Genomic DNA, 72,089 nt, shown 5'->3' on the forward strand with positions numbered 1-72,089 from the left:
GCTGACTTAAAAATCGAAGAAACGCGATCACAGATTCTGATCTTAATTGAGAGATGCATGCAATGTTCATGAGCTTCTGATGTTTTCTGATCTTGATTTTAAAGGAGACTTAGTATTTGGGTTTAACTCTTGCATGTATTGGCTTTGGATTCTATGCAGCGTGCCTTTATTTCTCATTGGGACTTCATAGAATCACAGAATCCTTAGAGTTGGAAGAGACCTCTGAAGGCTTAGTCCAACTCTCCTGCAGTGAACAGGGACATCACAGCTACATCAGGTTGCCCAGTGCCTTATCCAGCTTCACCTGGAAAGTCTTCAGGGATGGGGCATCAACCATATCTCTGGGCAACCTGTTCCAGTGCCTCACCACGTGCACTGTAAAACATTTTTTCCTTACATTTAAACTAAATCTGCCCTCTTTGAGCTTGAAACTGTTTCCTCTTGTTCTGTCACCACAGTCTCTGCTAAAGAGTCTGTCTCCTTCTTTTCTGTAGCTTTCCTTTGGATACTTGACTGATGTTTGGAGTTGAAGTACTTTATTTTTGAATTGTAGCGTGGCAAAATGGATTTGATGGTCATATGCAAGGTGAAGGAATTTGATAAAAGTGGCATCTGGGCAGTGAGAGACCTAAATATGCCCATCCTGTTCAGAGCAATGGTTTGAACAGATTCTTCATAATGACGGTCTATATGAGCAGTTCAATACCATGTCTATACTACAAATGATTGCAGTTTCTGGATTCTTCTTTGAACTCTTTTTGTGACAGGCATTACAGTAACTCCCCTTCAGAATTATACAGCTAATATGTGGGAATCTGCTTGAAGATGAGGTTTAAATCTCAGTTATCTGTGCACAGATTTAACTGAATCAGTTTCTAAATTTAAACTGATGTGGTTAAATTGCTTCTTGAACTGTGTGTCGATTAGTCTCTGATGGCTTGATTTTTCCATATATGCAGCTTGTCTCTGTGGATTACATTGACTATTTAAAGCTTAGTTGAAAGCAATGTTAAGAATTGATTAGTTATGTAATTTGGTGTGTGAAAGGACAATGTAATCTTCAGGAGACAGTATTGCTCTCTGCAGCCGGAAAGGAGGTTGTGATGAGATGGGCTTTGGCTTCTTCTCTCAGGTAACTGTGATAGGACACGCGGGAACAATCTCAAGTCATGCCAGGGGAGATTCAGGTTGGGTATTAGGAAGAATTTCTTCTCAGGAAGAGCGGTGAGGCATTGCAATGGGCTGCCCAGGGAAGCGGCAGACTCATCATCCCTGGTGGTGTTTAAGGGTAGATGTAGTACCTGAGGACATGGTTTAGGTGAGGAATATTGGCGATTGGTGAACGGTTGGACTAGGTGATCTTAGGTCTTTTTCAACCTTTATGATTCTTAGATGACTCGAATGATGCTTCTTGAGAATTGGCATCAGTGCCTTTGTGCCTAATGTTAATTTGTTAATCTACAGAACCTCTGGTCTCTAATGCAGTTGTGCAAATTTTGCTTAGTTTGTTGTGATTCTCAAACAGCCTTAGGCCTTAGGCTGACAACCGTGATACTGCCTGCCTTCTGGAGCCTCAAAACAGAGGTGGTGAGAGCAGTTCTCATGCACAGTGGCCAGCTGCTTGCAGCCATGGTCAAAAAGCCCTGTCCTTTTGGATTGTGAGGTCTCACCAGCTCAGTGGGATTTAAACTAATAATCGTGTTTCCCAAGATAGTATTTCACTCACAAGGATAACAGCAACACCAGTTGGTGGGATGGATGCTTCTTAGCTTGTTGAGGCTGTGAAGCTGAGAATGTGGTGTTTGAAGGGAAGGAGGAGGACCTGACTCTACTGTCTGATGGAGGGAGAGGGGGCCCTGGCTTCTGACTTTCCTCGTAGAACTGTTCACATTTCCTTTATAAAACAGTGATACGTTCAGATGGAAGTGCAGAAATAGCCCTGAAAAATGGAAATTTTGTTTAGAGGTTTGCAACACAGACTTGATGGTTTTAGATGAGAGAACACTTTGGGGGAAGTGAGCACTGATGCATGATGCAGTTGGGAACTGATGATGATTGTCTCTGACTCGGTGTGCAAAACAAAAGATGATGATTATTGTGTTACGTCATCTTTGCAAAACTTTTTGTTTTTGAAAGGCATGCATTTCACTTAAGGGAAAGCACTCAGCACCTTCATTACAAATCTTCTGTGACAGGCTATACATAGAGACTAAGGGCATAAGGAGGGCCTTTGAGTATTCTTTGCATCCCCCGGATCTTTCTGTCTAGGTCAGCTGAGAAAAGGAGGGGATGAGAGGCAGCAGGCACAGACCAGAACACAGGAAGTTCCCACTGAACGCAATGAAAAGCTTCTTTACTTTGAGGGCAACAAAGCACTGGAACAAACTACCCTGAGAGGTTGTGGAGTCTCCTTTCACCTTTCAGAGTACATTTATTGAAACAAGCATAAAAATCTTTTAATACTTCATGCCTTTTAAATTAATTTGGTCTTAAGCATTTATAGGTATATGCTGTTTTGTTGTTTTTTTTTTTCTTGCAGATAAACAATTTGAACGAACATATACCACACTAACATTCAACAAAAGCATCTTTTTATGAAAATGATGCATATGTGAGTTAGTTAACAAGGGAAATAGCATTCGTAGTGTATGCAAGAGAAATGTCACGTAACACAGACCTTACAACGCATCAGATGCTTCTGCGAGTCTTGGGAGTAAATACATGAGAAATACCTATTTTCTTCTGTTCAGTAAGATTTTGTTGGTCTGGAAACAGAATCTCTTACTGGGCCTCCAAAGTGATTTTGGGAGATGGGACAACAGAGGATGACAGAAAATTGCAACAACTCTGAGCCGTTTACTGTAATTTTATATTCCTAGCAACAAGAATGACAAGATTTGAATCTTCCTCTAATGACAGTATTGATGCTGGTTCTTGCAAAAGCTGTTATTAATCACCCAGGCCAATGTATCTTTCTGGTCTAGTTTTGACAGTAAGTAATCACTTCTGTTTAGCTTGCTATTCACCTGTACAACTAGATGTAGCTGGTCTTTTCAATGTCTCTGTTCTGTTTCTGTATGAGAGGTTAACTTGAATCACTAGCTGTCTTTCTCTCTGTCTTTCTGTCTTTCTGTCTTTCTTAGTACCGAAGCAGATTGAGTGCTCTCACTATCACTTACGTAGTCTTGGCTATAAGGGCAGTAATTCCATAAACTGCTTTGGCTTCTTTCCTTTGGATTATGTTTCTATTTGCTTACGTCTGATTCCAGCCTGCAAGTAGCTCAGCCAGGAGCAGCAGTTACGATAGCAGAGGGGTTGAAAGAGGGAATGGGGAAAAAAATCCGTTTAATTAAATCAAGAAGTAGTTGGTTTGCAGCTGCCATAAAAAGCACAACTTTAAGTGGAGTGGGTCCTAAGGCAATAGCTGGGTTTTGCTTCCGAGGAAACATAACTCACCTTGTGGTTGAAGCATTTATTGCTCAGTATTGGTCTGATCTACGTCCAATTTCCAGTCCTTCTACAGTCCCTGAGAGCCCGTAAACATAATCAAATAGCTTTGTCTTCCTCAACTATATAGCTGAGATGATGCTTGCTTTTCTCAACTTTGGAGAGTAAAAGCAATGTCTAAGTGTACAGATACTGTAGTAACACAGGTACTGTGCAACCTTGCTGTAACAGACTTTCTGGTGCTCTTTTGGGGTGGTAACCTTGCCAAACTTAGGCAGTCCTTTTCTTCAGTGTTTTTTTTCATTGGCCTTTCTGCCAAGACTTTGGTTTGCTGCCAGCAGGATGGCTGCCAGCTAGTGGGAAGATGAGGTCCTTCCTCAGGCATTTGGTGGTTGAGTGTGTTGGAGGGAAAGAGGTAGATAAAGCCATGAATTCTGTGCATAAAGTATCTTTATTCCCTTCTTTCCTGTGAAACCTTCATTCACTAAAACTGGGGTGAGACATAATTCAAAGCTACTATGCAGACAGGTTTTCAGCCTTGGGATGGCAGTTTTTTTTTCCCAAGTGTTTTCCCTTCCCTATTCACCTTGTCCCCAAAAAAGCAAAATAAATTTAGTTCTTTTTTGACCTTTACATAGTGAATAGGCTTCTTAGCCTGTAGCAACATGCTGTCATTTTGGTTTGGATCCTCTTGAAGATCTGAGGACTCGCTGTGTACAGTAACACAAGTAGAATTCAGTTCAGGTCTTTGATCATAGTGAGATAGCATTGGGACAGCATCTCCTTCTGTACTCTCCTGCTGTCTCCTAAGTGATTGTAGAGTCCTGGGGGGGATAAAAGCCTGACCTCTAAAATGTTAAGTATTAGAAATTCTAGCACCGCAATCAGGCATGTTTTGATGATGCACATCCCCCCAGCTGTGGGCTGCATGAATGATTTTCTTTTTTGAGTAATATAAAACTGTAAGGTGCTCTCTAGGAGTGATCAGAATCTAATGGGTCTTGATAGTTGGAGAGCTTGTTTGGAACAAATATCCCACTTCTTTTCCCCGAAAATGGGTATAATGCAGACACAGGATCATCAGCACCCCCTAGGCAGCTCCTGTTGTACCACACAACTTGCTAATGTCATCTCTAGCCATAGTTTCCTATGGCATATTTCCTAATTCCTTTTGAAGTCTTTGAACATCTCTGGAGGTCTACAAGCAGAAAACCACTAGTGGGTGGTGCCGTTCTTCCTTGCAAACTGCATTTATTTAGTTCAGGTCTGCTTTTACTCTGCTACTGTGCTATTCTATAATATTATTACCCAGTATAATAGTGCAATATTATACTACTCTGTTTTCCTTCTAACTCTTCACTTGATATTGACTAAATATTGACTAATTGATATTGACTAAAAGCAGAACTGGAGATAGATGGAGTCAGCACGATACTCCCAAATGCTCAATATTAGGTTCTGAAATTTAGTACTCTTAAAAAACAGTACTAACATTTTCAAAACTGATGCATACATAAATTTATATATCCATATAATGTAATAAATACATACAGCATATCTATATAAAAAGGAAAGAAAGTAGATTCTACCTATGTAGTTAAAATAGGTTCTACGAAACATGTTTACGTGCACTAATTTGAAATACTGGAAGAAAGCAGACCTGAAAAACAATTTAGCATTATCACTGGAAGAATCTGTATCCCCAGTAATCTTAGCTAAGATTTGATTACTGTAACTGGAAAAAGTTGCTGAAGCCTCTTCTAAGTGATTGATTATATATAGTGAGAATATTCTTTTTCCTTGAAGCTGGTTTCTGGAGCAGTCCTGCCCTGCCAGCTCCATGGAGATCTGTTGATGCAATGCCAGATTTCATGGAACACAGCTTTTCAACCTTCCAGAAAGAGGATTTTTAGAGAAGGCTAACTGCTGTATTTGGTCTGAGACTCATGATGGTTTAATAGTAGCTTATTTAGCTCACAATGGGAGTTACTGTAAGCGTAGTGAGGAAATCTCTTAAGTGCTGGAAATAAGGCTTTGTATTATTGCATGTTACATTTAGTAATGCTTGATGTTCATTTTAGGCTTCATTTAAAAAGAAAACAAAACAAAACCAAACAAGGCTTATAGATTGAATTATTAGGAAGCTAATACAGGGCAGAACTTTGACATGTAAATTTGGGATGCTGGTAAAAAGGAGAATATGTTACAAAAGAGCCAACGTGGGAAAATGTTTTGTGTTTGGGGTGATCTTTGTATATTATGTGCTTCATGCATTAATAAGATAATTATCACATGTATTCATTTGTTTGTTTGTTTGTTTTTATACTATACTGCAGTTTTGTTGTTTTTTGTTTTTATTTTTTGTATTATTCTGTTCTTGGTGAAAGATATTAGTTGGTATCTGTCCAGGTAACTTAAGTTTTTGAAAAACGTCTTCAGCAATGATGAGGTAGGAAAGGGATATGGTCCTTTTTTTTTCTCTCGACCCTGTTATTTGATTATAATTCAACTGTAGGTGTATATGGAGCTTCTGTGCCTTTAATAGCTGAATGTTCTGCTGTGCTATCTATAACTATTACTATTTTATGTTAAGATCTGGAAAATTATGAATTACTAACTTCTTGTTTCAAAGATGACTGATTTTTGTGGTAATTTGAAGGTAACAATGTGGAAGGCAGAGAGGAGGAAGGTTACTTGATAGGGAGGAATTGCATAATTAGTGCTCAAGTTTATGAACACTGGCAGATAACTTGTAGGAAAGCTATGAAAAGTATTCCTGCTCTGGGAAACCTCTAATCAGAGCTCAGCCCTCTTTAGGCAAAACAGCCACGTAGAGCTGCAGAATCATAGTATGGTTGGGTTGGAAGGGACCTTTAAGGTAATCTAATTCTGACCCCTCTGCTATAGGCAGGGACACGTCCCTCTAGACCAGGTTGCTCAAAGCCCCATTCATCCTGGCCTTGAATGCTTCCAGGGAGGGGACATCCACAGCCTCACTGGGCTGCCTGTTCCAGTTCCACCTTCAGTAAAGAATTTCTTCATGATATCTAATCTAAATCTACCCCCTTCCAGTTTATACCTGGCTGCATTAGTTCTGGCACTTAGTATGACTGTGTGTAGGTTGTGCTGAGTGTGGTTGTTTTTGTGTGGTTGTTTTTTGCCACTAATGTGATGCCCTTCTATCACTTGCATCTTGGTAAATGAACCAATCATCGGTTGCACTACACTCTGTGGTATGCTCTGGTCCATCTTGTGGTGATTGGCATGCTTTGTGAGAACAGATGGCACACTTGGCTCAGGATTAAAATATTTGGGAATTCTTATGTTGCTTTCCTTAGACTCAGCTGTTAATAATAGAATCTAAATACAATATTTTGTTAAATTTTTCCATAGAATGAGCCCAAAGAAACGTGTTTTCCACACATAGCCTTAGCTGTTCTTTCTTTATTTCTGATACATAGGGAAAGTAAAATACTGATTGCTTCCCAATCAGAAGGATTGGGAAAATCTGGAGTTTAGAGCTGAAATCATACAACCGTGGGATGACTTGGGTTGGAAAGGACCTTAAAGATCATTGAGCTTCAACCCCCTGCCATGAGCAGAGTAGCCAAGCACTAGACCTGTCTGCCCAGCGCCCCATCCAGCCTGACCTTGAGTACCTGCAGGGATGGGGCATCCACAGCTTCTCTGGGCAAGTGGTGCCTGTGCCTCACTGCCATCTGAGTAAAGAGTGTTTTCCTTGGGAGGAGTGGATGGGAAGCTCTGCCTTGGGGAATTGTAGCTTAAATTTTCATGGTCTGTTTGTGTACTGGAGACGTGTGCTGGGAAACTTTTATGCTAAAAGACATTGGTTGTTCAGGTGGATATTGAAGTTACGTGCAAGACATTTCAGGCATTGTGAGATATACTATGGTGGACTGGTCAAACATTGCTACAGCTGCTTTCCAGTGGAAAAGTCTGTCCTGCCTGGTGAGAACTGGGGTTCCAGGAGGCACATCAGGAGCTGAGGCACATAAAGACTGATGCTGAACTGTCAGGATACAGAGTGTTTTTTCTCTTGCAGTTTGACCTGTGTAATTGCTCTCATCTATCATCCTAGAGTTCCATATGCATAACAGCTGTGTGTATGTGGGTATATATATCAAATATATGTACGTGCACTGTATATGTGTATGCGTGCACGATTTTTTAAATGAAAAACAACTATGAGAACTTAACACGTCCCCCTGACCTTTTAGATTAACTGCTGAGGGGAAAAAGTTGAAGAACAGCATATTTCTTCTGAAAAATGCTGTTCTGAAAGTATTCTCTTGGTAACAATTATTAGACCTGTAAGGGAGGTAAGGAACACAATGTATTGCAATATGAATGGGTAGTATTGGGCTTGAAGTGGATCCTTCATCCATTTCTGTACTTTCCCCTGCAATTTAAGGTTAATTGGAATCCTGAGAAGCAAATTACTGAATTTGCTTCTGGTTTAGCTTAAGGTGATTTGAGGATTTGAACTGAGTGTTCTTCACCACATGCTGGATCCTGGAGGTCTTAACATTCAGCCTTCATCACGTGGGCTGTGACCCAGACAGGTATTTCGAGCACTTTAAATCCAGCAAGGCTCTGTTAAATGGCATCAGGCTAATCCAGCAAGGCCTAGCTGCCTTCTACATTTTCTTCAGATAATCAAGGAATTAGCTTCTGATAACACTTGCTGTTTGTGAAGGAGGAAGGCTGGTACAAGTGTGTTCTAAATGGACTCCAAGAACTGTTTATGCATTTTTGTAGTTTAAATGTGTGGGGAAAAACACATTTTTAGTGCAAATTTTTAACATTTTTTTACAGAATTTGTTCCAGTGTCGAATTGTCTGAAGTAGCATAACATACCATACAATCATAACGCTGCTGGTGTTCATATATGATCAAATTATTGCATTTCTGTAATCTAGATCATACAACCATAGAATGGTCTGGGTTGAAAAGGGACAACAGTGATCATCTAGTTTCAACCCTCCTGCTATGTGCAGGTTTGTCAACCACTAGATGAAAGGAAACTTTCCATAATTCAAACTGCTGTGAGAATATGTATTAGGGTGCTTGCTTTGACTGGTTTGGATGCCTAATACTCATTCATCCAGGAGGCCTTACTGAAAGAATCCCAGTTACTGTTCTCTTTTGATAGTTGAAAATAACAGCTGCTCTGCACCTGCAGTTTCACAAGAGGGAAATGGTGTTTATAATGCTTTTTGAACTGCAGTCCTATCAGATCCTGCAATGGGCAGATGCTGAACAAGGCAAACTTCCTCCAGATGAGTAGGAAACATCTTAGTATGCTTGACTTAGCATTTTTCTTGTCAGTTTTTGATTTTATTACCCCATTGTCCTAAGAGAAACAGAATGTGCTACAAAAATGTAGTGGTACTGGATAGGTGGGTATCATTAGTATTTTAAGTGTACTGTGAAGTATTTGAACCGTGATTTGCTTCAAGGCTAGGAATGCTTCTGCTGAGTGGTGTAAGAATGACCTGAGAATGACACATAGGCACTTTTCTAGCTAGCTGGGCTATTGACTTTGTTTAAAGAGAGTGTGAACTGTGTGGCTCTCTCTGTAATTAACTCCGTAGTCAAACTTGATGAGATCCATGGAGATGACATCTGGAAAGAATTTTGACCTGGTATTGGAGGATTGTGCCATACTGAATTAGCTTGATGTTATAACTAGCTCTCTGCTGCTCTGTGATTTTACTCCTTTTGACCTCATACAGCTTATACTCCTCATTAAATGTTATCATTTAGGTCACAAAGGTGAAAACAAAATGAGACTTGACAAGATGCTGCTTTTCTGATCAGCGTTGTCAGTTCTTGCACGTTTTCATTTGTGTAACCATTGGTTATTCAAAGTAGAAAGGGCTGAATTAATTTAGCAGCCCTATGGTTTGCACGTGCAGAGATGGTGCAGAAGCAGGACAGGGGATTATCAATCTTAAGTCGTCTTCCTCTGCTGTAGGACAAAGCGCTGCTTCTGCTTTCTTAACACAGTGCTGAGTTCCTCCTTCTGGCTGAGTGCTTCTTTTCAAGCAGTGGTATTTTTAAAGCATAAATGTTACTTGAGAGGTAGACTGCGGTACAATAAAGTAGCTTTGTATTTATTTCTTTCACCTCTGCTTGAAAAAAAAGAGCTGCCACGTTTTTTGTATATGCCCAAGGAAAATATTTTCGAGTTGCTGTGCAGAACTATTGAGATAGAACTTAAACTCCAACAAATGCATACTGTGTATCGTTTCAGTGAAGTCAAACAGAAATAAAACTAGAAATAAAGGAAAACAAATGGTGACTCAATTCAGTTCTGTTTGTTTGAATAGGAAAAGAGACGATAATAAATTCTTGGAGCATGATACAGGGAAAGGTCATATGAAAGGAAAATGTTTTCAGTGCAGCATAAGTACTTATTGGAACAAGTCTATTCTTAAGATAGCAAAAAACAATCAAATGCTCTCGCGTGACTTGAAAAGCCATTTTTTCTCCTGTGTACACTTGTAACATTTAGAATGCATTTGGTGCTAACGTAGTATTAGTTTGGGATAGGAAAATCAGTGGTGGCAGTAAGTTTTTCTGTTGTTTTTAACATATGAAGGCAGCTGAACAGATGTTCAGAATGGTATGGAATATTCCTTCTTCCCCATCCCACCATTCCTCTCAAATAGAGCCATCTGGAGGGGGTTTGTGCAGAACGAGCAGCCATCGTGCTAATAGCAAGATTAATGTCTCAGCATCTTTTGTTGATACTTTAAACTGGGCACTGTTTGTTCAAGGGGAAAGCAAGAATGTGAGTTGTCATCATTGTGTGTGTTGTTAGTTATCCACGTGCATATGGAGAGAAGATGAGTAATTGTGCTCTTACTGAACAATAAAATAAATTTATGGTGGCCATTCCAGATTTGGACCCATACAGGCTGAGTTCAACCTTTTTTCCATGACAGTGATGCGACTGACCACTTTTTGCCCTTAAGCAGAGCGTGAGGTAACGCCATCCTCTTACATCAGATTCAAATGTACCTGTTTGGATTCAGCAAAAGCTTCTGTGTTTTCTTAGAGTGTTTTTTTTAGCCCGATGTTGTTGGTGGTGTGTTTTTTTGTTTTGTTTTGTTTTGTTTTTTTTCCCCAGCAACAAGTATAGCTGGAAGATGCCTCCCAGTTTAATTAACTTAATTTCTTGAGTACCATTACTTCATCTGGGAGAGAAAGATCAGTGTTTTGATGTAACAAGCAAGGTTTTGGTTAGGAAAAGAACAGCTGATGAGAGGCTCTAGTCAAGTGTGAAGGTGTCCTGGTTCATCTGTTTTCCAATACAGGATGAGTACAAAGGAGTGGATGGAACTGATGCTGGCAGGGTGAGTGAATTCATGACAGCAAGCTATTGTATTGTGCAATCTGTGAGCATCTACTGAATTTCAAATATGCAGGTTTTTTTCCTACATAGTTATCCTACAAGCATTGATGCATTTTCTCTTCCTGTGTTAAGTCTAAGTGTTAAGCTTAATGAATGAGAATCATATTTCAAATCTTAGAAGTAGTTGCAGTGGACTGCCTTGTTTTTCTTTCATCGCTTTGTGTTTTGTGAAAAGAATTTCAAAGAATGGGAACTCAATATTATATTCAAGAAAGCAACTTGTCTTGAGGTGTTTAAAGCCTGAAACTCCTCCTGCCCTAGTGTAGTAAGCTGCTATAAGTGAGAACATGAATCGAAAGAAGGAGACAGCCAAAAATTATTTCAGGTGGCTTTTGGGGAAATATGAGCATAGAGAAAGGAGGAAAGATTAAAACTAGCTGAGAAATGTTTTATAATCAATTAATTTGGCTGATAAGAACTTAGTACAGGAAAAAAAAAAAAAGATACTCCAATGTCCTAATCGAATCAGAAAAGAGCTGTAGTGGAATTCTACAGAAATGAAGATAAAAATGCAGTAACCTCAGTTATGCTGATGATTGTCTGTATGCTTGTTTAACTTATAGAAAGCATGAAATATCTTTCTTTAACGATTGTTAGGCTGCTCAAAGGATCATACACATCTTGTACTTACTTTGGAGTAGAAGATGAAACTTTATCACAATCTCTGTCAAAATGACACAATTTTTATCTCCTTGGAAACTGCTGGGGATGAGCACTGTGATGGAGAGGAGTTAGTGTTGGGATTGTAGTTTTGGAATGTTTTCTTTCCATTCAGAAGGAAGAATTTAAAGTAGTAACATCTCTCAGTCTTGTTCATTGTGCCACGCTTCCTAGATAGTGGAAGTGTAGAGCTGTGTTAAAGAAACAAAATCGTTTGGGTGCTAATTTCACCAACACTACTAGGTTGGTGTGACTAGATCAGAAGCGGAGGTCTGATGCTGTGAAGACAAGAAATTCTTGTTTCAGCCTTGGATGTCAATGCCTTTTTCAGGTATATTTGGTAGTCAGAAGAAAGATTTCTGGAAATGATGATGGTAGACAGTTGCTTGTAAAATAAATTTCACCTATTCCTTTTGAGGTGGGTATTTTCTAGGCATTTTGCTTTATGTGTAATGTCTTGCCAAAAGATCTGGTTTACTAAGGATAAGAACATTTTTTCTTGCTCTTTAGTTACTTTGAGGAGGAAAATGCTATTAGACATTCTGTGTACTTGTGGCAAATGCTTGCCCTTGTCGGAACAAACAGTATCAAAACCAAGAATTGCATTAAGAAAAAAATAAAGAAAACACAAAAAAACCATACATTTACTAATAAGAAAATAATATACTTGGTCTCTTAAATGAAAGTATAGAAGTAAAGCACTTAAAGCACTTATGACTTACAATCATGGTGTTTAGTCAAAATACTTCATTTTGATACTTTGAGACAGTAATTGCATGCTTGATGATTCTTCTAGTTTTTCACAGTTCTTTTAAAACTTGGCAATTGCAGGTAATCTTATTCTGTGCCATTTAAACAATAGTATACAGTAATGGATGCCATGTATTTTACAAACTTTTGCAGCATACAAAATGCTGATTAGAAGCTTGGTTGGAATTAACTTAGTTTAAAAAAAAAAAAAAAAACACATTGTTTTGTTTTTTATTAGAAAGGATAGATTAATGACACCCAGATTGTGAACTTAAAATAATGATTTTCACATTATCTGCTAGTTTTCATTTTCTTGTCATTACAGACAGAGAAGTAAATGAAATTCACAAGTGAGTAGGAAGAATTCCCAAAGCTTGGGTTCCTAGTTATTGTTGTCTTTTTTTTTTGAATGAGGGAAAACACAATGGAATGTGTGTAAAGGAATGTGTATTCCTTTCCTTCCCTTGAGATAAGAGAACTGGAGTATGTTATCCATGTAGCCCCTTCTTTTCATCTTCAGTGAAGGATGAAGGCCTTTGGAGTACAAGGAAATCTGTGCTGGTAGTGGCTGGGGGAAATCCGGAGAAGGGATAGCATCTGCAGATCTGGAGCTTTGGGTCTGTTCATCTTCCTGCTTTTTCCCTTCTCTTCCTGTTTAGCATGCCCCAGGTAGCTTGAATTACAAACTTGAATAGGAAAATGGTCAATGTTGCTCCAACTGAGTGCAACTCAGATGGAAATTTAGGGTGTTGAGTTGAGGGGTAGGACAGTAGGTGTGGCAAAATGTAACTGTTTGCAGGCATTTGAAAAGCTGAAGTACCCTGGGCACAGAGGCAGTGTAGTTTGTATGAGGCGTGTAATCAGAGTGTGAAGCTAGAAGCACAGAAGTGTACAGCTCTTCTGTGTGTTTGCTGAGGTGGTATTCAGTTCTAGGTTGAAGCGCTTATGTTTAGGTAGCTGCATAGCAGAGCTTATGCATGAGGTATTTCATCTCACCTTATTGTACTTGTATCCTTCTATTGATGCAACAAAGAAGTTGTTCTCTTAGCTTCTGTGGACCTCTTGTGAGGAGTGTAGTTGCTGAATACATTTATGTAATATCAAGCTCCATTGCTTTCAACAGGCCACTTATTCAATCCATCTCTTTCTTCTCTACAGAAAGAGAATTATGGTGGTTCCTCTTTTTTTTTCAGGGGGCTGTGAGAGTCGTCAGTGAAAGTACTAAAACCTCCTAAAAGTTATGTATTCAGAGAGAATTGGGATGAATGTATGGAAAGCTCTTTTTTGGGGCAGATATGTTCAGCTTTTTATATTCTACTAGAGGGCATAAGAAAAAAGCCTCCTTTTAAGAATAATAATAAAAAAAATTGAACAGTGTCTTTGAGAAAATAAAATAAGGAGACGTTCACAAGTAAAGGGATTATATAATGAACTGGCATTCACTTTGTATTATTAGTGAACATATAAAGAACTTGAAAATCATAAGAATCACAAAATCTAGCTCCTTTTTTAGATTATTCTGTTGGTATGTTTTTAGTGCAAATGACAGTGCCTTTTGGGGGATGTGGAAAGGCAAAGGCAGATTCTAGGAGCAGCTGTTGGTTTGAGTTTTTGCCAGTTGGTCAAACACTTGAAAACTCAGCTTGCCTTTTATAATAGGCATGCTCTGCTGTTGTTTAGAAAGATTGTACATTTTGTTTGTCTTCTTTCATCTTTGTTACTGTACATCTGCTTTCTACTTGATTTTTAAATCTGACTTGCCAAGGCAATGTCAAGCTCCCTGCATGCAGTTCAACAGCTGCTGGCTGCAGGACGGTGGTCAGAAGTGACCTGGGGGGAGGGGATGCTTTGCAGGAGCAGGAAAAGCCTAGGAAGAGAAGCACCAATTCCTTAGTTATCTCTGTCTGTAGATAGATCTTTACCTGCTTACCTCTAAGGCAGTAACTGTTGCTAAGCGCCTTCTAATTTTAAAACGTAAGGCAGTTAAGCCTAAGTTGTTATGAGCAAGGAAAAAAAAAAAGAAAAAGGAAATGAGAAAATGGAGGGAATGTATCTAATGCAAATTTTTAATGGCCTGATCTAAGCTAATTCAAGTTTCTGATGTGCTGTTCTTTTCAAATGTGCATGGAAATTAAGTTAACTGTGCTTGCTGTTGTCTGTAGGGTTTGAGCGGTATCTGAGCTCAGGTCAGTTTGGCCCTGTGAGGTGTTGTTTGTGATCAACATCAAACAGATGGATTTCAGGAGATGCTGAGTGACATCCAACCTTGTGTTTCCTTTCTCACCTGTTGACTTTTGTTCTTGTTCTTAGGTCTGGTGCTCGTGTCTCATATACTTCTGGTGCAGCCTCAGAACTGCTTTCTGGGCCCTTCATCTCTGGTGCCAGATGCAGAGGGTGGGCTGATGCTGTGGCACCATGTGGAAGCTGATCCCTGGCTTGCTTGAAGCAGAAGTGTGAATTTGCTTTCAGGGTGACTAATGGTGTACGCACTGTGCAGACAGGCTTCTGGATCAGGAGTTGTGTGATGCCCAGCTGAGGCTTGGTCCTATTCATCTTAGGTGCAAGTCTCTGATTGTAGTATCTGCTTAGCTAAAGTAAAACAGTTTTTTGTGATTGGTCCCAACCTTCTGAACTGATGCAAGTCTTAAAATTAATAACAAGTCTTTGTTTTGTCTTCTGTTTATCTGGGGGTGGATGGGAAGAGAAGCTGTATTAAAATTGTTATAAAATCCAAATGTGGTTGATCACATACCTGATTCAACATGTTTAATGTAGTGGCAGATAATCAGAATGAGTTTCTCTGCTACTAATAAGCTGGGGCTCAAGAATAATCTGAGATGGCAGAGGAGCATGGAACTAGAGACATAAGGAAGAACTTTTTCTCTCAGAGTGATCAGGCCACTGGAATGGCCTGCCCAAAGAGGTGGTGGAGTCGCTGTCCCTGGCAGTGTTCAAGAGTCGTCTGGATGACGTGCTGCGTGATATGGTTTAGTGCTTGTGGTGGCAATGGTGATGAGGAGACGGTTGGACTAAATGATCTTGTAAGTCGTTTCCAACCTTGTGATTCTATGAACTCAGTGGAACACAATTGCAGTAACTGTATTCACTGCAGAACACGAATCTGGGAATCATAGACTGATACCACAGAATCATAAAATGGCTTAGGCTGGAAGGGACCTTAAAGCCCATGTAGTTCCAACCATTCTCCCATGGACCAAGTTGTCAGCCACTAGATCAGGCTGTCCAAGGTCCCATCCACCCTTCGAACACCTCCAAGGATGGGGCATCCACAGCTTCTCTGGGCAGCCTCACCACTCAGAGTTTGGAATTTTTTCCTAACATCTAACCTAAATCTCCCTTTTCCCCGTCCTATTGCTATCAGACTGTGTAAGAAGTCACTCTCCCTTCTGTTTATGACCTCCCCTCCAGTACTGAGCGGTCAGAGTGTGGCCTCCTCAGAGCCTTCTCTTCTCCAAGCTAAACAAGCCCAGCTCACTCAACCTTTCTCTATAAGAGAGGTATTCCCAGCCCTCTGATCATCTTTGTGGCCCTCTTCTGGACCATCTCCTCCAGTTAGGCATCTTTCTTGTGCTGAGAGCTCCAGGCCTGGACGCAGAACTCCAGATAACTTCTGCCTCAGCATGGCAGGGCTGTGTGGGATAATCCCCTCCCTTACCCTGCTGGCCACTCCTCTTTTGATGTAGTCCAGGACACTGTTGACTTTCCTGGGTTGTAAGAGCACGCTGCTGGCTCATGTCTAGCTTTCATCCATGAGGAGCCCCAGGTCCTTTTTTGTAGGGCTGCTCTCAGTAAGTTCTCTCTTTTCTTTACAGGGTTGCCCTGAGCCAAATGCATGATCTTGCCCCTGGCCTTGTGAGACCTCTTTAGATTCATGTGGGCACACTTTTCAAGCCTGTTCAGATTCCTTTGGATGGCGTCACTTCCTTTTATTGTGCCAACGGCACCGGTCGGCTCAGTGTCATCAGCAAATTTGCTGAGGGTGCACTCAATCCCACTGTTCAGGTCATTAATAAAGATGTTGAAGAGCACCAATCCTGAGATGGATCCTTGGTGATACTACTCTTGTATCCCTGGTGATACTACTCTTGACTGGTCTTTACTTGAAGATAGAGCTGTCGACTACAACCTCCTGACTGTGACCATCCTACCAATTATTTGTCTGTAGGATAGTCATGCCTTCAAATCTGTATTTCTCCAATTCTGAGATAAGGGTCTGGTGCAGGACCATGTGAAAGGTCCTTCGCACAAATCCAAGTAGATGGCTTCAGTTGTCCTTCCTTTGTTCATCATCCATGCTATGATGGATGCCATCATCCATCATAGCATACCACCAGACTTGTCAGGCACAGTCTGCCCTTGGTGAAGCCATGCTGGTTGTCCTGGTTTATTGGCATGTGTCTGAACATATCTTCTGAGAGGATCCTCATTATGATCTTACTATGAGGCTTACCAACCTGTAGTTTCCCTGGTCTTCCTTTCTTTCTTGTAAATGGGAGTTTCCCTTTTTCCAATTGCCAGGAATTTCACTTGACATTCATAACTTCTCGAGTATATTGGAGAATGATTTGGCAACCATACCAGCCTGTTCCTTCAGGACCTTGGGATGCATGTTGTCTACCTCCAAACTTAATCTCTTTCATGATCTTCTCCTCATTGGTGAGCACCAGGTCCAATAATGCTTCACCTCTGGTTGGTCTGTCAAATAATTAGATCTGGAAGTTATCCTTAATGGACTCCAGGAATCTTCTGGGTTGCTTTAGCCTGCCATGTTGCTTTCCTGGCAGAAATCCAGGTGTTCATAAACCCCCAGCAGGATGAGAGCCTGCAAGCATGGTGCTCCTATTAGCTGAAGTAGGAAGACCTTGTCAACAGTCTGTCATTGATCAGGAAACCTGTAGTAAACCACAACCATTAGATGTCCTGTATTGACCTGATCCCTAATTTTAACCTGCAAGCTCTCAACTTGTTGCTGTTTCTGTTGTTGCTGTTTCTCAGAGGCAACTCTTAAGGAACGTTTATTTAATTCCTTGAGGTTTTCTTATAATGAGTGGTTTCCATTTCTTTGGAAAATACAACATCTTAGCCTACATAATTACACTTAATGCGTAAATTAATCAGAATGGAGTAAACTTGCTGCTGTTTCTTTTGGATACAGAGACTAGCTCAATTTCTTGTAACAGGAGTTACAAGCAGGCCTTGTTCTGGAAGGCTGGAAACAGCAATAGAAAATACAACTAAAGAAAATGCCCTGTCTCTGGAAGTCCATCTCTGCACGTTTTTCATCTAGGAATGGTTCTGTAGAACTTAGGCTAAAAAAGTGTTCTTTATAGAGAATTTAGCATTCTGCATTCACTAATTGGCCACCTGATTTCTGAAATGCTTGATATCTGTTTTTCTGTTTCCAGCATCATACTTCCCTCCACGCTGGTTAAGCCTAATGAAGTATTCAGTTCCCTAGTTTTCCCTAATTTATTCTGTGTATATGTTTGTTGTTTTTTTTTTATCCCTAGATGACCAGTTCTAATAGCCTTTGTTCCCTCAGAAAAATGTCTTCTCTTATCTGGCACATGTCTAGACTGTGGTAAACACATTTTATTGCCTCATTCAGATTGTCATCCAACAATACTAATGAAAAACAGTCTTTCTCATCACATAGAACGTCTCTCTCATTCTCACCCAGCCTGTTTCTGTTCAGGTGTCGTGCCCTTATCTGTCAGATAAGTGCATCATTTTGATAGAGAACCTGTTGGGATGAGGGTTGGTCAGCTTCTGTCACAGTTATGGGGCTGTTGTGAATGGACGAGCAGTCTGTGGCCCTCTGGGCAAATGCTCTGTGCCAAGGCAGTGACCTGCTCTCTGCAGACAGCATTCATTCCTGTGAGTCCAGGGGGAACTGCCAGTTTTTAAAATGCAAATGTGTGCTGAAGTCCAATGATTCTGCGAAGCACTGGCACGCTGTAGCACTGGTCTGCGTAGCAGTAAATAGCATACTTCTTGCCTTGGAACTGGTGTATGTTGTGTCTGTTGAGTGCATGCTTTGTGCTCTTGTCACATTCTGACTTGAGCCCGTGACTCCTTTGCCTTTGTAGAAGTGCAGCATCTTACAAGGGGAAGACTGAAGCAAGTGCTTTGAAAGAAGAAAGGTGAAGTATGTTTTGCATTAAAAGCTGAATGTGTGCTGAACAAATTCATGGCTCTTATTTCCACTGTTGTAAAAAAAGTCTCTCTTTTTCTGTAAATTCCAGGTTGTAAGCCATGCCTTTGGTAAAAAGAAACATTGAACCAAGGCATCTCTGCCGAGGAGCTCTACCAGAGGGAATTACTAGTGAGCTGGAATGTGTAACGAATAGTACCCTTGCTGCCATCATACGCCAGCTAAGCAGCTTGAGTAAGTATCTGCAACTTCTTTTAAGTTCCAGCTTCCTGTTGAAAACCTGAGCAAATGGAAGGCTCTAAAATAGCTCGTTGTAATAGCAAAACTGATTCAGGACATTGCCACCTATGTAATACAATAGTATTGTGCTACTTCAATGCTTTTATTCTCTTCCATATTTTAAATTTTTATGCAGGCAGAGCCTCTCTGAGGTTTTTAAGTGTAAGGAAGAAACAACTATGACATAGTCAATTAGGAGGCTTTTCTGAGATGTGAGAAATTGGTGCTAGGTATGGAACTAGCATTTCAGTTGTTCTTGGCTTGCAGTTGTCCAAGATGAAGACAGCAAACTTCCACCTCCTGTCATTAAATAACAGATTTGAAAATTTCAGTTTTTTTAAGGTATCATTATTTCTCAGGATGAACAAAATTAAACATTCTGAAAGAATGGAATTTGCCAAAAACAAATCTGCAGGCTGCTGCTAGCATTATCTCCACACAGAACAGCCTGCATAATACACCTCTCAGCTGATGCTGCAGCTAGTAATTCTAGCAGCATGTGTGGAGCGCTTGCAAGGAGAATAATGCTTCTTAATAATGAGAAATCTGACTTCTTCAGAAAGCATCTAACAGCCAGCAGCTGTTGTTTGTGCTGATAATTCTGGTCCTAGAAAAGAAACAATCAATTCATCATTTTTTTCACTTTGCAAATGTAAATGGTTTGTTAAAGTCTGCGTGGCTTGACTTTGCATCCTACTAGATTGATGTTCAGTTTGTGGTGATACTAAATAGCCTGTGCTTAGGGAGAGAGTACCAGATACACATCGTGTTCTGCTTTCCAGTGGTCAACAGTTTAGGGATTTTCTGAGCTGGAGGTTTATCTGAGTCATCCTGTGTAGCAAGCTTTAGTAAACCTATCATCTCTGGAATTGTTTAGAAGTGCTCAAATAGAATTCTGAATTTTTCATGCACAATGACCTGTGGCAAAATGTCCCACAATAAAAATTGTTCCCTATCTTTCTTTTGATACCTTGGAAACATAATGGAAAGTGGTTACCTTCCATCTTTTCTGTTATCAGCTGTTATTTTTAAATCATTATCATCCTCCTGGTGATGTGTTGTAAGCTAAAGTGTCCTGTACTGTTAACATTTTTGTTAGGAGTGAAATCATTTTGTAATTCTGTAGATGTTTATTTCTGTCTGGAAGATTGAAGTTAGAGGTTTTTTTTAAAATGTGGAGTAGCATTGTAGTCCAAACAGTGTCACAGTGACTTTTTGTCATTAATTCCCTGAAAGTTCAAGGAATGTTGTTTTTGGACTGCTAAACTTTTGAGTTGACGTTTTCAGGGGAGTACCTAAGTGGTTGTCAAATGTTTGGTTGTTTCTGAGCAGTAGCAGCTAATTTAGAGCTGAAAGTTATTTATAGTTAATGTATATTTGCATTTACTATCATTACCTTCAGTTGCTATTTCATTTGGCAGTTGTTCTGTGTCGAGTTTCAGCAAGTGGATAAAAACAGTTGATATTTCCTGATGGCATTCAAGGGTATCTGACCTCATTTTGGTGGTGTACAATGATTGCCAGAATGTGGGTAATAGTTCCTTTACATCTCTGGCTTTTTAAATCTTGCTAGGAATGTCTAGCTTTCTCTTCTCCAGATACAGCATTGGAGCTAGTTCATCTGTTGCCTTGTGTATTCACATCCTCTTATGTCTGCTGGTGAGGCACTAGCTGAGAAACAATTCATGCCTGCTGCTTAGCAGGTTTCTCAGGTAGTCAGAAGTCCCTTCAGACAGCCCTGATGTACTTTATTAGGATGCAGTTAAAGATCTATGTGGATAAATAATGGGTCATTTGTTTTAACAGATGAATGTGATTTTTAATGAGTGAGGTCTTACAACAGTCTTATCTACAGTCTAACAGGAAAATTTGTCGTTTGCAGAGCATTTTTGTCAGGCCGCACTTCTTGTTTTTTTTTTTTGCCTGTTTCAAGCCAACTGGGAGGAAATGATCGTAGAAAAATATTGTGCTGGAGCTGATGTAGTATGTCTTGCTGACAGTATCAGAGCTTATGGGTGTTCCCACAGCATGAAGCAGGGAGAGAGCAAGTGCAAGTCCTTCTTGCAGTTGTGCTTTGTTGTAGTGTTTCACTGGAGGCCCACTGTAGACTCTAAAAACTGGCAGATCTGTGCTGTTGCTTACAAATTTGGCTTTCTCCTGCTCTTTTCAGGAGACATGAACAAGCACTTATCCAAAGGGAATGTGATCTCAATGGAGCTTTTTTTCTAGTATGACTCCAGATTTGGGTTTGTTTGCAGCCAGCTGGCTTGGAGCACAGGCAGAGTAAGCAGAGTTCTATGTGAAACTGTGCTCCTTACATAAGGCAAAAGCTTGACTAGGGGGATTCACCTCCACTTGGAGGAAGAGAATCTACTATGTTGGAGGACTTGCAGCCTGTATTTGTGAGTATGATGCTTGCTTCGTAGGGTAAAACACAGAGGGAAGACCTTGAAGAAACACCATCCACAAATACTCTGTAACTTTTGGCACTGGAGTTTGGACTGATGGCAGCAGGGCTCTTGCCAATTAAAAAAACTGGTCTCTGCAACAGGATCTGTTGCACTGTGGTTTTGTTACTGACTTAAGGTTATGTCTAAGAAATAATTACATCTGATTACTTTTGAAGGCTAAGTATTAAAGCCGTAAATATACTTCTGTATTGAATGCTTCCTAATTAGATTTTATTTGGATCTGATCCTGTACATTAACAGTTGTTATTTCAAGTTGGCATTATGACTAATTGACTTTCCTTTCTTTGAGTCTTTAAATATTTCATGTTTATTTATCTTTGACTTCTCCATTGATTCATATATGCCTGTGAGGCTGAAATTTTATTTCTAGATGAATATAAGTTGTGGCCAGTACAGAGCTCCTTTCGTTGACCCATATGCAAGCTTTACTGTACAACACATCTGGGGATGTTGTGAGCTGATGCGTCATGATGGCATCCCATGTAATCGCTGCAGAACTTGATTGGAGGTGTTATGATTTCAATTATTTGGGAAATCCCGACCTCCAGAAATGTTTAATGGTGCTTGGAAATTTATTTTGTGGTTTATTCTCTCCGGTGACCGTGACAGGACCTGAGGGAACAGTATCAAGCTGTCTCAGGGGAGAGTCAGGTGGGTGTTAGGATGGTGGGCATGCAGCAGGCTGCCCAGGGCACCAACCTGCCAGAGTTCAAGAAGCATTTGTGCTGTGCTCTCACACACAAGGTTCGAGTTTAGGGTAGTCCTGTGTGGGAGTGGGGAGTTGGACATAATTATCCTTGTGGGCCTCTTCCAACTTGGGATATTCTATGAACCTATGATCAAAAATGTAGCTGTGTGAAGACTACCCGTGCAAGTGCTAGAAAGGGCCACTCCTTCAGTTGACATTAAAGGAGTTTGAGAAGAGGGATTTGGTGAGGCAGCATCATGATTACATTTCCCTCAACTGTTTCTGTGGGAAGGGGAAGCTTTAGAAGGCAAAGTGCATAATTATTATTTTTCAATAATAATTTAGATTGTCTGAATGTTGGGATGTACTTGATGGCTCTTAAATGAAAGCTCACAGTGCCAAAATCAACTCTTAAGTTGAAAGATTTACGCTTGGAACTTAAATAGCTTGTCTGCAGTTTGGTTACTGATCAAATTTTCACTTGCTTTAGAGTGGCAAGTTCTTTGTTGTTGTTGTTTGTTTGTTTTTTAAATTAATCACTATTAAAAATATATTCACAATCGAATTTTGACTTACTTTGTCTACTGACAGATAGCAGACAAGCACGCATCTGTGTGGCCTTTCTAGTGGTGATGTCTTTGATCTCAACATATTAACGTAAACTAGCATACATTGGAATGTATTGATGTCTTGAGCTCAGAATGCTGGTGGATGAAGAATGTAAGACCTGCTTTGTGTAGTTGAAGAGTTGAAAAAAGCCCAAATGAAACTGAATATGGCCAGGATACAAAGGGTAAAAACAACTAGGGAAAATGTGGGCCCTCTCCTGAATGAAATGAGAGACCGGGTTACGTAGGGCAGTGGAGAGGCTGAGGTACTGAATTCCTTATTTGCTTCTGTCTTTAGTTGCAAATCTGGCCTTCAGGAATCCTGGGTCTCAGAGACCAGGAGGAAAGGCTGGAGCAAGCAGGGTGTAACTTTTGGTGAAGGAGGATGGGGCCACAGAATTCTTGAGCAAACTGGACATTCAACAGTCCATGGGTTCTGATGCAGTGCCCCCATGGGTTCTGAGGAAGCTGGCTGACGTGACTACAAGGCCATTCTCTGTAATGTTTGGAGGTGTGTGCAGACTGGAGGAGAGCAAGTGTCTGGCCTGTTTTCAGCTAGGCAAGAAGGAGAAGCCATGAACTTACAAACTGCTAAGAGGGTCGATGGCATTCTTAGCTGCATTAGGCAAAGCGTGGCCAGCAGCTCAAGGGAGGTGATCCTCCTCCTCTTCTCAGCCCTGGTGAGGCTGCACCTGGTGTGCTGGGTCCAGTTCTGAATACCCCCAGTACAAGAGAGGCACGGACATATGGGAGAGAGCCCAGCATAAGGTCGTGAAGACACAGAAGTGACTGGAGCACCTCTGCTATGTGAGGGATTGACAGAGCATGGAAGTCTCGAGATACTGGATACAGAAATAGTAGGTGGAATTATAACTTAATGGCAACAACGTGTTTGTAGAGTAGAAGGGGGAATGAGATGTAAGCGGGTGCAGTACTGTCAGTTTAGTGGTCAGGTGGAACCTGAAATTTGTAGGGGAGTGTCTGGTGCAGGGGGAATGTTAAAAATGGAGCTGAGAGAATGGCTGGGATAGGAGGTGAATGAAATGGATGACGGCATCTGGTACTTTAGGAGAAGAAAGGTCTAGGGAGGGGATGGGAAAACATAAGGTCCTATGTACCAAGAAGGGGTTGGTTTTGCCTTGTGGCACTCTTATCCACTTAGCACATTTAATTAAGATAGCATTTATGGCTACAGATCTAGACTGTTATATGATCTGTGCTGTTATAGTGATTAAGAAAACATGACAGCTGAAAGGGAGGCTGAAAAGACTGTAGATTCCTCTTTTGTACTCTGTCAAGTTCAAACAGACCATGGTCAAGTGGGCACTGTCATCTCAGTCTCACAGAAGGCTTCAGTGACAGAGCAACATGTAGGGTAAGCATAAAGCTGAGCAAGCTTTGAGGTTTGAGGAACCTCCTTCAGTTTGCTTCACCTTGCCTTCGTTTTGACACTGGCTTATGCTTGTGTCTGTAATTAAATAAATGTTAATGACTGTAGGTTACTAGATCTTAGTTTTCTGAATTCACTTCAGCAGTAATAGCAATAATTTTAAGTCTTCTTTTTCATTGTGGAGGCAGGTTTTAATGAGCAGCCTTATGACTTGGCAGTCTGTGTGCATATTTTTGTGTGAGTATGTGGGATTTGTTAGTTTTCTTTTTTCTGTTATTTTAAGCAGATGGCCAACCTGGATGTCCAGAATAGACTTCAGGCAGCATTTAGAGTATGTTTTGAGACCATGTTCAAATATTTTGCCCAAAACTTTGCTAAACGAAGAACTATGCTGTTACAGTCCTGCAGACAGTGTTTATTATAGCTGCATCATATTGAAGCCATTTGTCTTGTATTTTGTACCTCTCTAGCAAAGAGATTTCCTTGCTTCTTTTCTTATACAGGTAAACATGCTGAAGACATATTTGGTGAATTGTTTAATGAGGCTAACAGCTTCTACATCAGAGCAAATTCCCTTCAAGACAGAATCGATCGCCTTGCTGTCAAAGTTACACAGCTGGATTCAACAGTAGAAGAAGGTAGGTAATTGCATGAAGGCGTTGAGCCAGGAATGATGTTGACAAGGCCACTGTATTTAATTACACAACAGTCTCTCTCTTTTCAAAGTAATCTTGAACCAGTATTTCATCTTGATTTTTCCCAGCTTGCGTTGCTAAGAAAACTTGTTAGAAGAGCGAGGGGAAAAAAAAAATCTCAAGTCATATAACTGTCTTCATATTTGAGTTAGTATTACTTGATGAAACCCCTAAAGTAATGGAACTATTAAGCTGCATTTGTCATGGGGAGAATTTTGGTCTGTGAATAAAATAAATCGTAAGTGAATAAGTCTGAACATTACTGGAAGCAAACGAGTGCGTTTGAAAAAGTGTGAGGCAGTAGATCTATTCATTTCAGGATAGGGTGGTAACAAACTGTTTTACTGCAGGCTGTTCTGGCTACAGTTACCAAAGATCTTAAAGCACTTCTTAAGGAATCGCTGCATGCCTACTTTGAATAGCTGAAATTCTCTAGGAGGTCCTAGTCACTAAGAACAGACGTTTCTGCTGCTGTGTCCTCACTTGCTGAAACAGTTGGTTATTAACGTCATAAATCATAGAATCATGGAATCTTTAGAGTTGGAAGGGACCTTTAAAGGTCATCTAGTCCAGCTCCCTGCCAGGGAACAGGGACATCACAGCTTGATCAGATTGTTCAGAGCCTGGTTCAACCTTGTATAAATGTCTGCAAAAATCAGGGCATCTGCCACCTCTCTGGGCAGCGTGTTCCAAGAAATATAAAATATTAAAATACATATACATATATATACAGTAACATCATAAATAAACAGTAAAGATGAAGACTTTGAGTAATGGCATTACATTGTTTGAAAGCACTTCCTTCAGTGAAGTGGGCAGAACATGCTTCTATCTAGGCCTGAAAGCTCTAATATGTGTGTTTGCTTTCATGTTCAGTTACCTGTCTGAGCCAGCCACTGCATGTATGTCTTGGTGAAATCATTTCTTCTGTTTTCCAGAAAATTAAAATTTCTGACATATAGTTAAATGTGAAATCTTTTTAAATCAGGACAACAGTGTAAGTAGTATCCGCTTATTAATGGATACTACTTGAAATAAATTTAATAGTATTAATTATAAAGCTGATATGTTATATTTAATATTGCTATTCATGCCAATATTAAATGGTGCCACTGATATTTAATAGTATAATATTTAGCTTTCCATTTCTAGCTAGCTGGTAATTGGAAAGTATTGCATGATGCATATTTTTCCTGTTTTGAAAAATGTTAACTGGATTAGATGTGAGCTTACGAGCTACATGGGAACATAAGCTAAGCTCTTATTGAGCCACTAGTCAGCTTAGATTTTGAGGCATGTTGTGGTGGTAATATGAGCAAACTAGATGATATCTGTAGAGTGAACTCCTTCCACGTTGAGATGGGTGGTGTCAGAGTTCATGACTTTCAAGTACATTATTTTTGGAATTGCTGTCCTCATTAGAGGTGTTTTTTTGTGTTTGTATATGCTTTTGTTTCCTTTTTCTAAGGTCTCATTTGTATTGCAGGATACCTTCTTGTTAGTTTCCAGAGTTGTGAGAGTTATTAAAAAGAGCGTACTATAAATCGTCTTCAATTTATACTACTGCTATCACCTTCAAGATAATAAGCTGTATGCATATGAATATGCATTTTGTTATATACAATAAATTCCAGAAATAATATCAGTATAAATAAGCCAGTGAAGACTTCAGTTCTCTGTTTGACAGTCAAACACAACACTCTCCCCTCCCCACCAAACATCAGGTTGCCAAAGAATAGAAGATAACATAGTCACGTTAAATTGTGATTGCCATTATCTGCAGCTTTTTTGTAAAGGACACTCCATCTCAGGGAAATATATTTTAAGCACAAAAGAAAGCCTAGATAGGCTGACAAGACTGTGTACCAGCAAAGATGCAATAAAAGTATGTTATTGGAATGTACAAACCTATTTCCCGCTGTAGATAGATGAGAAAGGCTTAAGATTGAAAGACATTGTCAGTTGTATGGGAGCACAGGGAATTGAAAGATAGTAAAAGTCGTGGAATGATCTCATAGGAATTCCAGAGGCTGTAATTTAATCATTAGAGTGGGATTGAATGCTGATGGATACCAGATGTAATTATAAACCATGCTGTGACAGAGGAATATCAAACTTTGTGTTCCGTGGCTGAAGCCAGGCTTTCTGCTATTAGAAATCCAGGCTGAGCCTTGTAAAAAAAAAAAAAAAAAAAAAAAAAAAAAAAAAAAGGGGAGGGAATCATTGCACATCTGCATATGACAGGATTACTTCATCTTCCAAGACATACAGTTTGTGTTCCTGTTATTTCAAGTGAACTTCTGGATCAAGTGGGATGTAAATTTGATTTATTACATCAGTTCTTACATGCTTGAATATCTATATATCACAATTGCTCCTGAAAAGTACAAACAGATCTTTCAGTTTCCCTTCCATGTTTTTTCTACAGATATTTTTAAAGAGTTCACATAAAATGAATTTTCACTTAAGTTGATTTCAAATATATGTTAAATACATTTTTGTTTTTAACAGTATCACTACAGGATATCAATATGAAAAAAGCATTCAAGAGTTCAACAATTCAAGATCAGCAGGTAGTTTCAAAGAACAGCATTCCTAACCCAGTGGCTGATATTTATAATCAAAGTGACAAACCACCTCCTCTGAATATTCTTTCACCTTACAGGTATGGAAGCATCGAGTGCTCGCATTCTTCTGTTTGTATGTAAAGAGTGACTGCAGGGGATGGGAAAACCTTTGTTGGTTATTGAGATTTGTTTTTGTTGAAGACTTCTCTGTTTACGAAGACAAAAATTGCTGTTATCACACTGAAAATCATAGTTTGTACCTGACAAAAAAATTGTTGTATTTCAGCATTACATGACAGCATGGCATCAGAGGGCAAGTGCCATTCATCATGTAAAAAGTGAAAAGAAAATTAATAATACAGTGAACAATGCTTTCTTTGGTTTATTTATCTAGAAATTTGGTTTTGTTGCTTTTGTCTTCCCTGCCCTCTCCCAATGTGTGTGTATGTGCACACTCACACACTTTTTTGCTCCTGATTTCAGATGTTAATGAAATCAGCTTCACCTGAAGGGTTGTGGACAAACATATTTTTACTGCATCCTTTAACTTTTGATAGGTACTGGATTACAAGATCTGTGAGATCTATATAAAGCAGGAACTCAAGCTCTATGGTAGCTTATTTGAATTTTTTTTAATTTAGCAATGACACAGAACATTTACAGTGTTGTTTTTTTTCTTTTTTGTAGCTTTTACTTGGAAGATAAAATTATTCAATTTATAGCTGAAGTGCACTGTTTTACTCTCTGCTACAGACAATTGTGTTCTATATTTATGGGCATCCAGTGAGTGTTTTATCAACCAAGTGTACTGTAAAGCTGTGGTCCAGTTTGTATCAGGAAAGTACTGCCAGTGAGCTTTATTGCGTTCTTCCTTTTGTATTAAGAATGCATTAGTGAAATTTACTTAAACTTTAAAGTCCTTTACAGCCACCGGTTTTGAATTATTTTTATTTGCTTTTACTAATTGCACTCCAATTTTTGGTCTGATCAAAGCTGAAGGGATGAAAGAATAGCCCCACAACTCCCTTTAATAAGTTAGATCTTAGTAATGAGAAGCTCTAGCACACAGGAAATAAGGATTTAGCCACTGTAGCACCAGTGTGCATAAGATCTGTCCTCTGTACCCTGACCCAGCAGTCTCTGTGATCCTGAGAGCTGATGCCAATTCAAACTACCAGGCTCTGTCTCAAATCATCCTATAAGAGTTTGGCAGAACTCAACCTTCAGTTCCTACCACCTTCCTAACTCTTCTGCCATTCAGTGTAGTGATCATCTTGTGCTTCCTTGTCTGGATTGAACCAAATACTCCTTTTGCAGTTCTTTTGAGTCAGCTGTGTTCCATGCGTAACTTAGGCTCCTCTGTCCCTACACATCCCATTTTGGCACTGATCTTCTTGTAGAGCCAAGGAATTTCACGCCAGCAGTCAGCTGGGAGGACGCCTCCTGCAGGGCTGTGGGTTTCACCCCATTTCTCTGAAATTCCTGTCGTGAGTCAAACCAACTGCAAGATGTAATTGCCAAGAGTGGCACTTCAGGAACTTGACATCCTGTCATTTCACGATGCAGAGAAAACAAATTTGGATGGCCTTTGAAGGTAAGGTTTGTTAGTTCAAAAATGCTGCTTCATATTTTCTTAGCTTCTCTTCTACTGTGTTTACAGGGATGATAAGAAAGATGGATTGAAGTTCTATACTGATCCTTCCTATTTTTTTGATCTTTGGAAAGAAAAAATGTTACAAGATACTGAAGATAAGCGAAAAGAAAAGAGGAGACAAAAGGTAAAAGCAGAAACATAAGAAATGAAAATATTAAAATTTTGCTTACACTCATGCGGACATAAGAATTGTTAGGCCATACTTGGTTTGTGTGCATGGAAGGATTTTTCCACTTCACGAGTGGTTACAGACTCTGAGTCATTTCAGTTTTTCTAGTTCACAATGTCTGTTGTAAGTTGGCAAATGGAATGTTAGGAGAACTATAGTTGTCTTCCAACATACTTTCTTTAATCGTTTGCCGGTAACTGCATGTTAATACTCAGTGAAATAGCCCTGTTGTGCTTTAGGGAAAAAAAAAAAAAAGGACCCTGTAATTTAGGGGGGAAAAATAAATTAGAAATTGCAGTTTTCTTAGTTCTTTATCCAGCTGCATCATCTCCCGTAGCAAAACATGGGCTTACTCAGAAGTATGTACTCTGTTTTTTAGTTCCTTGGTAGTAACTCTTCACTTTTCTGTGCATAGCAAGGTAGTAAAATGACAATACATGGCCTAAATGTGTGCATTAGCACCAAGAGTAGGCTTGTTTTAGGCATGATATTCCTTCCTTCCTCAAAGTTCAAAAACAGCAACAAAATGGCTTTTTCTTTTTTCTTCAGTCCTGGATTGGTTTCAGCAGTTTGATTGAGGTGTGTATTTGAAGCAATCAAAATTTCTTCTTTTAAAGGTTTTTAGCTTTGAATGAAGAATTACAGTGCTACATTTGGAGCTTCTTTCCTGTGAATTTTTGGTCAGATGTGAGGGCCATAACATTACTGTAGTGTTACTGAGGGCAATTTCTTTTTCTTTCTTTCTTTCTTTTTTTTAAGTGTTAAGCATGGACTGCTATCTTATCTGACAGCAGGTGCTCTTCTAGATATGTTTAATGGGAGATAAAGGATTTGAATTAAGATGTGACAGGTACACAGACTTCAGAGGAAATAGAAGGAAATGACTTATTTTTCAGTACACAGATATATACAAACATCATAGATATGGCATCTGTATAGGAATGTAAGTATAAGTAGGTATTGTATATCATAGCACATATGTATACCTGGATGTGTACTAGTGTGCATGGTAGCTGCTTAGAAATCTGTGTGTAGGACACAGCTATAGGGGAGTTTTACTGCTGTAATCTTATAAAATTACATTTTATAAAATTTATGACATTGTTCCTGTGGCTAGACAAAGCTTTCTGACTACAACATTTTTTAACAAAACAAGAAGACTTAGTTAATAACTTGAATTCAGCAGCTGTTTTAATTAATGATTCTAATTTTGGAAACAAATAATCAGATCTTCCTGTTAGGAGTACCAGTCAGAAGTGTTTTCTGTTTTGAAAGGTATCTCAGTATGAAATAGCAGTGAAAAAAAGCTAAGTAAATGTTTTCAGTACAAGATGTTGTCCAATGCACCGTACTTGAAAATATTCAATTGGTTATGTGTCTAATTGCATAAAAATTTATATGCAGGCTTATAATCCTACTGTGTCCTCAGTATGATAAACCATAGAGTTGACTGAGAGATGGGAAACAATTATAGCAGCTTTTGTTCTCCAGTACTTTTTATGGAAAAAAAAACGTATAGGGTTAATTAGAACCTTTGAGGTTTTTTCCTTCCAGCCCTTTGTTCCCTCTTCAGATTTAGGGCTTTTCATTAGAGAAAGGGATAAAAAGAAGCCATCAACTGTTAAATTTTTCATTCTGATTTGATACTAAAAAGGGAAAATACAGAGGCCTTTTTAACGTTTATAACATAATATCACTTGAAAATGTTTTGATACCTTTAGAGATTTTTACAGAACCTTTTGTATCAAGATTTGCTGTCAGACTGTTTTAGGCAACGTGTCTCACTTATTTCCACCCATGGTGTATTTTTTGTGGATGTTAATTGCTGTATTACAGTCTACAAACAAGATGCAAAATACACTCTGTTCCAATCATGTGGAATTACAGCCATGCCTCTCAGAAACATAAATTCTACCTGGAGTGCTATTTGATTTGATTGCACGTACAGCAAGATCAGCTACGAAGAAAGCAACACAGATGGAAATTTGCATAGAAAGATGTGACTTTGACAAGTAGAAGTCAGGGTTTTCTGGCATTCCAGAAGTTGATGTGCAAATCAGGATAGTATTTTCTGGAATCTCTGGAGAGCTGCATGGTTGGGTTGAGATGTTCCTTCCTTCCACAGGTTGCTTGAGACTGCCAATTTATTTTGTTCTTTTGTCCCTAAAGTAGCAATGACTGAGGATGAATCCAGAGCATCTTCTAACGATGTTATGGTTGAAGTTATACTTTGGATCAACTAACTGAGAATTTTGCCAACAATTTATACTTTACAGAAGCATAAAGTGTAAAACCTGTTGAGAGGCAGTGAGGGAAGAAATAGATACGTATTGTTTAGCATATTATTAACTATGCAGTCCTACTAAAGTGACCAATGTAGCTGGTTTTTAGCCTCAACATTTCTGGTGGTCAGTGAAGATTAAGAACACTCTCAGCACCAAAGGGTGTGTTTTCCAATACTGTGTTGGTAATTTGCCTTAAATGTGTGAGTAAATCACAGCAGAAAATTGGTGAGGTGTTTCATTTTCCACCTTCAAATATCACAGTTCTTCTTTCAGCTTGACTGTGGAGAATTTTAACACAGAATTCCTCTGATTTGGCTCTTCCAGCTCCAAATGAAGTTGTAATCTCCCTTACAAGTTTGAAATCTGCAGTATATTCTCGGGGTTTTTTGTTTGCTTGTGTTCTCGATGTTTTTTTTTATTACTTCAGAGCTTTCAGTAGATTGGTGCATAAGAGTGCAATGAGTTTGGCTTCCATATGGCAGTAATCTGAGTGGTGTGATCGTAGACCAGTTGTTAGTCATTCGGTTCACCAAAGGAAGATTTTTCTACTTTGCTTTTTATTGTTTCCATTAGGAATAATTAGTTATCCAGATAACTAGAAAACTAGAAAGTTGGGGGGTTTGTATGCTTGCATTTCAGAAATCATCGATGACTTGTGATGGATGTGACCCTGTAAATTTTATGAACTCAGGAAAATATGCTAGGCTCATTGATCTTTGTTTTTTTTTTTTCTTTGAAAGTCCTGAAAATACTTGCTGACGCTACTTTCAGTTGCAGGCTGTTATTCCTTATAAAGATGCTTGAAATATCATTTGCTAACTCTTGGTGCAAATATCAAACTTGAATTTAACTTAACTCTGAAGGCTGCAATACGCTTTGCTGTATGACTGAGATCATTCCTGCCAACAGATGATTGATGTACCTGCTTTTGCTGGCTTAACCTACGGCATTTCTTTGTCTACCACAGCTTCTGTCACACTTAACTAAGAGGAAGTAACTCTTCTTAATAATGCTTAATTTTCATTAAAAAAATGTTTCTAACTAGTTATTTTTGAAGTCCTCAGGTCCCCTAAAACTGTTTCATGCATTATACTGTCAATGGTTTACAAAACCATGACATATACCTAGAACTATCGCTCATTTTTCAGGATGTGAAAGTGTTTCCATGGTGTGTAGGAGCTAATAAGATCGTCCTCTGTTCCTGGAACAGCATAAAGCTGCTCTACCAGAGTTATATATGGTTTTGTCTGCTGCTGCCATTTGTCTGCCTTGCTGTTATTGAAAAAAATTAAATGTTTTAGAGATGCCTTGAGATGATAAAAAATCAGTACAAGTAGTGCTTAGTACAGCTTGAGTAAAAGGGGTTCCAGCATATTTATTGCTTTAGCATACTTACAGATGGTGGTCTGGAACAACCTGTCCAAGTCTGATCCAATGAAATCAAATGAAGACTTGGTTGTGTGTTGTTGTTTATTAACACACACACCTGGTTACTTTTTTTTTTTCATAAAAACATGGTGGTCTCTTAAAATTAAAAAAAAAAAAAGCTATTAAATGGGTGATGATGTGTAAGCAGTCACATAAGCACTCCTGGTTGTGCAGGAACTGCTGTGCGTGGTTCGAAAGGCTGACATTTACTTTAGAAACTTAGAAGAAATGGATAGAAGTGACCCTCAGAGGATGGAATTACTTTTCTGTGACGAGAAAACGCAGAAGCAGCCTCTTGTGCTTCTTGAATACATTATGAGTTGGTAACAAAAGTTAAGGAAATGAATCAGGATAAAAGATCAGAATTAAAACAAATTAGATTTTGCAGTGATCAAGTGAGAAAGGCAGATGTAAAGCATTTAGAAACGTGGGGAATAGGAGAACTTTGTATGTTTAAAATAAAGCACGAATGAACCTGTCTCCTTCTGCTCCAATTCCCATATTAGAAAATGTTGATATAAAGAAGTGGCATTAAAGGAGAAGGTAAAGTGTTGCATAACCTGGATAAATAAGAGAGTGATGCTAAAAAGTTTGGGGAGGAAAAAATTAAAAAAATTAATAGGCAGGAGAAAAAAAAAAAAAAAGGAACCAAAGTGTTAATCTTTACTTAACATTAATCAAAGTAAAAAGAAATTCTCACTACAGGGGCAGGAATGAGCAAGTGTTGTCAAGCACATTTGGTAAAGATTTTTCTGTTGTTGTTAATGCTAGCAAATGTAGCTCACAGGTCTGTGATACAGACGTGCATGAACAAGCCAAAGATCCAAAACAAAGGCAATATTTGTTAATTTTTCAGCTGTATAATGCCAAATAAATTGTTTCAGAATTATTTAATTGGTGCTATTTGACAGTTTTGGGAATTTCTGTTCATCTTTTCATTTTCCTTTTTGGTGGGACTTTCCAGCTGTCGCCTGCGCTCTGGAGGTAGAGATTCAAGAATAAAATGCTTGCCTATCAGCTCCTATCTAAATACTGTTGATTATGCTTGCATTAGTGAGAATTTTTCTAACAGCCAAAAGATTAATACCAAATTATAAATAAATAGGTTAAAGAGGTTCCTTCTATGAGTAAAATGTGGATTCTTGAGATGATTAAAAAAAATAATTATAATAATCAAATGTCCTTGTAAATATTGAGGAAAAGAGTAGCACACATGTACCTCTTTCAGTTTGGATTGTTCAGTCTTCCTTGTTTTCATACCAAAGCACCAATATGATATTGTATTCATGCTGAGAAGTCAAAAGTGGCAGATGGAGAAGTTCCAGATTTGGGAAAGCATGGAGTCTCACTGCTGGGAGATCTGATAGATAACTGTCACTGATGTTGACTGGGCCTGAAATAATACTGAAAGATTTCAAGAGCTAAACCAACTGAAGTAATCAAGCTGTAACACATTGCTGGCCTGAGTATTACTGACACACTGCAGAGAGAATTAGTGTCATTTAATCATTCTTATATTGAGTAATCAGAAGCGAGGATGAAGCACAACTAGGAGGAATGTGGTAACTTACCAGATGTGTGAAGGGAGGGCATGATAAATAATAAAAACAATAGGTCTGTATCACACTGGGGTGTGCATCCTACAGAAGAAGGGCAAAGTGGCATTTTCTTGCTTATGGGGTTCATAGCTTAAGGAGTTCTTGGCATTTTCAGTGCAGAGAAATTTTATGAAGACTTGGCTTCATCTGTAAATCTGGTCTTAATTTCATGCACTCTAACTGCATTTTAACCTGCTTTTTTCCTTTCCCTTTTTTTCTCTCTCTGCGTGCTTTATTTCTTTTGTTTGAACATCAGGAGCAAAAGCGTATAGATGGCACCACCCGTGAGGTGAAAAAGGTTAGAAAAGCCAGGAACAGACGCCAGGAGTGGAATATGATGGCGTATGACAAAGAGCTTAGACCTGACAACAGGTTGTCTCAGAGTGTGTACCATGGAGCATCTTCCGAGGGATCACTGTCCCCAGATACTAGGTCTGTTTACAACCAAGCTGTTTCTTATGCCATAGTTGTATGTTCCCAAACACTGAGTAGAATTAGATGTTTGTACAGGCTGGGGGTAGTGAGAATAGACAAGACATACTGTGTGTTTTAAAGCTCTTCTTATAGATAACGACATTCATTCTGTAATTAATGATATTTTTCCTCCTTAGCATCAGATGATCGTTTTGTCATCATGATTTATTGTGCACTGGAATGAAATAAGTGTTTGCTTTATGCTTTGTATTTGATCTTAAGTAGCTGTAGTTCAGAAATAGTTCAGTTGCATTCTGCCAGTTAATGGCAGAACTTCTTTCTTCATGTCTAGTTTGTCTACAAAACAAACTGCAATGCCAAATGTAACATTATTGCTTGAAATAGATCTCTGAAGAAAAATCTCTGCTTTAGGATACACAGCAGAGCTCATTTTTGTTGTGTGAGATTCCCTTTGAGCTCAGTGGGAGTTACCTTCTCCTGTTGTGCACAGAAGGCTGAGTTTGTTCACTAAGCTGGTTTCACAAAAAAGATTTTCTCCCATTTTGTTTCTGTCACAGTTAATTGGGAGCAGTAGTGCTAGGAATGAATGGAACTAATTTGTTCCATTGTGGCCGGGATGGGGAAACCACCATCACTGCAGAAGTGTGCACTGATACCTTCAGTTGGTGTACAGCTGAGATAAAGTTACACATCCAAGCTGCTCAGAACTTTGTATACCTCATGTTTCAACCTTAGTGAGGATCAAGAATAACAACATAATAACAAAAGTAATAAAATTAAATAACAAGACATAAAGAAAATTGCTACTTGCTTCTTCAGTAGCGTGCTCAGAAACTCTCTAGAATCTTTTTGTCACAGCTGTTTTTTTTTTGTGGTTCCTGCTGCAAAATGTTATCTCCTTGTTGCCAGTCTGCTATGTGTCACAATGACCATCCTTTGATAAGATGACATTGATTTTTATCTGCCAAGTGCAAGATGTGGATTTTTTTATTGCCTTTGAACTCTGCCTTTCACGCATTTCAAGTCCTTTTTCTGGCCTTAAAACCTTGCTTCCAGGTTTCTCAAATTTAATTACTGGCATAGACATCGTCTGTAATCTCCCAGCAGTGTTGAAATGTTTTCAGCTATTTGCAGATATCAATAATGGTCGCAATCTGCAAGACACTGTAAGCAGAAATTGTAAAGATGCATCGTTATGTTGGGTATAGATTTTTTGGGACAACTTATCTTGTGCTTATTACAAAACTTCAAGGACTTATGAAGTGAAGAACTTGCAATTTCAGTGAAGCAAATATTAGCGATTAAATCCTGAAATCTGCTTTACAAGTGTGAAAAATAAATTTTGTGACCAGAAGTGAAGGTGGAGGGAAGATTGCCTTCTCTCCTGGGGTTTGTCTCACTTGTGGGAATTGAATCATAAAGGCACGATGCATTCAGAAATAGGTGCTGGCTTCAGAGAGGTTCTTATGCTGACAGCTACTGCATGAGTGGTGTGTTTCACTTCTTTAGGACTTTTTTTGTATTCGTCTCTGTCATTTTTTTAAATTCTGAGATTAAAAAAAAAAAAGTTCATTTTTGATTTAGCGTGCTAATTGTAAAACTTGCACATTAAAGGTTAACATCCAAGCGTCCAAACTGTGGCAATTTGCAATTAATTTGTTATACTTGTTATACTTCAGAGAGAGAAACACAAGCTGAATCCAAACAGAAACCAGCAAGTTAATGTGAGAAAAGTAAGAACAAGAAAAGAAGAGTGGGAGAGAAGGAAAATGGGCATTGAGTTCATGAGTGACGCAAAGAAAATGGAGCAGGCAGGAAGCATGAAAGAGGACAAAATGCCCAAAGGGTTTGTCATTTTGCTTTACTCAAAGCCCTGGCTTTTTGTTGCTTACCTTGCTTCCAGTCTTACGGACAAGTGCATCAGTTTACTGCATTTACTAAAAGCCAGGCTGCACCATTGTTCATTACTAATACGATACAGCTCTGTGCAACAATGGGATGAAGGGATTCTTTGCTCCCTCTCTTGGGCTTGTTTGAGAGAGCACCCTGGGCTTTGTATCTTTATGAACTCTCTGCTCAACTAATATTTATATTTCCCAGCTTCTCTAAGCCTTTGCAACAAAAGTATTTGTGCAAACAAAAAGCATTTCCTAACTTCTGGAATTTGTTTTCTCTGCTTTGGTAAAGCATCATCTTCTGCATATTTGAGTGCTTGCAATATTGCTTTCATTTTTCTGCTGCTGTTGTCAACGTAAGGCCAAATTGGTAAATAATATTACTTCAAACAGGGGACTGTCAAAATCATTGACATAAACAGCGTGCTTCCTTGCTGTTACTAAAGAATAGTAAAACCTGGGGGAAATTCCTTTCTTTTTTGAAGTCTCTGTTACTTAATGATCTTAGCTGAGAGTGGTGCTTGATAGTCAGGGAGTCCCACTGCAGAAAAAATAATCCTAATTGCATTCTTTTCTTGTGAACCGTTTAGATAATACTGTTGAACGTGCTTCATCTGTTCTTCTGCATCCATTTACTTTAATTTTAGGTCCCATGCATCTGACGTTACAGATTATTCTTATCCTGCCACTCCGAATCATTCCCTCCATCAGCAGATAGCAATGCCTTCCTATGGAACAGGAGATGGCTCACAGTCCTTTGGCGTATCCCAAAGCCATGAACACGAATACAGACCACCTTCTACTACAGCACGACACGCTACTTTAAACAGACCTCAGCAGCCACCTCCACCTCCTCCCCAGCCTGCAGATGGCCAGCATAGCTCAGTACCTGTGGTACCAGCAGAATATGGGTAAAACTCCTGACTTACTCCAGTGAATTGTTGACAAAGCTGGAGGGCCACGTGTTTGTCATAACCATCAACATAACGTGGGTACAAAGAGTCCCGAGTACCTTAGTTATCTCACTGCAGAGAGGGAACAAGTTTGATGGTATTCTTACATGCAGGCTGAATTTGAGTGAGGAAATAATGAAAGCAGAAATAATGAATTCTGTATAGAATAGGATGAAATCAATATGTTTGTAATCCTAAAGGTCCCTAATATAATATTAAGAAGGGGGCAGTTTCCTTTATAGCAGATGGCACTTAGGGCAGGTAGAACATAATTTGTATGATGTTTTAAATTCCAGGAAAGGTGCAGAGAAGGTATTCCTGAATGTAATATACATGAGTCTTCGTATTGCATCACTGAAATGATTTATAAAGGAACTGGTGACTGAACTAGAAGGGATGTCATCAGACTCAGAATTGAGTTCCCTGCAGACATCTCCATTATTCAGTTTGTCCTGTGTAAATATTTTATCTGAACACACTGTGAAGAAAGGTTTGTTCTCATGTATTGCCTCTCTGATAGAAAGACATCACCTACTTTCTAATGAGTCCTTACCTATTTTTTTCTTTTGCCAATGCCTTTTTGCTTTAGTAGCCCAAAACTTCCAATTACAACCTCAGCTAATTTGTATTTTCTCTTCTCTGGGTCATTTTAAACTGAGTCAGCCAAGCTTTTTCAGTTTCGGTGGTGCATCCTGGGGTAGCATTTGTCCAATTAATGGTGTTGTCATGCTGTAGATTATTCATTTTTGCTCTGATTGATTGCTCCAACCTTCTTTTTCTGTTGTTTCCAGTTCCTGGCAGAAATACCTGTGGTTAGTTCCCAGATGCATGACTATTAGCAGTGTATTAGAATTGTCATTCATTGACATGTATGACTGAATGTCACTTACTCCTGTCTTCTGTATCTAGGTCTTTACCATAACACACATACGAATTTCCCATTTTTTCTGTTATAACATTTCCATTAATCGTGTTTCAACAAAGCAGCTTTTCCCTGTTCTTCTCTAAAGTATGCATCAAATGTATCAACCTAATTGGATGATATTTAAGTTGATAAACTTGACTAAAGAAGCACATGAGACGCATGATAAACCATTGGGTGAAGCTGCCCAGTCCTGCTTGCCATTATCCTCCATGCCTTCTCTCTTGTCTCCCAGTATTTGTTCTAACACTACCTTCTGTGGAAGTGATTTTAGTAGTCTTGAAACTTTAAAACTTTAAGTCTAAAACTTTAGCAGTTTTCTTGATCCATTCTGATTTGCAACAGCACTGTACATAATGTTCTCACAGATGTTTAGGAACACATGTGGGTACATAGTTAACTAGGCAGGAGCAATAATATAAACTCCCTTTTTTTTTGTTGTGAACTTCTGAAAGGACGTGCCCTTCTGCTTTAACAAAGGATCATCAATATGTGGCAATTTACATGGTTTATAATCATTTGCATATTTAAATCACAATTTTAAATTTTCTTCAATTTTTTGTTTAGCTGAGGTTAGATGAGAACAGTTTGAGGGGTGATTGTTCTGTAAGTCCCAACTTCTGATGTATTTAATGTTTTCCTTTTGTTTTATATAGGATGCTTCCAGCTCAGATGGTGGAATATTACAATCCTGCAGGCCCTCCCCCTCCTCCTCCTCCCCCCATGATTCCATCAGCACAGACAGCATTTGTTAGTCCCCTTCAGCTTCCTGGGCCACCGTCCCATTCTGGACTGATGGCGGGCTCTGTATACGTATCCGCTCATCCTCCTCCTCCCAGCGGGCTTGTTGTCACCGCTCCTCCTCCTCCTGGCCCCCCTCCGCCCCCGCCAGGCCCTCCTGCTGCAGCTTCCTCCCTCTCTTCCTCCCCCATGCACGCTCCTCCAGCTGCTGAGGCGAAGCGCCACGAACTCTCCCAGCCGCCAGTGAGTGATGCGCGAAGTGACCTCCTGGCTGCCATCCGGATGGGTAAGTGGGCACTTTCCCTTTTTAGCCATTTCTTTTGTTTTTTCCTTTCGATGAAAGTGCTGTATTTTCCAGTGATCCACGTTCACGGCTTCTGTTCCCCGCTAGGCAGAATTTCTTTGAGAAGACTGGTTTACCACAGGTACCAGATGCATCCATCGTGACTTTGGAGCGTTACTTTTTAGAAACAGATTGGAGATCTTGAAGCTTTGCTAAATGCAAGCTAGTATTTGTGTGTACATAATAAAATGAAAACTCTATTTATGTATACTATGTAGACTGTTCCATTAAAAGTACACTGATTTTTTTGGGTTCTAATCAGAACTGAGGTATCCAGCACCAAATTTCGGCCCAGTGATTTTTAACTTTGTATTGCATCACTGCAATGATTTATAAAGGAGCTGGTGACTGAACTAGAAGGGATCTCATCAGACTCAGAATTGAGTGATTAATAGCTACTCCTGACTTTGTTTACACCGTAGAGCAGTTCTGCTGTTTCCAAATTTGTGCACTTGTGAAAACTTCACTTTTCGTGTCAGAAGGATGTGTACAATCTTGAATACTTAGGTTTAATATATTATCACCATGTTGTTCAGCCTGGAGAAGAGAAGGCTCCAAAGAGACCTCAATCCAGTACTTGAAGGGAACTTGTATAAACAGGAGGGAGACAGGCTTCTTGTATGGGCAGATATTGATAGGACAGGGGGGAATGGTTTTAAACTAGAGGAGGGGAGATTTAGGTTAGATGATGGGAAGAAATTCTTTACTCAGAAGATGGTGAGGCACTGGCACAGCTGCTCAGAGAAGCTGTGGATGTCCCTTCCCTGCAGGTGTTCAGGGGCTGGTTGGGTGAGGCCCTGGGCAGCCTGATTTAGTGTTTGGTAACCCTGCCCTTGGCAGGGAGGTTGGGATTAGATGATCTTTAAGGTCTCTTCCAACCCAAGCCATTCTATAGTAGGTCTAGAAGAGCTCTAGTCTTGAGAATGAATTCCAGTCTGCCTATTTCGTTTGGACTTTGTCTCTTCTTTGCTGAGGAAGGTGCTCCAATTCAACGGTTTCTTTGACTTTCTTTTTGAGTATGTGAAGTAAGAAATGAAAGAAATTTGCAAACTTAACCTGGAAAACTTAATCTCTACAGGAATACAGCTGAAAAAGGTGCAAGAGCAACGTGAGCAAGAAGCAAAGCGAGAACCTGTTGGGAATGATGTGGCAACCATCCTTTCACGACGCATTGCTGTGGAGTACAGTGATTCTGATGATGATTCCGAATTTGATGAGAATGATTGGTCAGATTGAACCTGGTCTGAGCACGGTGGCAAATTCACAAAATACTTGGCTTCTGCGATTGCTTTGGTAGCAAGATGTAAAACAGGATGTTGATGTGTATTAAGGCTAGTGATTGAAATGCTGAAGTTGAATTGATATTATTCAGAATGCTGTAGCTTAGCAACTCTGGTAATAATGTGATTATGCTTATGCAGATCAGAAACTTGTCTTACTTTCAGTATTTACCGCGTAATACTTAAGTGCCACTAAATGTAGCAAATCATGTGCTGCGTGCAAAACATGCTGCAGTTGTTGCACTGTTACAGAACCAGCATTTTGTTTTACTTTCCTTATCTTTTGAAGGATAAAATATATTTTTTTGACTTTGCATCTTATTCCTTTAATTATGTAAGCAACATGGGTACTTGTGAGTTGGTCTGCTTGTTAGTCTTTGGGGTTGGTTAACTCTATAACTGGATGAAATGTTGTTCCATAAATATACAACTTTTAGATTTTTATTAGATGCTAATTATGCCCATGTTAAAATGCAGTAGACAGTAACTAAATACCTACTTAGTCTATTTTTAAGCACTACTGGGCTTAGATTTTTGCATACAGACTTGATTTTATACAACCTAACTTCTTTTTTTTAATCTTAAAAATGTAGCAGAAAATGAAACGCATACTTTGAAGAACGAATCCTCTTGATCCAAAATTAACGTGTTGGTGAGCAGACTGGATAAGTTTGTAACAGTGATAGCAGTAGGATGCTGGCAGCTTGTTGGGAAGGGTGCCGGGAAGTCTTAGGTAGGTAGTGAATGTGTGCCCGTGTTACAAAATGAAATTAAAACACCTGTACAGCTTCTCATTTCCAGGATCTGGGCCAACTAGACACAAAAGTTTCAGGATAGACCTGATTGAAACAACAGGCTTGTTCCAGTGTAGGAAAGGTAGCTGTATTAGGACTAAAGAACGGAACTTTGTCAGTCTAGATCTAGCAGTCAGATGCATTTCACAAGTATTAAACTTGGTCCTTATGCCTGTAGGCACAAACGCTCGTAACTAAGTTTTTGTTTGTTGGTTTCTCTATGGAGGGTCACAGCGATTGCTTTCAATTTCCCATAGCTCATTTACCCAGAGCTGCCATTATTCTGAATGTATTTCCTGCCTCATACATTGCATTTCTGTAACGTTTGGCATTTAGAGCAGTTTCAATGGCTGTTTAGGTACTATGGCATCTATATCCATTCTTTTTCTCTTCCCCACGGTAGAGCTGCTGACATACAGTCTGCTTTGGCTGTTTCTGTTCTCTCTTAAAATGATCCGTGTTTTTTTTTCAGTACAGCATGAAAATGTTTTTTTCTTCTGGACTGAGAGTTGGGCTGCTGCTTCAGCCAGTGAGGCTTTTAAAAGCGTATCAGGAAGAGGAAGAAAAATTCTTTCTTTAACAGATTGTGATTTTAATCTTTGTAACAGAAGTCTGTAATTCCAGGTCTAAACATTTGTTAAAGCTCCTTTGTTCTGTGAGACCCCACCTGTTCTCAAAAATAACAAAGAGGGGGGAAAGGTATGTGAAATGGAAAAAAATAAAAAGAAGAAATAAAAGATATCTCACCTGTGTTTATACAATCAACAGTTGTATTCTCAAGAATGTAACAGTCTAACATGATGTTTGCATGCAAACTACTGGCTGTTTCTCTGCTGTTCAATCTGCATATGACTTTTCAATCTGGGACGGTTGTTTCTATGGTAGGGTGGCAATGTGCTGCCTCTGTATCAGTACTGAAGATTTATCATACCAAATACAACCAATCTCTGCAGAACAGTGAGCTCCTATTTCGTGGTGGCAGCTGAGGGTACTCCTCTCAGTTTGTTGGATCTGATTGCCTTTGCCTTAAATACAGAGCTCGATTTTGCTTTATTCTGTGCTCTGGAGTCTGAGGTCAGTGTGCACACAGGGCGGAATTTAGGCCACAGCTTGATGATGGCACTGACTAATGCATGAGTGGAGGTTTGTTCTGATCATAGCGATGCACTTGCAGAGCAGCTCGCAAATGATTCTTCGTGTGAGTTGGACAGAAGTGCAGCTCAGACTGCAGTGCTGCATTGCTGTGCAGCTGGGGGGTACTCAGTATTCTTGTAGTACGTATTGAAATGAAATATCTCAGCAGTTCTTTCTTTCCATTCTACTGAAATTTGATAAGACAGAAGATATATTTTATGAGCACAGAGGACTTGGGTGTATCAGGAATTTTGTAATTTGTGTTGTTTTTAAATAATAAATGTGAAACAAGTGAACACTTGTGACCGGTTAAGATGGTGTAGATTTCATAGTAGCCACCCCGTTTTCCTGAACCTCCTGTGTTGTCATTTTCCTTTCAGTATTTTATTAATACAAATGTGAATTGAATTTAGTGATGTGAACTAACATTCTAGGCTGTTTTTATCAGTTTTATCATACTTTGGGTTGTGAATAAGTAACAAATACGAATAAAATCTCACTTTCGAGCCTGTCTTTCTTTCCTTAGATTATTAACATTTTGCCCTTGATCTTTGTTCCTTACTGTTAAATGAGTGAAATAAAAATGTAACATTTCCAAATGCTACCTGTGATCTCAGGAGCAACAGTTTTCCTGTGACATAGGCTGGAGTCTGCAAAACCAGACTTTGGACACTGCTGCTCCTCCTAACCTACGTTGTCTTTCCTTATTCTGCAACCTCGATTCAAAATCTAACTTAAAAGTTCTTGGCCAGTTTAAACACGTGTTATTTTTCCTATAGGTAGCTTTATTTGTTTACTTTCAGTGAAAGATGACAAACCACGCCTTGGCTTTCAGAAAGCATTGGGCAGGAAATGGTACTCAGCAGCCTCTTCCCCTTCCGCCCTTTTATAAGGATCTTTGTGGATTAATGATGTCAAACACACCATTGTACAAATGCAAGCTCATTCCTACCTACTACAAAAATATTTTTAAGTTAATCTTATAACAGAGTTAAAACCTCATATGGTAACAGTAGAGGTTTCCCATTATTTTGGGAAGAGCTTGCATAAGCCGATTCCGTAATGTAGAGTAGCCTACTGCACATTAAATTTATTTATGCATTTTAGATATGCTTGTTTTGTAGGAAAAGGAGCTCATCTTTACTCTTTTCAATTGAAAATTCCATTCCCTCTGGCTCACGGTTCTTTTTTGGTTGGTTTGTAGTAAGTCAGAGTTGGAGTCCTTTCCGATTCCATTACACACATAGGTACACACACATGCGTGCATGTTCACACATCCGTGGATTTTCAGCAGGATCTTGGGGTGGCTTTATGTTCATGTCCTAAAGAGTTGTCAATGTGCTCAGCGACGTATGGGGAATGGAAATAAAGGATGATCCCTGCTGGAACCCGCCAGGCCCTGGATTGCCTGCAGGGTAGACAGGAGTGATTGTGAAGGTTGTTCAGTGATGAGCTCAGTTCCTGGGACTGGAAAGGAAGAGTGGGTACTTTGGAAGGACTCGCTGTAGGTTTCCAATCAACCATCCCATTGCTTTGTACAGGGGAATAGAAAGAATTGGACCACTGGAAAAAACATTTCGTATGGAGTAGGGAGAAGGAATTTTGTTATTTGCCTTCTCTAGTAATAGCTGGAAGCAAGGAGTGATTTTTCACATGCTGTCAAATAACTTTGGTTTTCTCTGGAGCAGTGTGTTCTTGTCTGTGGGTGACAAGTGCGTGCTCATACATATGGAAAGCATCTTCATGTGTTTGTGCTGGATCAGGCATTTTTTCAGCTGCATAAGAAAACAAGTAGCCCTTAAGAGATTCTTAGCTAAATATAGTAGTCTCTTTGGAGATTAATTCTTAACATTGCAGATAAATAAGGAAGTTCTTATCTGATTAGCTGTACTTTGCTCACAGTGAGAGGCCACATGCAAAGTACTTGGGAGATTCGAGCTGAGGGCAACAGCTTGTCTTCTTATGTGGTGCAACAGAATGTTACTGGTGGAAAAGGCTGAGCAACTTGGAGAGGTGGCACATCTGTCTGCCCTGCTCCACAATCACTCATGCCAAAGTAATGAAGGGTAGGTGAAGCACAACTGCCAGATGTCTGGCAATTACCCCCAAACCATTTCATAGTGGGCACTTCGTCCCACCTGTCTTTGAGGCAGGAATCCTACACCTCTGTGTAAGAAATCCCTTGGCATTATGGCCACGTATGTCACGTACGTAACAGCGGGAGGCAATAAGGCACTGTGTATCAGTGGATCCCTCTGCATCCTTCTCTATTTTCTTTCAACTTTTTTTAATAGATAGTTTGCATTATCAGCCAAGGCTGTTCCTGTTCACTGCTGCAGCAGGATGGTTGGTTGGTTGGCTGGCTGTGCTTTCTTTCCCTCGGATAGATTTGTCTTATCAGCACAGTGACCAAAAAGTGGGCATTCCAAGGGATGCCATATAGAGGTATAGAGGCTTTTCTCCTCCACAGAGGATGATGCTGAAGCAGCACAATTCTTTGTCCTAGCTTTAACTTAGTGGTGCAGCACGAATCTTTCCAAAACTACTGCTCATTCCATCCAGGAAGGCCTCGCCTTGGCTTCACTTGGGGCATTCTTTCAAGTTTGTGTACCTGGTCTGCTCTTGTGCTGTTTTCAGTTACACCTGTATTGGTTCATTCTTCTGCTCTGGTTTTTTTCTTCCAAACTTTACATACTTTCTGAAATGTTTTTTTGTGTTGTTTTCAAGCAGCTGGCTAAACTGATTATCAATATGTAGTGAATGGTATTTCCGCATTTAAGCAAGAATTTCCTTGTGTGTTTTATATTCTTAGAACGACTACTAAAGTAACATTGTCCAGACCTTCTGTAGAAGCTTCCTCATAAGCGTATTTCTGTGTGATCTCTTTTTTATGACACATCCTGACTAGCAAATACTGGGAGGCTTTCCTTACAGCAGCTCGGGGACTTCTGGACTGCTGTGAAGGTCTCCCTTAGAGGTTCATCAAAATATTTGGTTGTGACTAGAGAACTTCTATATTCTAAGGCACGTGATGTGTAAGGTGCTATCCCTCAGTGTTTAAACTGAAATACATACTCCCAGCTCTCAATTATTTATAGGAGAGTTGCTCCTGGAATAACGCGTGGATCCTCCTGGTTGGCTCATCAGTTCTCCCAGCGATGGGTCACTGATTTGTCTTAATGGCTGGAAATCACCAGCATAGAATTATGGAATGACTTGGGTTGGAGGGGATCTCACAGATCATCCTGTTCCAACCCCCCTGCCACTTTTCAAGCTTTTTTCTGAAGGTACACATGATCACCTTCGTATCCAGCTGACTTACCTCAGACAAATTCTTATCTGAAAAAGAAGTTACAGTTTCTTTCATTCTCTGTATTCTCTTCAAAATCCCCCAGTGACTGTCAAGTCACCCTTTGCTTTCTAAATGATTTAAGAGCCATCTTCATTCTTTCAGCTGACATGGTCTGTCTCAGGAAGCAGAATTTAGATCTGCCTCATACTCCAAGTAAAGGACATTCTGTCCCTCTCCTGTGGTGCTCCTCCTGACCTATATTCCTGCTATGTTTCTAGCATTCGTATGAATTATTTATATGGCATGATAGATTTACTTCATTCTTGGCTGAAAGAGATAATAAATCTTCACTTTAGGGATTTTCAAATCTTGTTAAAATATACCAAAGTGCAAGGCAGCTGCCAACAGCTAGACTGATTTCAAATAAGAGACACGGGGGTTGTCTAACTGTAATGTTGCTTTTTTCTTATGGGGTATCTAAGAAAAAGCATAAACTACAAGGTGCCTCTCTTAAATGGGGAGAATAACACTGCAGATTTGTGGGATTCTTTTCTCTCTTAAAAGGAAGATGGAAGATTAGAAATTTTAGGACAGAGATGAGGAAGAAAGATTCTTACTGTGCTGAAAAATAAGAGATGTTTCAGTGGATAATTGTTGATACTTCTTTGTTTTATTCCATCTCCACATAGAACCCTTCAGTATGTAATGACCTTTATTTTCAGTCCATCCATTTGCCTGCTTCAGCTTTTATTTCCTTCATTGATCAGATGAGACATGAGAGTACAAACAACACTGGCAGTGCCTTGCTACTGGATTAGGACGAATAGAGTTAACGTGACATTTGAATGATAAATAGATGTCTTTTAAAATTCATGAATGCAAGAACTATCAAAAGGAACCCAGTGAACCAGGAATGTCTTCTGTGCAGAAAGTAAAACATGGGTTCAAGGTGGCAGGATATTTCAGGGGTTTGTGCATAAAACATAGAATGATAAAACCACAAACATTGGAAAAGACCTCTAAGATCATCCAGTCCAACCCCAACCCATCCCCCAGTGCCCACTAACCACATCCCCCAGTGCCACATCTCCATGTGTTTAAGAAACATGGACGGTGAAACACCTGGGATGGTGACTGCCCCACTCCCCTGGGCAGCCTGTGCCACTGCCTCTCCGCTCTTTCTGGGAAGAAATGTTTCCTAATATCCACCCTGAACGTCCCATGAAGTATGCTTGAAGCATACATAAAGCACAACTCCTAGTTTAACGTTTCTGATTGTGAAATTTGCACAATTGCAGTAATTATCAGTCTGCTGCAGGGGATGATTGTTTATTCTCACCCACCTGTATGCTGAACGCTAACAGAGATCCCAATGGTGTCCAGGAGATGGGATGAAGCAAAGTTTGTTAGATCAAGAAGCGTAAGTGGAATGGCAGTGGAGAAGTAGTGGTAAGGTAGGGTAAAACTGAGCCCTTAGAACATGTCTTCATGACAGAACAGAACTGAAGATGTCGGGGCACCATCAGTGTATTAGAACAGTTAATGTAAAGCTTGGAAGTTACATCTCTTCAGATACGTTGGGCACTGGGACTGTCGCATCTGCTCAGACTGAATGCCTCGTGTTTTTCACTTGATGCCTAGCCAGACAGATGAACATTACTTCAGAACATTACGTTCTCTCTGCTCAAACTACCTTCAGATCTGCAGATGACAAGCACACTACTGCAGACAGGTGAAACTGCTGCTTAGTCGGCCTTGAGGCCAACCAGCACGTCAGCTGTCTCCGTGTTAAGTGAACTTCAAAGAGAATGAGTCCATAAATTGGAGCAGGCAGTGTTGGTCAGTCCTGTCCCTGTTTCAGGAGTTCTCATTCTGTCTCTAGTCTTGTCCTACGGACAAAATGCCCACTACAGTGAGAGCGTGACTTACATCCAGCTTCAGCAGGAATGAACTGAATTCGTGCACTGCTCCATCGCGTAAACTAAAGCATGGCAAGTGAGAATGAGCAGGAGATTTTCCTCAGAAGTGTTTGTGATCCAAGCTAAAATGCTGATATGGACAGTGCCTGAACGGTGGCCGTGATACTGCACTGCCAAGCAGCTGTGTGCACATCCATTTATGTTTCCAGGACGCACTCACTTTCATCTACTGTTGTGATTCTTCAGCATTATATGTTGCTACGCTGTGGAGAGACAAAAAGCCACCTCCTTGATGCACCTAGCAAGGTGCTGCTGATTGATGAAGGAGCACTGCAGATGTTTTTGAAAGCAGCGTAGTTCAGCATTGCTCTCCTACACAGCTTGTGCAGCAGCCCAAACAGCCGGCGGCTCTGAATCTAATCCTACCAAATGAGCCAAGCAGGATTAACTAGGCAGCAAAAAAATCTATGATCGGGCAGTTACACTTCAGTGTTTGTTTAAAATACGAGGCCAGGTGCGCACCTCGGAAAAGAGTAAGTCTGCCATTTGTTGAATTCTTCATGTGACATTAGGAAAATGCCAGGTTGGTTGAGTAGGGAGATCTTCCCTTGACAATGCGGGACACAGACCAGGCTTCTGTCTTCGTTTCGTTGTATCAGAAGCGTTAAAATCCTATGACAGAAAAATCAGATGCTGCTACGAGACTGTTATCTTCTGCAAACCCTTACTCCAGGTAAGAGGACTGTATTTCTGTAGGATACTGACCTCCAGCGGACAAAAGAGGCAATCATAAGGGTTTATTCTAATTGAGATTCAGATCATCATCACAAGAGAGATGAAGGTACAGAGATTCATGCATTTCACTGTTCCCTAAACCCTTAATGCCATCATTTAGTTCTACTATGCAACCACAGAGTAAGCATTTCTACATCACCTGGTGAGATTTCAGTCTCTTTAGAACTGCTGATTCTCTGGCAAGACCCACACACCTCTAACCTCATCCCCATGAGGAAGCCTTCCTTGGCTGCGGAAGTTGCGAAGCAAACAGAAACTCAGCTATTAGCACAAGCTCTAATGTGAGCTCTGCTGCACTGATTTGATAGCTGTAAGGGAATAAGGACACTGGGAATGGTCCTCTGCAGATAATTTTAACTGTTGCTCTGCCAGTAACTGGGTGATACTGTGCACCTTTGGGGAGCCAGGAGTCAGTTACGTTGTGGGGCCCTTCCAACTCAGAGTGCTCTGTGATTGCACACACATGTAGAGAAGGCCTCTGTGGAAGGTGGGCATTTATTACAGGAGATCGGTGTTGATGAGTTGTAAGCATTTCATCCTGATACATGTTTGAGCTCTAGGGAAGATGAGCGTTTTTGCTTGGTATGTGTTGCTGTAAATGTAATGACTGAGTTAAAAATGGTGGAATTTCCTCTTTCTGCAGGGGAGATTGTGCATGGCTGGCAGTGTGCGTGCTGCTCTTCTTCTGTTACACAGCAATAAAAATCACTAAAATAATTAGCTGTGCATACTGCATTTGCACAGCAAACTTTCAATGGCTGTAGCTGAGGGGAATATACCCCAAACCAGAAAACCTTGGTGGTGTCTCTCTAGCCTTGCCTGGGAGAAGTGCAATGAATTCGGTATGCTCAGAGATTTCACAGAATTGCGGGGATTGGAAAGGACCTCTGGAGTCCATCCCCCTGCTAAAGGATGTCCCCTGGAATTTCCTACCTCAGCAGCCTAATGAGCAATAACCCGAGGGCACTGTTTGGATTGAAAAGGCTAGTAATCAAGGGGGAGGGGAGAGCTGCGTGTCTGCCTGTTAGAAAAGGACTGGAGAGGCAAAGTGCTCCTCTTTCATAGGATCCCAGGGTAGGATAGGATAGAATAGGATCCCAGGTTGTGCGGGGCACACCAGAACTGCTCAGGGTTGCATCCAGTATTTGTTGTCATTGCTAAGGTTCTCCAGGGCGTGACAAGGGCCTCTGAGAATGGTCTAAGGTCCCCCTCCTTAAGTACAGTGACTGATCAGCTGTGGATCCTGTCACTGCCTTCACCATCACTGTGAGAACACAAATGGCTCCTGATCTCCAAAGGAAGAGCCCCAGTAGCCTCACTGAGGTGCAGTTAGAGCTCTCTTGCAATGCCCGTGTTCCCTACTCCCAAAGAATGTGGTGAAGGGAGAAGCCAGCTGAGGTGTCGGATTTGTGCCGTGTGAAGGGTCCTAGCACATTTCTATGGCTTCCTTTTTTTGCTCTCTCACTTCTGGAACTTCTCTGGGTACATGAAGGATTTGAATTGTTGGTAGATGGAAGATCTGTTGTCTTCTGTTGTCCCTTTCCAGTGGAAAAAAAATAGTGATAATTCTCCCAGTGAAATGATGAAGGCAGTTGATGGTTTTTGAAGCATCATTTAAGTGCAGCACTCCTTCTTTCATTGTCTGGAACTTGCCAGTATGTCACCCTGCTGGTGTAAGAATAGATAGACGCTGGAATGACAACTAATCTTTAATGTGAAATACATTGTAGAATCTTTAATTTACATAGAGATGAAGCCTGCTTACAGGGAATAGAAATCAATAATGGCTTTTATATCATCCTCTGGGCAGAATATTAAATCGGAAACTCTGTGATGTATAAACTGCATCAAGAGATTACAAGCCAATAGTACTAATAGCATAAAAAAGATCCATTTTGCCTTTCTTAATAAACTTGATATATTTGCAGTTTCCAGATGGTTTTTGTGTTCTTTCAGAACAATAAATGTATTGCAGACATTGCTATTTTATTAGTGTTTGTGGTTATAGCAAGAAGCTTGCAATTCCAGATGCCGTATAAATGTGAAAAAAAAAAAGATGATCCCTGCAGTCTGTCCCAAATTGGAGGGATAATTGGCAGCAGCAATGCTACCTGAACAGGAGAATTGGCCATTTTTTACTTAAAAGCCCTCCCATGAGCAGAGAGTTCTGCCGTAGACCAAACTGTGCTAAGTGTTACGCTGCCATTATATGAAGCAGCAAATGGGTTTAGATTAAAGAAGTCATTTCAGCAAAGACTGAGTTGTCAGGGCGCACACAAAGCGTATGCTGCCATTCCTGGCACAGCTTCCCTTGGCCTGGATCTGCCCATGGTGCAACCCCAGCATTGGCCTGTGCTGTATCTGGAAGGGAATTGCTCCCTCTTCATTCTGTTGTTCTTCCCCCTGAGCTGGCAGGAGCTGGGTAACAATCTGCTTCCACAGCTCTGTTCTCCAGGCTCTATTTTTCTACAATTTGCTTTGATCTTGAACAGAAGAGAAAGGTGACAATGAAAGAAAACATTTCCATCAGAACAATGTCTCTTTCCAAGAGCTTGTCACAACATGAAATACAATTAAGATTGACTGAACACCCACAGTTGGAACATAAAATTGTATGCTGTGCAGTTCATGGTGAGTCACAGGAGCAGAGCGCAACGAGCACAGTGCGCCAGGACGTCTGCACTCCTGGCTGGGTCTCTATATGCTGTTCTGCAAGTCTGAGCTGTGCTTGGGAAAGGTCCTGGGAGCCAGGGACACCATTTCTTCAGGTGTCAGTCTGAGCAGAAGGCAGCCGCAGGTTGCTGTGCTTTGTCCACTACTCACCTTGTAAAGAACGTCAAGCTAGGCTTCTCATTCTGATGGCAGTACTGTATGCATGATGAAATTTAGAAAAGTTCTTCAGGCAGGCTGTTTTAATAGCTGGAAAAATTACCTTTTTCAAAGTACATACATTGATTTTCAAGAGAATTATTTAAAATTATGACTTTTGTGGGCCAAGGTTTTCTCTACAGAGTACCTTGGAGTACAGAAATGAATATGGAGCTAGCTTGGCCATCATCTGTAGTGCAGCTTCTGCACATGCAGCAGATGTATGTACAGGCAGTGTTTCTTCAGCAAAGCTACTCTCCAGTGCAGCATTTAAAGGCTTATATCTTCATAGAATGGCCTGGGTTGAAAAGGACCTCAAAGATCATCCAGTTTCAACCCCCTGCTATGTGCAGGGTCGCCAACCATCAGACCAGGCTGCTCAGAGCCACATCCAGCCTGGCCCTGAATGCCTCCAGGGATGGGGCATCCACAGCCTCCTTGGGCAACCTGTTCCAGTGCATCACCACCCTCTGTGTGGAAAACTTCCTCCTAATATCTAACCTAAACCTCCCCTGTCTCAGTTTAAAACCATTCCCCCTTATCCTATCACTATCACCCTCGTAAACAGCCGCTCCCCCTCCTGTTTATATGCTCCCTTCAAGTACTGGAAGGCCCCAATGAGGTCTCCCCGGAGCCTTCTTTTCTCCAAGCTAAACAAGTCCAGTTCCCTCAAATCCCATCTTATACTCCTTATTTCTTATTTTCTCATGCTCTCATGGGGAAGTCCTTTGATTTCTTTGGAAATGCCCTATGTAGGCAAACAAAATATGGAAAATAACTTCAGACACTGCAAATGCCATCATACAGATCAATTATTTATGTAAAAGGGAGTGGATTGACGCTGTTTGTTTGGACTTTTTTTTCCTTTTCTGAAGATGCATCCAATTTAATTAATTATTTCAACAAATGATTACTTTCAAGGTAATTTACTTCAGTTTACCTACAGATAAGTCTGTTGAAGCACCCAGAGTCTGGATTCTACGGTCAGCAGTAGTGCAGCCAGCAGCACCAGGGAAGTGATTGGAAGTGGCCATCCCTGGTATTCAGCTCTGGTGAGGCCGCACCTCGAGTACCGTGTTCACTACAGAAAGACATCGAGGCCCTGGAGTGTGTCCAGAGAAGGGCAATGAAGCTGTGATGGGTCTGGAGCATGAGGCTTGTGGAGCTGGAGATTGTTCAGTCTGGAGGAGGTACGGGGGAAACCTCATTGCTCTGTACAACTGCTTGAAAGGAAGGTGTGGTGAGGTGAGAGTCGGCCTCTTTTCCTAGGTAACAGCTATAGAACGAGAGGGACCGGCCTCAAGTTGTGCGAGGGGAGATTCAGGCTGGATGTCAGGAAAAATTACTTCTTCAAGAGCGGTCAGGCACTGGAATGGGCTGCTCAGGGAGGTGCTGGAGTCACCGACCCATGAGGTGTTCAAGGAACGTTTGGACATTGTGTTCAGAGACATGGTTTAGTGAGAACTATTGGTGGGAGGTGGATGGTTGGACTGGATGATCTTGACGACCTTTTTCAACCTTGGTGATTCTGGGATTGTATGATTCTTGAAGTGATCTAAACCTAAAAAGGTTCTGTGTTGAATAATGGCTGTTCATCATTCCGTCCTACCTTATTTTTCCAAAAATGAATCTTTCTTAGGACGTGTTGTTGTCAGGAGTGTACATGCTTTGCTGCGTTATCATTAGCTTCCAGTGCGGATCTGATTTCTCCGATGAGCAGCTGTGCAGTGCTGGGTGCTCTTTGAGCACACATACACATGCTTACCATTAAATGTGTACCTGACAAATCCCTAGCAATATACTGGCTGCTCCTAGCTCACCAGTAATTTCAGTAATTCAGGATCAATTTAAGAATGAACCTGGAAAAGAACTCCATTAACAAGACTTTCAGGGGCTGTGCAATGCACTTCTCACTAATAGGAATTTCCACCCACCTGCATTTCCATGTGCATTCAGAGACTGATGTAAGCATACTGCTCCAGGTGTGACTTTCTGCCTCCTCCCACTGTGTGCCTTCTACCAAACTGAGGGTGTTCTGACAGCCAGTAGTGCAGCTGAGGTCAGAGAGCCCAGGGCTCAGGCTCTTATTCTCCGGATGTAAGCAACCTGATACAAGTCACATAATTTCCTTCAACACCACTTCTCAAAAAGGGCAGTAGGACAAAAGCATAAAACCAGATTAAAAAGCAGTTTGTGAACAGGTTTCCTGGCAAGCGGCTTGTGCAGTTATCCGAGACATTAAAGCACGCTGCTGCTTCAGTTACATGGGCATTTGGATGCACTGTCAAATGGACAAGGAGGAATTTCTGCAAAGTGGGGGTTTCCAGTATTTCATCCTATTATTGCAGCCAAATTATTTTAAAAAATGCGATGCCAGAGATGCTGGAGATGAAGTAGAAAATAGCAATAGGGAACATATAATAGCTCAGCAAAACACTGGATGCTACAGGAATTCTATTTCATGAACATCAATACCTGTTCATCAATGCTAGCACTGTATGGGGCTTGTTTGTTTTGTATTTCTTTTCTTTTTCTTCCCTGTGTATTCAGTCTTATGAAGTTGCCATTTTGGTAGTCCTGGAGATGTAAGGCCGTGCTTCATCTAGGAACTGTGCCTTCTGCCTGTGCCTCAGCTACGTCACTTACACTCACTCAGCTCTCTTCCAGCCTGGCTCTGTGAATAGAAGAGCCAAATATTAGAGCAATTGTGGGTCAGTCCCTATCAACAGACTGAAACCACTAAGTGATTCTCAGTGGACTGGGAAATCATGGCTAATTGATAGTTTTAAAATTTGCATTAAATATGGGTTATCTACATTAGATCCTAAGGCAAGGACCGGGGTATATCATGCCAAATTACCTGCAGAGACAGTATCCTGCCTTGACTGCTTTACTCTGATCTGGAGGACATCAAGTACACCTTCAGCTTGGACTGTGAGCCATGTGGTTTCTTAAAGGACATACCTGTAATGCTATCTTTCTACCTGTTTTGGTCTATCTGTTGCAGAGACAGAGACTCGAGTGTTATTTTTGTATTTGAAAGGCTATTTCTGCCTCTGGACATAAATCCATTGTGAGACAAGGAAGATTAGACCTTGGTCTAATTTAAAATAATGTTATTTCCAAAGCTGGTGCCCCATGGTAAATCTTTTTTGTAATACTTAAAATTACAAATCATCACATGTAAGTGGAAAAAATAAAAGGCTGGGGGCCCATTGTACTGAGCCTGAAGAGGCACTGATGTTACTATGGGTCACTGGTTCATGGTAAGAAGCCATTAAACCATGAAGTCAGACCACCAGTATTTTAAAGGCTCTTTTGTTTTACACTCATTTATTCCTCTACACAGCCCAATGGCCCGAGCCATCCCATCATCAGGAGTGGGAACCCATGTTTCCTGGGGGCTGTCACCCAATGCTTACATATCTGGGTGTTTGGAGACTGAACTTGCTTCAGCTTCCATCCATCAGCTCATCTTACATCATCTTTTTTTATTCCTGGGCTCCTCAGATCTCCAGTTCATTCCAGATGGTTTTCCTAACACTCTATACTCATGTCACTTTTTGGCTTTCATTGAATAAGTGAAATAGCTCGTTTTTTTAATCCTCCCTTGCCCATCAGTGTTCTTTATCAGATTCCTTCTGATGAGAAAAACACTTTTACAAGCATGAGAACAGATTGGGTGGCAATGTTGAGCACCATTCTCATCTCAGTGTATGGAGAAAAAAAGAAGGCAAAATCATCCCATTCAAGGACTTAAGAAAAATTGGTTCAAGATAACGAGCCTGGGGTTCCCAAAGTGTGTCTGTCATTGAGCACCGATGCACAGACCCAAATGGAGGTGTCTTCTGTGGCTGCTGCTTGTTGGGAAAAGTAAAAGTTTTATGCCCATCTTCAAAAAGAGCAACAATAAAGGGAACTGCAGAAGGCAACTGGAACAGCCAGCACAGCTTTGACAAGGTCACAGCTACCTCTGTGGTGGAATAAGGGAGAGCAATGGGGCTCGTATCCTTGTCTTTAGCAAGACTTCCACTGTGGTTTCCCCACAGGATACTCAAGGAAGGTAGGAGAGGATGAGTGGGTTTGCAGTCTGGGAGGCTGTCAGGCATAAAGGGTCATTTGATTTGAAGTCCAGCTTAGCTAATGGTAGCTAATGACAAGAGATGTTCTTCACAGGCTGATACACGGGCCAGTGCTGCCTGACGTTTTTATCAGTGACTTGAATGGTGGGACAGGATCTATGTAAGATCACAGATGACACAAAACAGGGAGCGGCGTACCGCTTGAGGGCAGAGCTGCCATTCACAGATATTACTGTTATTTGAATTCATGTTGGAAAAGACTTTCAAGATCACCAAGTCCAACCTTCAGTCTGACCTGCTGAGTCCTACCACTGCTCCATGTCCCTTAGTGCCACGTCTACATATCTCTTAAATTTCTCCAAGCATGGGGAATCCACCACTGCCCTGGGCAGCCTGCTCCTGCCCTCTCCTTTCCATTTTGTGGAATTATAGAAGTTTCTCCTCAGCTCCTCTCTGTTACTAAATTTGCGTTATATGCTGGGGGTGTTAGGCTACCAGCACCTAGGGGACTGTATCCCCTTCTCACCATCTGTCTGCCCTCTCTACAGCTCAAAGCACATGCATCAAGATAAAATCCTTCCTCTAGGCTGGTCCAAGCTGGCTCCTTCCCAGCTACTCCTCTGCCTTCCCACTGTCTCCCCTCACAGGCATCTCATGTGTCATCTCTACACCTCACAGTCTGCTCCTGATGGAGAACAAGAGGGAAAGCAGAGCCAGAGGTTGTTTCCTAAAGCCTTTTATAATGTTCACTGTAGAGAGGACAGGCTCTCACAAAATACACACTCTGGCTCATTACTCTGTGTATTTCTGAAATGCCACATCCTAGAGGTCTGTGGAAGTGTGCATGCCTGGGTGCAGTCATGCTCTTCTACTTGCACACTTGCTCTCTTAATGGCAGTGGAATTTCTCTGAGCCAAAACGTACCCGAGGTCAAGCGCTCGGCTTCTGGTTTCTCCATCAGCAACAAACCAATATGCTCTCCTGAGCAGGACTCTGTTTCTAGTTCTGTTTTTTATAGCTGCTGCAGTCCAGGGTAGTCACAGGGCTCTACACAGCTGCTAGGTGGTTTTTAGATGGAGTTTTAAGGATTGTTTTTGACTTGGAAAGCTGCAAATGTCCCTTGACCCTTCTGCAGGAGATATTCTCTCTGCTGCAGTTGAACCAATTGATGCTAGTTGCAAAGAAACCTCTTGGGCTCTGTCTCTAGCAGGAACAAAATAAAGCCATTCTTCATCTGTGTTAGCAGAGCCCTGTTGAACATGAGTTCCTATAACTTTCATATTAACTAAGAGGTCAAGCAAGCCATACACTTCTTACAGCCTTTAACCTGATCCAGAAGCTCTCAGCTGCTGCATCGCCAGTTGGATTTCTGCTAGCTGGGACTGAAGGCATGTCTGCAGCATGCAGTGGAAGACAGTGCCCAGACCCCAAAACCCCATAGAACCCACAAAGCATCAGTTTCTTTCCACATCCTTTTAATGAAAGCCTTTCACGTTACTGCATTTGCCTCTGCATCACCAAAAGGTTGATATCATCCTGAAGGGTGGACACAGTTATTTTAAGTTGTTAAGCTTTAAAGCTATTGTGTGATGGTGTGCTCTTCTAGAGGATGTAAGGTACTGACAGGGAGACATAAAAGCAATGTAGTGGAACCTGTCTTTTGCAGGAGTGGAAATCGCTCAAAAAACTTTAAAAAAAGAAAGATGTTAAACTCTCTGCATCAATTTAGAATTCATCCCACAAACACACAGAGTAAGCTACTCTTACCTGCCACTTCCTCACAGCGAGCACCGGAGAGGGAAACAGGAAGGACAAGCAGCAGATACTTGTGTTTGCCATGTGCTTGACGGACCTCTTTGTGCTCAGGTTGCCACCTGCTGTGAAGTGCTTTACCTGTGCTTGCCAAGGATTCCTCGTCTCTGAAAAAAACATTGCTACTTTGTCACAAATGGCCTGAACTGTTCTGTATACAACCTCACCTTTCCATGTGCACTGATATCCTTCAACATATGTGGCTGCTGCTATGGGTTTTTCCTGCTGGTTTCTGCTGCAAGGATCAGTGCCCTGCTGACTTCTACCTCAGAACAGCTTTCCAGAAGGAAGCGTTCTCCACAGTGATATAATAATCAGGGAAGCTTTGCCTACTGCTGCAGCACAATTCTGTCTGATGTTAAATATTGAATATACAGATATTTTGACACATGGAAAAGACCTGCGCTTGGGGAAGTCCTTTATCGTATGATTGAGCTGTCATTTAAATGGTGTAAATAATAACTTTCACGTGGAGGAAGACGGAACAGTCTTCTTGCAAATCACTGCTGAAAGTGAGATGACTGAAAAGGAAACAGCAGCATTTTGTTCTGTTTTTAACTTGACTAAAAGTGTCTCACCACTTTGTGAAGCAGTGGAAAACCTGGAGATTCCACTGCTTAGATCTCTGGAGAGAGACGTGTATGTTTAATGTATGCTCATTAAAAGAGCCTTTAATAGAATCAAGTAGAAGCAGAAAGATGCTGAACAGAATAGAGAGAACTACTGGGCTCTGACAAATGCTTTGTCTCATCTCTGGAGAAGAATACATTCCCTTGTAAGACAAATTAAGTGTAAGTGTGAAGAAAACACCGAGTCGATGTGAGCTGGAAATCAAGGAGCTGCTGTGGCTCTGCTGTGAACGTGCTTCCACCAGCACTGCCAACCTGCACATCCACAGGACAAGTCTGGCTTATGACACGTCCACTGAGCCTGGTGACTTTTTCCCACAGGTGATCCGTCACAGGAGTTTGAGCAGCAAACACATCCTGGACCAGTAAGTGTCTGTCTCTGCACCTGCTCTCTAGCTGGTGTCACAAGTGAGAGACCAGCCTCTCCATACCAGCAGCAACCAGCACCCTGGGGCCCCTCTCTGGGCTCCCCTTCTGCTAGTAGAGAAGACCAAGGTTAGCAGATGCGTGGTGGGGTGCAGAGGTAGATCACTGCTGCCACCTGAGGAAAGCTGCTGCTGCTCCTGGTGCAAACTGGACCAGTCTGAGCTAGCTTGAAAACTGGCAGATGCAGGGAGTTGCAGTAAACTAAGGCTAAGCGCTGCCATTGGTGCCTGTTTTGGCAAAGCCAAAGACAGATGAGCCATGACCAGAATGAGCCAGCTGACTGAAATGCACTGAGCATTAAGGGGTCACGACATTTTTCTGTGACTTCTTCCTAGAAGGAAAAAAAAAAAACCAAAAAACCACAAAACCAGCCTCAGCACAGAGAACTACAGGGACTGAAAATACGCTGCTTAATTAAAAATAAAAAAGCAATCATCAACCACCACAACAAAACCATCTGCTTTATTAGTTCTCCCAGAAAGCTGTCTGAAGGGATTGGGAATCCAGCACTGACAATAAATCCTAGAATCTATTTCAACAACAGACTGCAGAGGCAGCCAAAACATAAAGGGAGAGGTGAGCTGCTGCTGCTGCCGCTGCCTGGCCCTGGCTGCACGGCCCACACACTACCTTGCCAAGCAGTGAATTCAGCCATATCTGCAGAGGAACAGAGCCAGGGCGAACCCAAGGGGAGTGCAGGACCTCAGAGAGGGTCAGTGGGAGCACAGTGGAAGCTTGCCTGCCCTTGCTTCCCTCTCAAGAGCAGGGCATCTTCATGACCACTTGCTTTTATGTCAGAAAGGAAATATATTTCTACCAAGCTGAATTGGCCAATCTAGGGCCTGAGACTCTGGGGTTGTGAGGACAAATTCTCTTACCCTAACTTGCCACATTCTCTGCATCTTTCTGCATCCCTTGCCCTGTAAGTGGAATGATCTGGAGTATAATATTCTTGTCCTGAAAATCCTAAGAGGATGCACTTGAGCTTGACAGATCAAAATTATGATGATGGCAAACTCAATGCATCTTAAAAACACGTTCATTTAGGCTCCCTTATTTAGGTCAAGCGTGATTTAGACCTCATATGTCATGATAAAAAATAAAGATGAAATGAGTTGGTACAGCAAAATACTTTTTGTTGTCAGATAAAGAACCCCCTGAGTTGAAAGGCAGTCTTCATAATTAGCATAAGTTAATGCAAAAGAAAGGGACATAACATTTTGGCAGATACATGTATTTTGGCTGTGGGGTGAAGATGTTGAGCTGCTGGCCTTAAAAGCAGTTGTACAAAGATTCCTTAGGGCCATTTAAAAATAACTTTAAAAGGTGGCTATGACTTGGAAGCTTTTAAAAAGCCTGAGTATCTGCAAATGGAATTGTCTATGACATACGTAACAGATCAGTGGTATTTCTTATATAGTTTTCAAGTGATGAGGGTAAAAAATCTGTTAACTGCACAGGCCTCACACTTTGAACAGATACTGAAATTCTGGCTGTGGGACATTGGTGAGGCTGTAGGTGCTCTCTGGTTTCCTGCTATAAATAGAGCCGTTCATAATCATTTAGTAAAAAGAGAAGATATGCTCTACTTAGTCCAAATGTCCACCTAGCCAGCAGCCTGCCTCCAATGTGACCTACAGACACATAAGAACGTCGGAAAGGCACATGCATCTGCAGCACTGCAGCTGAGCCTCCTTGAAAAAAAGGGCAACACTGAACTATAGCCTCAATTTCAGCTAGTGAGCCTAATGCAACAACATTTTCCTTTGTTTACTACAGCACAGCAATTATCCGACGTGCCTGACAGATAAATAGCTTTCAATTACTTTATCCTTATAAATACGCTTACTATTATTGGCCATGAAAGTTCTCTGTTGTACGTCCATAACAAAAAAATTCTGCCATTTTCCTCTGTTCAGCTCCAGACACGGTTGACAAAAATACCTGATATCCAACCACAGTGCACAGAATGCTACGCATTAGGAAAGGAGGCAGTTTGGGATTACTGGGTGAACCAGGCGTTGCCAATACCTTCAGTTCTCTGTTAATTCCAACCACCCTTCTTAGCAGTGCTGTTTCCTGAGCTTGTGACACTGCTGCACCACTTTGCAAGAAGGATGTTACGTGCACTACACAAAGATGCAGCCAGGATTTCCTCCAGTTCCTTAACACCATTAATGCTTCCATTATTTTAAAAGGAATCCCTTTATAATTCTGGCTGAGTACCATTAAGATTTGGCAGGTTTTTACTATTGTTTGCTTTATTGATCTTGCCAGCCACTTTGCCCTCCTGATGAGATTTTCATTTGAGACTGCTACTTCAGACTTGTGCTCATGCACAGGGTTGCCCAAAGAGACCTTCAGACAGCAATGTGATGTGAATGGTTTTGCCCGTTTCCATTCTTCTTCACCATCTTTTTTAATTCTTACCCCAACCTCCACCCAAACAACAACCCTAATTACCTTTTCACTATTGGTTCCCATTTTGATATACGTATACACCAGTTATTGCTTCAGTACTGCTACCTAGGTAATTTTAGCCTTCTACAGTAGTATTGAGGTGGTCGCTGAAGCAGTGTTGGGCCTGCTGGATTCCACTACCAAAAGATTCCTAGCATCACCCTTCAATTACCTGCAAAATTTCGTTGCTTCCCACAGAATTCCCCTTTCCCACCTGTAAAATCCAGCCACCCTTTGTGGTGTTCCCTAACTTTCTTACACCATTATCTGTCATGTAGAACAACTGTTCCCATTTCAGCCGGTGTTTCTCCCACCCTGCTCAGTAAGCTTGACTTTGAGCCATCTTGCTGTCCCAGCAATCAACTCCTCAGACTCTTCTCTCTGCAAACAAAGTATCCAACATGAGATTTCTAAGTCTCTTAATAAACATCAATGAAGATCATAAATCATTTTACTTTCCTCCACAGTGTTTTTCTCACTGCCTATTTTTTGTACTTACTGTATCCATAGACTTCAGACTGAGCAAGCTTCCTGCCTGTCACAGTTTTTAATAGAGGTTTCTTCATGCTTTGACATGTTGTGCTCTTCAGAGTCTTCTATGATTTGCCTTATTACAACTATACATTTAACTACTCAGGGATCTTTTCATTTTGGGAATTTTGTTTCTAACAGCCTTCTTAACCCAGTGCTTAATCTCACACTTTCTGATATCCTCTCCGCCTTCTTTGAGAAGAATACAATTATTTTAGATGCCTTATTGGGGGTCTTAGAAAAATCTGTGAGCTGCCTGCCAGCCATTCACCATTTTAGCTGCTCCTTTTATTAGAAGCAGAATTCATCCTTACAGCATTACCTCATTGAAATGGATATTATGGCTTCTCTTCTAAGGGTGCTGAATTTTAATAAATAGCTGTTGTTACAGAGCATTTATTTGATAATTATATGTTGAATCTCAGCCTTTTTCTTCTTCTCATTGTCTCTATCAGCAAGGACTGGGAAAAATATGCAAAGGAGAACAAGACATGCAAGAACCGAGCCCCTACCTTTACAGAATGCATTTGATATCAAAGTATTGTATATTTTTTTCATATTTATTGTAATGTGGTTTATTACATGTTGTGGCTTCTCTGTTAGATGAAATATGTATTTCCCCTCCCTTCCTATTGTTTCTTCCCACTAATTTTTATTCAATTTACTGTTTAGTAGATTGGTTGATTGGTAGAGCCCAGGGGTCTAAATTGGTGTAGCTGCAGTTGATGTTTAAATAAAAACCGTGTATCCAATACATCCTTATCACTACTGTGCTGCAGAACTGGCAATAGCTCAACTGCAGAAAGAGAAACTGGTGTGCTGCAGCTTGTCCCCTGCTCCTCTCCATTACATCAGTTCTTCTTCTCTACAGTAAGCATCTTGTGCCCACACGTCTGATGTGAGAGCAGGAGAGGAGAGCTGCGTCTCTGCTGTGTGGCGAACATCACTGAGATTTTCTCCAGCTGGGAAGAGGGAAGATACAGCCGAGCTGCAGCAATGCAGACCTATGCAGTGCAGCCTCGCTCTCCATTACTTACCTGACCCTCTGTCAGTCACCAGATAAGGTCAGAAGTCAAGTGTTCATTGACTATGATACGGAATGGTCAGCTTTAAAGTTAGAGATGTAGCTCTTTCCAGCAATGTTTGTGCCTGAAAAATAAGATGGGTACTCAAGAAAATAATTCAAAACACACACACACAAATGAATTCTCTCCCTCTTTCTCTGAGAATGAGACAGTTCACCGTTTTCTTTTTGCCTGTCTGTCAGTCACATTGGAAACAGAGAATGGATTGTGCTCCTGATTTGGAGCTGTTTAGCTGGAAGATCAGACCAAATGTAACTCAAAGAAGAATTCAAGTTAACATAGTTTCTTTCAACTCTTATCTACTCCAGTTAATGATCACTAACTGAAACTGAAACACTGTCTACATCCATGTAGTAGATGCCCTACAAAGCCTCTTCTACAGGGCAGCTGAATTTTCTTCACCAAGATTTGAGTGCATACAGTGAAAATAAATGGCAGAGGGACAGAAAAGAAGTGAAGTAGAAATTAATTTGGATTTAAAAGGTAAACTTGAAAGGATGCTTTGGCACAACCCTACATTCTAGAATTCCATTCAACTCTCCTTTCAGACTTTGTGCAGAAAACTGGAGTTCCTGCTTCTTCCTTCCACGGTGTCAGGGGATCAACAAAAGTGCAGCTGAAGTTTGCACATCTGAATTCACCCCTCCTCCAATTCAGCAAGTATCTTCTGCCACCACTTTGCATTAGAACACAATTTTATATTTTTGGAAGAAAAACAGTTACGCTGCTTGAAATGTGAAATTCAATTAAATGGGCAGACATTCTTTTTTTTTTAGAAAGGAAAATTTATTTATAGTTACATGTACCACATATAAAATTAACATTGAACTGAAACATGTCATCGTTTCAATCGTTTAGGACTAAACACTTACAATGTTGACTACAAAACTGTACAGTTCATATTTTGTAACTGATGCTTACAGCATAGTGCAATTGTAACTGTTTATTAACAAAATAATTTGTGCCTTTTTTTTAAATAAAGTGCATTAAATGACTATCTTGTATACAACAAGAAGCTCTGTAGGTTGCAATCCAAAGCTTTAATCTTAAAGGAAACTGAGGCAAAGATGTTTTGCTTCCCTTTAAAATGATTTTATATATTGGCAAGCTATGGTTCAAACTTCAACCACAGTTTACTCAAGAAACCTACCTAGTATAACAAATAACCACCACACGTCGCTATGTATTAAACCAGTAACTGGTTCTTGAATAAAAGCACAACACACAGAATTCCAATTATTGTTTTAAAGCCATTTGTATCCTAATGGGATGTGTAGACTGAAAACAATCCCTGTGCAGCTGCTTTTGTGAAAGCTTTTAGAATTCCAAATGGAACCACACTGCAATCAGAAGTAGTGGCAGTTTGGGTGAATTGTGCAGTATCTCTCTCTGAAAAATCCACAGATGGGCATGGTAAACCATAGGTTATTTTTAATTGCATTTGGCCATAGAAAGAAAGTAGGGGTCTTGTTAGTAGGCCTAGAAAACTGTGAGTGGTTCTATCGGCCCAGGGTAATCTAAATTCTATGGTCTGCAGTGAAATACAGAGTTTTATAGCTTCATTTCAGAGGCACAGTTATAACATTCTATAGAATTTCTTTGTAAACACATTTACAATCAACTTTTGTAGGTTTTGGCTGTGACAGTAAAGCCGAGACCAAAAAAGGACAATGTAATGGTAGATGTTAGACTAAAAAGATGCAGGCATGAAGAACGGATAGAAGTCTAACGTGACGTGACTACTTCTAGACAAATGTAGGAAGCCCATTTCCCAGAGGAGTCCATACTGTCCTCCTCTATGCACACCTGGGACTGCTATGGGCTGCAGTGGAAAATGCATTTAAGCACAGGCAAGTAGCCCTAGAGACTGCCTTAATATTTTGCTGTGTACATAATCTATTTACCTGTCTTTTCAGCTGCAATACCCATTCCACGCTATTGGCACAAATTACAAGCACCATTTCCAAGTTTTCGAAAACTACATCCTGCTTCTGTACAGGTTAACCTGTGGGACCAGCCTGAGTCCAGGAGCAGACTACCATGCCTTCAGCATGCTCTGTGGTCAGCTGTGTAAAAAGCTGCATGCTGGGGCATGCTAGCTTCCTAAATAGTGAGTTATTCCTCTCCTCCCAAACTAAACGCAGACACTGCTTATAATGAATGGGAAATGCAAAAGAAAAGAGATGAAGTTAGGTTTAAGTGTCACTGCAGAAGGCTGTTTCATATCATCAGAGATCAGAAAGATCTCTGCTGCGAGCAGAGCTTGCTTCAAAAACCAGCATGCTTTGAGCCTGGGATTAACACTGAAAGCAAAGCCCCACCTGTGTCCCATTTTGTTGTGAGCTCTGTGGGGCAGGGGCACCACAAGAAGGGCTGAGTGTGGCTCACATAGTGAGGGAGTAAGCTGTCACAGTGGAACTGAAGAGCAGCAAAGCAAAAACCCATGGATGGAGCACAATTCCCTGAGCTCCACGGGGACATAAAAGGGATGTGGCTATCTCCGCTTCCAAAGGAACAGCTCACACTGCTTTCATTTGTGTTCTGTAAACTAACAGCTCAACAGCTGAATTCCCTATTATTTTGATGTGTTTCATCTTAGTGCATGCTGCAGTAAGAGGAAACTTCAGAGGGTACCAAAATCAATCAAGGCATAAAGAGGTCCACACCTTGGTCCCAAATTTTACAGATCCTTCAAGGAAAAGCCGAGAGGGAGAAGCTCTCAGCCTGGAGAAGAGGAGGCACAGGGGGATCTCATCAGTGTCTGTCAGTACCTGAAGGGAAGGTGCCAAGAGGTCAGAGCCAGGCTCTGTCAGTGGTGCCCAGTTCCAGGAGCAGAGGCCATGAGCGCACGCTGACACACAGGCGGTTCCCTCTTAACACCAGCAGCACTGTGGATGACAGAGCACTGGCACAGGCTGCCCAGAGGCTGTGGGATCTCCTCCTTGGGACCTTTCAAAATCACATGGGCACGGCCCTGGGTGTCCTTGCTGGAGGATGGATGTGAGCAAGTGGATTCCAGAGGCTCCTTTCAATCTCATTCTTCTCTGTGGTTCTGCAGTGTCTTTTTCCAGAATGCTTCTAAAGCACAGATGTATTTGGTGTGCTCTTTAAAAATAAATATAGAAGAATTTTTAGATACTGCAATAGCCTGCAGGTTAGCATCAGTCAGTGCAAAATGTGCACCTGTGTCAGATGACTCAGCAGACTGCTGTTTAGATTCGTGATCTGTGCAGTCCTGTTTCCAAAGCATTTACGAAGCACAAAGGGAGAGAGAAGAGGGAAAGATGGCATGCAGGAACATATAACAGCTGTATAGGCTCGTGTGAGTGGTAAATAACCCTCCTGTACTCTGTCCTAGATGTGGCCACGTACAATATGCCTGTAAATTCCAAAGATGGGTATCCAAATTAGAGACATGAGAATTCACAGACAATCACACAGAAGGACGGAGGTGGGCAGGGGCCTCTGGAGGTCACCTTGCCCAACCCCTGCTCCCTGAGGTTCTAATTTTACAACCCACCTATTTTGTGAGAGTCTATTTCTTAGAAGTATGAGGTCATTTCATTTTCTAAGGTAGATCTTTGAAGGACTGTCTTCACCACATGCAGTTAGACTTCCTTTGTCCATGAGAAACCAGGAGCATGTCTGAGCACAGACATCATGGCATACCATATATTAGGGATAAAACGATTTAAAGGATTATCACCAGTATAAAGAAAACATGAGCAGTTCACTCATTTTTTCCTCTGAAAGTAAATCAGATAAACTTTCAGTGGGAAGCAAATGCTCAAAGTTGCTTAATTTAAAAGTGCTGCTGATATATTTGAAAGTTAAACTACAAAATCACGGGGTTAACACTGGTTCTCTAACTCTTCTCAGTTAAGAAAACTATGAAGCTTGTACAGAGCTATGGATTTATCAGTGCATTGTCTTTCAAAAGGTTCTACTGAGTAGAAATCTACAAAAACCTTTGTATATAAGCTTGTATGTAAAAATGCAGCGCTGTGCTTACGCAAAAGAAAGAGGCAAGTTTTGAAATAAAAAGGACTGCTGGTTTTATAGGAGAGAACCCTACTGCCACCAGTTGAATTACTCTTCACTACTGGTTTCATGAAGGCCTTGAATGTGCAACAAATGTTTCCAAGTACTCTAGGATTTTTAAAAGGTCTGTTTTATTTAGGGATACTCATAGAATCCTTAGAGTTGGAAGGGACCTTTAAAGGTCATGTCGTCCAACTGCCCTGCAATGAACAGGGATCAGGTTGCCCAGGTCCTGATCCAGATGCATCTTAAAAATCCCCAGGGATGGGGCATCCACCACATCTCTGGGCAATCTGTGCCAGTGTTTCATCATAAAAGTCTTTTTCCTTATATCCAACCTAAATTTCTTCTCTTTGAGCTTGAAGCCATTTCCCCTTGTTCTATCACCACAGACCCTGCTGAGGAGTCTGGCCCCTGCTTTCTTACAGCCCCCCTTTAGATACCAAAAGGCCGCTCTCAGGTCTCCCCACAGCCTTTTCTTCTCCAGACTGAACAGCCCCAGCTCTCTCAGCTGTCTCCACAGGAGAGGTGTTCCATCCCTTGGATCATTTTTGTGGCCCTCCCCTGGACGCCCTCCAACAAGTCCATGTATATATAAATCACTTCTGTAGTTCTGGGACAGAAAAGTCGCTCCCAACCTGGGGGAGGAACCCATGGTACTGTACCTTGTTCAATACTCATCACACCAGCAAGAATTTGCCTTCATGTATGTGGAATGCAAATCAAAAGATGTGGGAAGTCAGAAAAATTTCCTCAGAAGTTAATTCAAGGAATTTGGGATGGAATGTTTGATTGAGAATGTTACTCTCAATCCATTTGCAAAACCTCCCCTGGAAAATTTTCCCATATCCTTTCAATGGCACTGAATTAGTTTCCATCCGGGGACTGATGCCCTACCTGACTGTAACACAGCTCCATCTCACCTACATTCATTGTTATTTTCTTCTATTCCAGAAGTCTGTGTAACAGTGAGATACGCAACAGTTTCCTTGTAGTCTGCCTTACAAGACTCAGAACAGTTTCCTGAACAAACTTCAGAGGGACTTTTAGCACAAAGGCAAGCTGCTCTTGAACATACAGCTCATGTAAAGTTACTGGCCCAGACACTCCTCAGCAAAATTTACTGTAGAATAACCTGCCTTGGCTCTTTTTAGTATTTTCAATATTTCTCCACAAAAATCTTCTCATTTACAGTGGAGCCATTTCATTCTGTAATAATCTGAATAAAACTCATGAGTTTATGTGTTCAAGAGAGGAGCACTTCACTTTGATCCTATTTCCTCCTTTCTGTTCTCGGGACACCATTCAGCAATAACAACAGTAACGCTGGCCTCAAGAGCACAGGGACTGCAGCACCGTGCCCCACACCAGCATCTATGGCATCCTTCAGGTGCTGTGTGTGTGTCACAGAAGGCTCAAGATGCACAATTCAAAATGACTTTTCCTTCCCAGGGCATGCTTTCATTCAAGCATCCTTCCTATCCAAGTTCAGACACCAAGTACTTGGCTGATTCCCCAGGCCACAAGGACTTATACCTCCTCATTTTTCATCACCTCCTTAATGTGAAAGCAGCTACCATTGAGATTTTTGATCCATTAATGGGATCTGCAAGTTCTTGGCCCCAAGAAGTCTTTCAAGTTTACTGGGAACCCTATCATCTTACTGAGAGACAGGAAGATAAGCACGCCTAATTCACCTTCCCCGCATTATTATTTACCTAATACATATAAAGCAAAGAAGTACAACCCTTCCTTTTAGCTTTTTTCTTTATAAGCAGAGATACTGACGTCTTATTTTTTCCTTCATTGCACATCTCTGAACAACCACTAAGCCAAACTAAATGTGACACTGAAAGAGAAAAAAAAACATGACTTTATAAACCAGCATTTAAAAAAAAGAAAAAAATCATTAAATTCCAATTTTTAATTTTATTTCCTAATTACAGTAATGCACCATTACCTGAAATCTCCTTTATTTTATAAGCACCACGTGCTCTTGAGTAACTCTGCTGCCTAACCTCAACAAGTTACTGAGGGATTCTTCCTAACTTGCAATGTCTTGCTCTATTAGGATTCAGTTTATTGCACACTATAAATTATTTGAAGAGTCTATGTGTAATGAAAATGCATGTAGATATTTAATGCTATCCTTCATTTCTTCCACAGGTCCTGCTGCATCCTTCATCCTCCCCAAGAAGCATAACACTGATACCACTTCCAGAACAGCTGGCCAGCAGCACTTCAGCGTTCTCAGTATTCTTTAACTCTTAATGTGAGAACTGTGTGGGACAGGCTGGCTGATGTTGCCTTCTGGCAGTAGAATGACCCAATGAAATGCTGGCCACGGCTCCTGACACTGTTCTCACACACACAGGACTTGATCTGTCTGCAGCTGATGAGCAGATAGAACAGAGCTGTTCTGTCAGACTGCTTGGTACTGGCAACCACTCTGGTCCCTCTCCTCAGGCTGCGAAGCTTTGAAACTGACTTGTGGGCACTCAGGGTTATCAGGACAGTTGCCAGGTACCAGTTAGCTGCTGTTTGAAGGACAGAGAACCACTCAGCATCACAGAAGTAACAGAAGAGTTGGCGTTTTTTCAACAGTGACCACTCTGCCCAACTGTTTTTCTTTCCTATAAATATAGGAATATTACATATAAAAGGAAGATCAATACTTACTTTCTCTGCATGAAAGTCAGGGCCAGCATTTTGAAAACAGGGTCCTGAATGCTACAGAACAGTAATCCTTAAAAGTAATGGGTTAATATTTAAGGGGTCTGAATTTTAGTGATGCAATTTCATGCCAACATTCAATCACAGAGCCAGGCTGCCCAGCGCTTTGGAGAAACGAATACAGGTATCTTATTTTCAGAAGCTAAGTGTGCCCTAAGAAAATGAGGCAACAGAAGAATAACTCCTTGGGGACAGCACAGCAGCTGGCCCAAGCCAAAACTCACTGCTGCTTGTGGAGGGATTTCAGCCAGTCCAAGACATTTCAAGGCTGTCCCCTGAACGTGAAGGATGGATGCAACTACTTCTGTCACTGGCTGTCCGTGGCAGGAAGATACAGCAGCCACAGCAGGCCTTTCAGCCGGCTCCCAAACACCCCAGGTACTGCCAGGGGGTTTCTTCAATGGCACCTTAATCTTGTTCTTTTAAAAACCAAACTGCCTTCAGAACAGGCTAGCACCAGTTATTATATTCATCTTGATACACCCACCGTGATGGGCACCACAGATTTGGGAATGTACAGAACTGAGTAACAATCAGAAATGCTGAACACAAGTAATTTATCCAGAGACCAACATACGACTAAATGTCCAACACAGAAAAGAGCAAAAATGCCCTCTGCAGTATGGAGCTCTCTCTTACAGACAGCACGAATTCAGCATCCAAAAACTAAGGTAGGCAGCTATTGCTGAGTAATCCCATTCAGTAACTCAAGAACTGTAAGACAAACCAGAAATAATGTCCCACATCGGTCCTACAGCCCCTGTTTAATGAAGGAAGACTTCTCCTTACGCAAATTATTTTTTGTCTGAAGAATATATTGCTTCCTCCCTATTGCTCTGAGGTTACTCAGCAGTTTATAGTACCTGCAACATGGAGGATTTTATTGCTGTTATACTAAAACCTTATTGCTGGAGTTCTCACTGTTTGGAGAAACAGTTAAAATAATACAATTAAAATACAGGCTTTGAGGTTGAATGGATGACTAAAACTACTACAGCAAATTTAACTTCAGGTCAGATACGTTAATAAATAAAAAAGAACTTCAAATCTTGAAAATTGACATTATGATGAAACTACTTCACTGTACCCAGCACGGTGAGTTCTGATGCACAGGTGTGCTTCAGTGGGACAAAAACAATGACATTCCTGCAAGCTGTCCAGATTTCTGTCAGTTTCAGAGGTATCTTTACATGGATACTGGCACCAGACCCTAATGATCTGAGGCCTACACTGTTACTGCCTACAAACTCTAACATAAAAGCAGTAAAATACTTCATTTCAGAGTCTGAAAAGCAGCTGTCTTTCATGCATTTCTTCTTATGGAAGTGAGGTAGGTGGCTTCATACCCACAGCCCAAGAACTCATTCAGAGGTGCATTTAATAGCATCTCACTACTACCGTAAACCATGCTAGAGCTCAATCTGACAGCTATGGACAAACCAAGGTCACTGACTTCCAGAAGGATTTTCTGGCCTATGCTGCCAGAATGTCTCAACTTCAGACCACTTCTCAAAGAGCCAGCACCCTCACTGGCATCACAGCAGTAGCTCAGGAGGCAAAATCATGTTTCTCACCTGTCTGTGGTGAAAGGTAAACGAGTTACTCATCAAATGAGGGCAAATCATGCCCCTGTGAGCCGTTGGGGTTTTTTTTTTTGGTAATTTCTATAATTAATCCTTCTCTCCTCTTTTTGACTCGAATCATTCCTGAGGAGAGGAGCTTCCAGTCACAGATCTCTGCTCTGGCACAGGGAAAAGGCCGGCTCTCCTGACAGCATTAAACGCCATGGAGGACTTAAGCAGCCTGTGGAGTGAGGAAGATGACAAGGAGCAGTGTGAAAGAGGGGATGACATGATTTCCCTCTGTGCTGTTGTTTTTTGTTGGTTTTTTTTTCCTAACTTCCCTGCCACCCAGGTGTTGCAGAGAGAAAAACACTCGTGCCTGCAAGGCAATGTGAGAAGATGAGAACAGGTCTGCTTAAACAGCAGAACGGCTGCCCTAGGGACTGAATTACGGTCACAGTTGTAGCTGCTCATCCTCACCACACTTCTTCAGCAGTTTGATTCAGAGGAACAAAAAGAAAAAGAAAACAGCAAAAGGAGGGGGCTAGATGTATCGCTTTAGTGTATCTCAGCTGTTGTCTTAAGAAGTGCCACTCTATATTATCCAGCCTCTCTACGTTATTCAGTTCATGCCTTCTACCCCCATTTAATCTCAGTACTTTGCATACTTGCAAAACTGCACTCGTATATAGTGTGGATATTTATGACCTGATTATTTCTTCTACAAAAATCCGTAACAAAAAAGGAACCTGACAACGACTGGAGCATCATGAGCATTCCTAAGCAGATAAAGAACACCAACACCCTACACAGAGTAGGGACCACATCCTAACTGTGTTGAGAATCTGTAAATGGCAGTGAAGCCAAGGGAGCTGCGAGTTCACAGCTCTACAGACCATGCCACAATTACCAAACTAATCAGCTTACAAACAAAGAGCCAAATATCGTGAAGGTTGAAGCAGGTAGATAATGGAATTTGAACCCAGCATTGCAACTCAATTATTGCTCATAAAACCTCTACAGAGCCTTGTTTGTAGACAATTCATTCACAT

General features: G+C 40.8%; 1 protein-coding gene across 2 annotated transcripts; it reads left to right on the forward strand.

Moving 5' to 3' along the window:
• Window positions 1-18,574: 18,574 nt before the first annotated feature.
• Window positions 18,575-40,830, forward strand: WASF3 (WASP family member 3; the record flags this gene model as incomplete). Of its 2 annotated transcripts, none has more annotated exons than XM_079549793.1 (8): window positions 18,575-18,707; window positions 24,413-24,547; window positions 27,116-27,269; window positions 28,832-28,949; window positions 34,562-34,737; window positions 37,283-37,546; window positions 39,167-39,537; window positions 40,673-40,830. In XM_079549793.1, 8 exons carry the CDS (start codon window positions 18,575-18,577, stop codon window positions 40,828-40,830), a joined length of 1,509 nt encoding a protein of 502 aa, XP_079405919.1. The 2 variants fall into 2 exon arrangements, with proteins under 2 accessions (XP_079405919.1, XP_079405920.1); XM_079549794.1 differs by lacking the exon at window positions 34,562-34,737 and adding an exon at window positions 36,420-36,586.
• Between the last annotated feature and the right edge of the window lie 31,259 nt (window positions 40,831-72,089).

This window comes from Tetrao urogallus, assembly GCF_951394365.1.
Source record: "Tetrao urogallus genome assembly, chromosome: 1".
Taxonomy (NCBI): Eukaryota; Metazoa; Chordata; class Aves; order Galliformes; family Phasianidae; genus Tetrao; species Tetrao urogallus.